The sequence below is a fragment of the Ranitomeya imitator genome, chromosome 1 (assembly GCF_032444005.1).
Source record: "Ranitomeya imitator isolate aRanImi1 chromosome 1, aRanImi1.pri, whole genome shotgun sequence".
Lineage (NCBI taxonomy): Eukaryota > Metazoa > Chordata > Amphibia > Anura > Dendrobatidae > Ranitomeya > Ranitomeya imitator.
The window spans coordinates 345,868,458-345,940,546 of NC_091282.1; the positions used below are offsets into that span (position 1 = coordinate 345,868,458).

The following is a 72,089-nucleotide window of genomic DNA, read 5'->3' on the forward strand; positions in this document are numbered from 1 at the left end:
TAGAAGCAAAGCAATATCTGTACTGAAACTAAACTGCAAACATTATTTTACATGAATTCAGGTAAAAATTAAAAAGTGCCCAGAGGTGGTGAACCGGACCCATCTACAGGAACCTCAGCCATATCCAAATTCACAGCATTCGGCAGCAGGTTTCTATGGAAAGTGTTTGTCCATCAGGTAAAACTGGTAAATCTACATTTATATTTTTGCAGGGCGGAACTGAAAGAGTCAACAGCTCGGCCATTACGTATTTTTTCCGCATTGGCCAAGACGTTAAACTATAAACTTGGGATTGAGGCCAAGGCGTCTGGAGTGTGGAGAGCCGGGGCCGCGCCCTCCTCCGCCCGGCGGCAGCAGCTCAGCCTTAAAGGCGCAGGAAGCCGCAGCCGCTGCTCCTGCGGGTCGTCGCCGGTACCTCTGGCAATGATAGTGTTAAACATTCCCTTCCCTGGCCGGAGAGGGATGACTCCAATGATGACTAAATGCCGGGAAGTGACCGGTTCCGTGCCCTGCGGCAGAAGTAGCGGAATCCCCCTCCTCCCCGGGAGAAGCGCAGCGTCATCTTCTCCATGCGGTTCTCTGCCTCCCGCCCCGGGCTGCCAGGAAGTTGTAATGAAGCCCCCTGGAGCTAAGGAGGGAGCAGGGGGTCCTCCATCACGTGCGCCGTGACGGGACAGGACCGGGGCTGACGTGACAGGGATGCTGCTGCTGTCAGTTACCGGCAGAGGATTACAGCCGCCGATTAACCTTGTGGAAGGGCGAGGCTGTGTCTGCTCCACCGCCCTCTGTGGGCTGTCCTGCCCGGACCCAGCGCACGGAGCCCGGATCACAGGGGAGGAGGCTCCGCCGTCGGGATGAAGAAGTGGCGGAGACATTTCCAGGGCGAGATGAGCGCGACACTCTGTGCGTGCGACAATGAGCGGCAGCTCCCCTGTGTGCACGGGCTCTGAGGGGGTGGGGAGCGGCGGACATTAGGTAAGCGGCCCTCCGGGTGAGGCAGCAGGTGGGGTCCTCCATGCGGCCACTGCAGGCTGGTATGTGGACGGTGTGCTAATCGCAGTGTCACCTGTATGGGGCACGCCGGGGTGTACCTGGCCATCAGAGCATCAGATTTCATCTGATACAACAAGGGTCATACCCCTAACAATAAACTGCAGGGTCCTATATACATATAGAAATGCACTACAGTTACTATATACGGCAATGAATCCTCCTGATATATAGATGTCAGTCGCCTCCATAGACCCCCATTCACCTGGTGGAGGGGAGCGCTTCAGCTTCTAGGCCCCCATTCACTGGGCGGAGGGGTGCCCTTTAGCCTCTAGGCCCCCATTCACTGGGCGGAGGGGTGCCCTTTAGCCTCTAGGCCCCCATTCACTGGGCGGAGGGGTGCCCTTTAGCCTCTAGGCCCCCATTCACTGGGCGGAGGGGCGCCCTTTAGCCTCTAGGCCCCCATTCACTGGGCGGAGGGGCGCCCTTTAGCCTCTAGGCCCCCATTCACTGGGCGGAGGGGCGCCCTTTAGCCTCTAGGCCCCCATTCACTGGGCGGAGGGGCGCCCTTTAGCCTCTAGGCCCCCATTCACTGGGCGGAGGGGCGCCCTTTAGCCTCTAGGCCCCCATTCACTGGGCGGAGGGGCGCCCTTTAGCCTCTAGGCCCCCATTCACTGGGCGGAGGGGCGCCCTTTAGCCTCTAGGCCCCCATTCACTGGGCGGAGGGGCGCCCTTTAGCCTCTAGGCCCCCATTCACTGGGCGGAGGGGCGCCCTTTAGCCTCTAGGCCCCCATTCACTGGGCGGAGGGGCGCTCTTTAGCCTCTTGGTCCCCATTCAACTGACAGAGGGTGGAGGAATGCCATTTAGCCTTTGGGCTTGTACACAATGGAATATCATATAGAAAAGCTCCACGGACCACACAAAAGACCATCACAAGAAAAGAACACTGCCTCCTGTACATGGAGCCGTCTAGGTCTGTGCCATGCCGTGTGACTGAGCCTGGTGTCGGAGGTATATGTAGTGGGCATGTACTTGGTGGAAGCCTCAAATACTTTCTGTACTGAGACTAACTGGAGTAATTGCCACGGTTAGAACCTACTGGGTCCCTCATGGCCATCTCAACCCATGAAATGTGGACTTCTAGTTGAATGACTATCTTATGTCAGATTTCCAGTACAAAATCTGGAAATCAGTGGTGGTCCAAGATGAGGGCTTTCACATCTGAGACCTGTTGCATTTTATGAATGATTTCAAGTTTTAGACTGAGGTCAATTCCAATCTGAAGATGGGTCTCCCAACATAACTTGCAGCCTAGTATGTGTCTCTAAGGCTTTTGGCTATAGTCGGGAGATCTGCGGTCAGTCTGGGCATTGCGGTCCGTATACACGCGAGTGACCTCAGCCTAAAGAAGAGAGGGTGCCTCTGCTCTTCATGTGGCTGTCACTGTTATAGAGAACCCTGGGTTTTGCAATGATGTAACAGATACTCATAGATCATTGTGGATAGATATATATCAGTTCTCAATTTTATAGGCTACAATTCCCCTCGCAGCTCTATAACAAGATCTTTCTGCCTTTAATGTTTGACTCCTAAAGGAAGAGGTGATGGCTCTGATAACAAGTAATCACTGACTGTTCTCTGCCTAGGTCACATCACTGAAGAGTGGAATGAGAAGCAATGGCAGACCAAAGCCAAATCCAGTCATCTGCTTCCAAGAGCATCCGACCGTTCCGCTCCAGCGAGGAGTACCTGGAGGCCATGAAGGAGGACCTTACAGATTGGCTCAATATGCTTTATGATTTGGACATGGAAGCCGCCACGTTTCTTGAGGCTCTGGAGACCGGCTACACGTTATGTCAGCATGCTAACAATCTGAACCGACTGGCTAGAGACTTCAAAACTCAGTATCCTGATGCTGCTGCCACCATGAGGCTACCACAAAAAGAGGTGACGTTCCAAGTGAAGGGAGCCCTTCCCAGCTCATTCCTTGCCAGAGACAATGTATCAAACTTCATCGGCTGGTGCCGCAAGGAGCTTGGCATACCAGAGGTGCTGATGTTTGAGACCAATGACCTGGTGTTGAGGAAGGGGGAGAAGAGTTTTGTCTTGTGCTTGCTTGAGGTGGCCCGGAGAGGTGCGCGTTTTGGCATGCCAGCACCAACGCTGATTCAGATGGAAGAAGAGATTGAAGAAGAACTTAGCAGGGGCCGACCAAACGCAGATCAGAAAGGATACCCACGGCCTCAAATGCCTGCCAGGCCTCCTCGTACTTTATGTGATCTGAAGAACTTGGATGAATTGGTGAGCTCGTGTCTGAAGGAGCTAGATAATGAGACCATTTATACATCTGTGTAATCGGTGTGCACCATTGCCGTCTTTTCTCTGTCCATTTTCTTTCCAAAGCTCTCATTGATTTAGTGATGACTGCAGGATCTAGAACAGGGTGATCCTTCTTGGAGAAAATGGTCACAAAGAAAGAAAAGAATACTCATTAGTGCTGAGAAACAAATCTTTACATGTACGGGAAAATAAAAGGATCTTGTTTCTGGCCTGGGGTGGGATTTATGGATGGCTGGGATAACTTTTGGAACAGTCTTTATGCTCCAGCATCTATCTGTCAGGGCAGGCAAATCCCATAAGCTATGTAGTCAACCTGTAAGGAGATGACGGTTTAGAGAACGTGCCAAGCGGTTATATATATATTTTTTTATGTGTATCATGTATATCATATATATCTAGTCCTTACACAGTCTCTCGGTCCATGGGGTAAGCATTTACTTGAACCCACATATTGATTTACATTGGACCATGTACTGCCAGCTTTCTCCATAGCGGTGGCAAGACGTAGACCATAAAAAACACTGGTATTCCGTTTCAGCACTATTAAAGGTGTCATCCATTACTTTAGAAAATGATGGCATATTCTTAGGACAAGTCATCAGTATTAGATCATTAGGGTCCAGCACCCGTGACCCCGGCCTATCAGCAGTCATCAGCTTTGGCAGATGTTTTCTGTGAGCGGAGTCGGAACGGCTCCATACGATGTTTGGTGAACATTGCAGAGAACTGCCGCTCAGCTAAGTACCTCATGTTATTACATGTACTATTACTATATGCTTAGTGCAGGGTAGATGCTCATTGATTTTATCCTATGATTTACATATTATTCTCCAAATGATTGGCTAGACGTTGATCAAGAAAACTGGATATATGACATGTCTATATAGATCTTTATCTTACCAACAATTAGTGGTTAAATAGCTATGGAGGCTTTTGTCTCCTGCAAACATCTTTTTATATGGCCATAATGTGGAACTTTGCACCCTGTGTGTGTGTTTATTCAGAAGATTGTCCACATTAATAAGTACCTGATGATGGGAGTAGTTGTAGCACAGCCAGACTTGTGTAAAGGCCACGTTTGCCACTGGTAACACAACTAATGGAGGCACCTATAAGACTTAGTCAATATATTCTGTGCGCTGGTTAAAAAGGACCTGTCACCAGGTCAAGTCTCCAGTTTCTGCCCTTATTTTATACCCGCTGTTCCTGAATATTCTGTTTTTTGCTTTGTTTTCCATCCTCCATAAAGTTTGAGATATGCGTCTCTTCATTCAGTGCTAATGGGCTTTACAAGGGGACATGTCGTCAGGATGTTCTGTGAAAAGGACCCATCTCTTGAAATGTATGGTGGGTTTATAAAAGAAAAAATGCAAAGGGGAGTAGCAAGAATTGGGAAAAAAAACAAACACTTTTGACCTAGCGACAGGTCCTTGATGTTACCAAATGAGGAGCCTCTGGGGCGCGCAGGTTCCAGAATGGATCCTATTAAGAAAAAAGCGTGTACAGACAATGCAGTAGATCTGGCTGCTGCACTACGTCCCTTTCCTCAAGAAACCTAAACTGTCTCCGCATCTGCCACGCAGACTGTCTTCATCCAGTCGGGTCAGTCCGTGCTTAGTAATGTCTATAAATACTGCGTGCACGTCTCCTCGGCCCGGGATCCTTTAGATTTGTCAGCTCCTCGTATGAAGAGCCGGTCTACCATTGTGCTGCGAATTAGTGACCCTAATGATAGATTGCAGACTTCTCCCACCGCCTGAGGAAGTGATGTCAGGCCAAGTCTTTCCTCTCCGTACCTTTCACTTGTTTGTATATCTCCAAGGTGATTGAGACTTCCTGAGGAAAGCTTAATGGCTTTACTTCGTTTTGACCCTGGAAAAAAAACTCATTAAGTGATTTTTATTGCTCAGAAGTGAGTCACTTCTGGTCAGTTCATACTCCTTTATACTGAAAAGCCCATTGTGTGCCACGTTCCCCCCCCCCCCCTGAGGTAATGCTGCTTATCCCAATATCATGGGCGTAACTGAGGGGAAATTGTAGAGTATACAGATCTGATGGGGATGAAATCACATCCTGAGGAAGGTGTACTATGTATACAGCGCCTCACATAGGCAGTAGTGTGAATGTGCGATCTCGGGCCACATTGGGATTCCATGTGACCACGGCTGGTAATTCACAGACCGCCTCTTATAAGGCTCATTCTGAAGGTGAATCTTCTGGTTTGTCCTCCAGGTCCGGGAGATACTTGGCTGCTGTCAGTGTCCTTCACAGTTTCCAATGATAAAGGTGTCCGAAGGAAAGTACCAGGTCGGAGACAGTAACACGCTCATATTTGTACGGGTAAGCACAGAATGTGTTCTATAAGTTGGCGTAGACTAAAACATTGCTAAATTAGGTCATATTCTTTTTATTTAGGGCTCGTTCAGATGAGCATATTATTATTATTATTATTATTATTATTATAGCGCCATTTATTCCATGGCGCTTTACATGTGAGGAGGGGTATACATAATAAACAAGTACAATAATCTTAACCCCTTAATGACAGCCAATACGTCTTTTAACTGACCTGAGATATAAGAGAATAGCCTCCCCATACAGGTAACAATCTAGCATCTGTCAGTTGTACACTATAGCTGACAACTTGCTGTGTCAGCCATGATCAGTGTTTGCACCACCCAAATCTGTTTAACCCCTTGGATGCTGCTGTAAATAGTGACTACATCATTATAAATGGTTAACAGAGTGTGAGAGCTTCCACTTTATCTAAATTGGTGCCCTCAGATAATGATTGTGTGGTCCTGATGTTTGCGATGGCAATTCATGACCAAATAGCGGCCTTAGAGTCTGACGGCTGAAGTAATCTGTTCAGAAGTTAGCGGCATTTAGGTGGTAAAAATACACATTTTCATTTGTCATACCACTTTGCATTAATTCCTGTAAAGCACCTGAAGGGTTAATAAACTACCTGACAGCAGTATTCAATATGTCAGGGGGTACTGTTTTTAAAATGGTATCACATTTGTGGGTTTCCCAATATATGGGACCCCTAAAGTCACTTCAAACATGGATAAGTCCCTAAAAAATAAATTTTGTAAATTTACTTGAAAAAATGAAAAATTGCTGCTACATTTTTAAACCTCCTAAAATGCTAACAAAATAAAATAGCATTTTACAAATGGTGCTGATGTAAAGCAGACATGTGGGAAATGTTATTTATTCATGGTCTGCTGTGGTATGACCATCTGGATTAAAGGGATAATTATTCAAATGTAGAAAATTGCTAAATTTTTTTACATTTTTCTCAAATTTTAGATATTTGTTATAAATAAACACTAAACATATTGACCTAAATTTACCATTATCATAAAGTATAATGTGTCATGAAAAAACAGTCTCAAAATCACTGGGATTTATTGAAGCGTTCTAGAGTTATTACCACATAAAGTGACACTGGTCAGATTTCAAAAATTTGGCTCCGTCACTAAGGGGTTAAACAATACAAGTCACCACTGGTACAGGAGGAGAGAGGACCCTGCCCGCGAGGGCTCACAATCTACAAGGGATGGGTGAGGATACAGTAGGTAGGGTAGGCACATGCCATCCACATAATAATCGGACATCACACTGACCAATGTTATTCAATAGAGCTGTACAAATGAGGTTTTTTTCACAAGGACTTGGTGTCCATGCAAATAAAATCTCAGCATTCACTATTCTTTTCTGTATTTTGGATGCCACATGGATAAAATATGGGCTGGGATCGCCCAAGTTTTCTGGATGAAAATTGGACAGTTTTTTTTTTTTTTTTTTTTCCTTCACATGCTATGAATCCTGAATGATTGAGTTTTAAGTAATTGGCACAATTTACCTGTTCTTGGCTCAACCTTACCCCATTCTGGCTTGTGGAAGTGAGTCCTAAGAGCACCTTACACATGAGCTTAATGGGGCACATGGACAGAGGTGGTCTATGTGAAACCACCTCTTCCACATTTTAGTTGAGAATTCATGAGATCTGATATCTTTATCTTTTATCATTTAAAGGGAATCGGTCACCAGGTATTTTCTTTGTAATCCGAGAGCATCATGATAGGGGTAGACATACTGATTCCAGCATTGTGTCACTTAGGCTACGTTCACATTTGCGTTGTTGTGCGCTGCCTCGGCGACGCAACACACAACGCACGCAAAAACGCATTCAAAACGCTGCGTTTTGGGACGCATGCGTTCATTTTTATAGCGCAAAAAAATGCAACAAGCAGCGTCCTCTGTGCCCTGACGCTTGCGCCCAAAAAAAAACGCATGCGTCACAAAACGCAACAAAACGCATGTCCATGCGCCCCCCATGTTAAATATAGGGGCGCATGCGTCGCCGCGGTTGCGCCCGACGCACCGCAAATGTGAACGAAGCCTTACTGGTCTGCTTATTGTCATTTTGATACCATCAGTTTTATTTGCTGCCATTCTAGCAGTACTCAGAATGCTGAGCCTTTTATAACCCTGCCCACACCACTGATTGGCAGCTTCCTGTGTACACTGACCGTAGACATTATACTGACAATCATTTGTGGGGGCGATGTTACACAGAGCAGTTGACTAGGAGGCATGAGACACCTAGTTCTGTAGTGATGATCTCCTGCTGATGCAATCAGTGTTTTATTGTCTACAGCAACACACAGCCTAGTAAATGAGTCCTAGTAAGCCCCTAAATCGTCCTGCTCTCAGATTACATTAAAAAAAAAACCTGCTGAACAGTTCCTTTTAAATGCTAAAATATGACGTGAAAACGTAAGGTGTTTTGCAGCCAATTTTCTTTTCTTATAAGTTGGATAGATGTGTGGCAGATTTTAACTGTTTCATTGCTATGTAAAATCCACTGTAATTCCGCAAAATACAAAGAGAAAATCTTTTTCCACAAAGTTAATTTTCCTTGTTCTTATGTTGCATAATATAGTCTGTTTCTGCAGCCACTTATTTGTTACACTCTTAACAAAGGAGTCTGGGCAGCCTTGTGTAGTGAATGGGTAATATATTCAGTCTCCCTTCAGCAAGTACTGACAATGAGACCGGCCACTGAGAACGGTAAATGTGCAACATGAGCGGGAGCCTGAATTATTTAGGAATAAGTCACCCCATACTCTCTTCCATTAGTAACCTGCGTTTTACAGAACCTGATCGGTATTTTCTCTGCATGATATTTCTAGTATGGCTAGAACACACTTTATGGTTTTTAATCACAAGTCGAAATTGAAAAGTAATTTTCTATATATTGTTGGGGTCCCTGATAAAATGAATGGTGGTTCTTCAGCTCTGCTGTCTTCAACACCGTATGACTATGGGATCCAGTTATTTTGGTGTTATTACACGGCCAGTCCTAGTAGAAGTGCCTGGCAGCGCTCGTCTTTCTCCCAAGTATGAATAACCATGAATGCTGGTCCGAGGGTTCCCACACCACTGTGCACACGCGGGACCCCTGGTGTGCATGAGATGCCGGCTTTGTGTTTCCGGTCTTGTTATTGTAATGTATAGCCGTGCTCCTTTTTTCCTTTTATCCCTTATTTGTGTACAGTGGGTATCCCCAGGCTCACCCCAAGAAAACCTCTCAAAAATGTTTCCACACTTTGACCAAAGCTGCAATCAGTTTGTCATCTCTTTTGTAAAGGTGACAGGTCTTGGGGACAATATGTATACATGTAATAAAGGGGGGGGGGGGGGGGAAAGTCAGCTCACCCATTGGGAGATCCGATGCAAGGAAAGGAGATTCCAGCATCTAGGCCTGCATTAAAATCACACTTTATTAGGCAAGTATTAATAATAAGTCACAGCTCCAGTATCGAGCATAACTAGCAAACTCTTTTCAGACTGCTGTCTTTAATCTGTGCATATAGAAGAGTGAACCGATTCACTCTTCTATATGCAGTGACTCGACAGCAGTCTGAAACGCGTTTGTACTGGACTTTTTAATAAAGTGTGTTTTTTATTTTATTTATTGAAGATATTGACTCTGGAATCCCCTTTCCTTTAAACTACGTATACACTGTACATTTTACTACTTGTGACCAGAACGACCAGTAGCCAGTGAGATCCTTGCAGTGCTCACCAGACAGACCCAGATATTATGGCAAAAGCCTAAATAGTCTCTAATGACCTACTAACAGCTAAATCTAATGGTCACTACTCCATGCTAATTCTCCTGGATCTCTCCGCAGCATTCGATACTGTGGATCATCAGCTCCTCCTCACTATGCTCCGCTCCATCGGCCTCAAGGACACCGTACTCTCCTGGTTCTCCTCCTATCTCTCTGACCGATCCTTCACTGTATGTTTTGCTGGTTCCTCCTCCTCTCACCTTCCCCTTACTGTTGGGGTTCCTCAAGGATCAGTCCTAGGCCCCCTCCTCTTCTCTTTGTTTGTCCAATAGGGGCAGTATACAATCAGTAGATTTGGTTTCCAGTACCATCTCTATGCTGACGACACCCAATTATACACCTCTTCTCCTGTTATCACGCCGACCTTTTTAGAAAACACCAGTGATTGTCTTACCGCTGTCTCTAACATCATGTCCTCCCTCTATCTGAAACTAAACCTGTCAAAATCTGAACTCCTCGTGTTCTCTCCCTCTACTAACCTACCTTTGCCTGACATTGCCATCTCCGTGTGCGGTTCCACCACTACTCCAAAGCAACATGCCCGCTGCCTTGGGGTTATCCTTGATTCTGACCTTTCATTTACCCCCCACATCCGATCACTGGCTCGCTCTTCTTACCTGCATCTCAAAAACATTTCTAGAATTTGCCCTTTTCTTACTTTCGACTCTGCAAAAACTCTGTTTCACTTATTCATTCTCGTCTGGACTATTGTAACTCTCTACTAATCGGCCTCCCTCTTACCAAACTCTCCCCGCTCCAATCTGTCCTGAATGCTGCTGCCAGGATCATATTCATCACCAACCGTTACACCGATGCCTCTACCTTGTGCCAGTCATTACACTGGTTACCCATCCACTCAAGAATCCAGTACAAAACTACTACCCTCATCCACAAAGCACTCCATGGCTCAGCACCACCCTACATCTCCTCTCTGGTCTCAGTCTACCACCCTACCCGTGCCCTCCGCTCCGCTAATGACCTCAGGTTAGCATCCTCAATAATCAGAACCTCCCACTCCCGTCTCCAAGACTTTACACGTGCTGCGCCGATTCTTTGGAATGCACTACCTAGGTTAATACGATTAATCCCCAATCCCCACAGCTTTAAAGGGACACTGTCACCTGAATTTGGAGGGAACAATCTTCAGCCATAGAGGCGGGGTTTTCAGGTGTTTGATCCACCCTTTCCTTACCCGCTGGCTGCATGCTGGCTGCAATATTGGATTGAAGTTCATTCTCTGTCCTCCATAGTACTTTTGCAGGCATGTACTATGGAGGACAGAGAATGAACTTCAATCCAATATTGCAGCCAGCGGGTAAGGAAAGGGTGGATCAAACACCTGAAAACCCCGCCTCTATGGCTGAAGATTGTTCCCTCCAAATTCAGGTGACCGTGTCCCTTTAAGCGTGCCCTAAAAACGCATTTGTTCAGACTGGCCTACCGCCTCAATGCATTAACCTAATGATCCCTGTGTGGCCTATTTAAAAAAAATAAATTAATTAAAAAAAAAAATAAAAACCAGGTTCCTCGCATTATGTTCTCATTCACTTTAGGCAGTTAATATCCCTCTGTGTCTGTACTGCTACATACTTAGGCAGGTAACTGGTTCATGCAGCTTTACATGAACACCCGAGCCTTACACTATGGCCGGTCCGAATAACTACAGCAATTGTTACCATCCACCTCGTGTCTCCCCTTTTCCTCATAGTTTGTAAGCTTGCGAGCAGGGCCCTCCCTCCTCCTGGTATCTGTTTTGAACTGTATTTCTGTTATGCTTAAATGTCTATTGTCCCCTCTATAATTTGTAAAGCGCTGCGGAATATGTTGGCGCTATATAAATAAAAATTATTATTATTATTATTATAAATAGTAACTCCAGCCTGACACAAAGAAGTAATAGTACATTTGATCTCACTTATAAATAAAAAAAAAAAAAAAAACTGTACAAGTTTATCATACTGACCTATAGGCTATGTGCACACGTTGCGGATTAGGCTTAGGAATTTCTGGTACGGATTCTGCCTCTCCTGGCAGAAAACACAGCTGTGGATCTGTTGTGTTTTCTGCGGTTCCGCAGTGTTTTTTGTGCGTTTTTGCTGCGGTTTTCTTGCAGATTTGCTGCGTTTTTTACCCCTGCGGTTTTCTATAATGGAATGGGTACAAAAACGCTGCAGATTCACAAAAAAGTGACATGCTACTTCTTTTAAACCGCAGCGTTTCCGCTGCGGATTTTCCGGAAAGTGTGCACAGCATTTTTTTTTTTTCTCATTGATTTACATTGTACTGTAAATCAATTGCGGATCTGCGGCATTTCTGCACTGCAAAAAACGCTGTGGATCCGCAGAGAATCCGCAACGTGTGCACATACCCATACAATCATGCAACCATATTATTAAAGAACCAGAAACACATGTGCAAGTAGCCCATTGAACAAGTCTGTAGGAACCTGTTCACACCAAACTAATCAAACAGCAGCATCATGTAGAGCCAGACCCTTATTCCAGCGATGTCACTGACTGGGCTGCTTGCTGCAGTTTTGATAACCCTCCTATTGATAAAACATTCAAGATCTCTTTAGAATCCCACACCCACTACTGGCAGCTTTCTGCCTATGCACTGTTTACATAGAAAGCTGCCGATCAGAGGTGTGGCGGGGTAATACAGAGCTCCGCATTCAAGAGACGAGCAACTCTGCAGCAGAGAAAACTGCATCAAACAGCCTAGTAAGTGACACATTGCTGGAATCCAGTTCTCTGGCCATGCATCATGCCGCTCTCAGATGGGGCAGTGAAAAACCTTGTGATGGGTTCCCTTTATAGAGGACCATCCTGACTTTTTTCAGTAAAAGCTTGTATTTCCCAAGAAATAACAATTCCAAGGCATTTTTTTCAAAGATCTCAGCGTTGTGCTGTTTTTGTTATTCCTTTGGAATATTTATGAAACAATATGACAGCTGGGTGTTTCCAAAGAGGTGTGTCCATGAGCAATGGCCTAGTTGGCACTGATTGGGCGGTGTCGGTGTGATAGGGACCCAACCTCGACTGGTAGCACCAAGGTGTTAATTTCTATAAAATATAACTTAATAACGGAGCGACGACGCATCATTGAGTCCTACCAAGCAGCGCTCCACAATTGCTGTTTTTATACGTGGGAGGAGCACGAAATAAACCACTTCACGTCTCGCAGGTTCTTCGGAGTCATGTTATGGTTCGTGTTGGTGGAGGATGGGATACGCTGGAGCATTACCTGGACAAGCATGATCCCTGCAGATGCCAGTTTGCTTGTAAGTACTGTATGTACTGCTCTATGCAAATGTAATTAACCCCTTCACCCCAAAGCCTGTTTTCACCTAAGTGACAGGGCCAATTTTTACAATTCTGACCACTGTCACTTTATGAGGTTATAACTCTGAAACGCTTCAACGGATCCTGGTGATTCTGACATTGTTTTCTCGTGACATATTGTACTTCATGATAGTGGTAAAACTTCTTCGATATGACTTGCATTTATTTGTGAAAAAAACAAAAATTTGTCGGAAATTATGAAAATTTAGCAATTTTCAAACTCTTAGTTTTTATGCCCTTAAATTAGAGAGTTATATCACATAATATAGTTAATAAACAACATTTCCCACATGTCTGCTTTACATCAGCACAATTTTGGAAACATAATTTTTTTTTGTTAGGACGTTATAAGGGTTAAAAGTTGACCAGCGATTTCTCATTTTTGCAACAAAATTTGCAAAACCATTTTTTTACGGACCACCTCACACTTGAAGAGGGGTCTATATGACAGAAAATGCCCAAAAGTGACACCATTCTAAAAACTGCACCCCTCAAGGTACTCAAAACCACATTCAAAAAGTTTATTAACCCTTCAGGTGCTTCACAGGAATTTTTTGAATGTTTAAAAAAATTGAACATTTAACTTTTTTTTCACAAAATTTTTACTTCAGGTCCAATTTGTTTCATTTTACCAAGGGTAACAGGAGAAATTGGACCACAAAAGTCGTTGTACAATTTGTCCTGAGTACGCCGATACCCCATATGTGGGGGTAAACCACTGTTTGGGCACATGGCAGAGCTCGGAAGGGAAGGAGCGCTATTTGACTTTTCAATGCAAGATTTGCTGGAATTGAGATCGGAGCCCATGTCACGATTGGAGAGCCCCTGATGTGCCTAAACAGTGGAAACCCCCACAGGTGACACCATTTTGGAAAGTAGACCCCCTAAGGAACTAATCTAGATGTGTGGTGAGCACTTTGAACCTCCAAGTGCTTCACAGAAGTTTATAATGTAGAGCCGTAAAACAAAATTTTTTATTAATTTTCACAAAAAATGATCTTTTTGCCCCAAATTTTTTATTTTCCCAAGGGTAAAAGGATAAATTGTACCCCAAAAGTTGTTGTGCAATTTGTCCTGAGTACGTCGATACTTCATATATGGGGATAAACCACTGTTTGAGCGCATGGCAGAGCTCAGAAGGGAAGGAGTGCCATTTGACTTTTCAATGCAAAATTGGCTGGAATTGAGATCGGACGCCATGTCGCATTTGGAGAGCCCCTGACGTGCCTTAACAGTGGAAACCCCCCACAAGTGACCCCATTTTGGAAAGAAGACCCCCTAATGAACTTATCTAGATGTGTGGTGAGCACTTTTAACCCCCAATTGTTTCACTAAAGTTTAGAATGTAGCATTGTGAAAATTAAAAAATCATTTTTTCTTTCCACAAAATGATGTTTTAGCCCGCAATTTTTTTTTTCCCAAGGGTAACAGGAGAAATTGGACCACCAATGTTATTGTCCAATTTGTCCTGAGTACGATGATACCCCACATGTGGGGGGGAACCACCGTTTGAGTGCATGGCAGAGCTCGGAAGGGAAGGAGCACCGTTTGAAATGCAGACTTAGATGGAATGGACTGCAGGTGTCATGTTGCATTTGCAGAGCCCCTGATGTACCTAAACAGTAGAAACCCACCACAAGTAACCCCATATTGGAAACTAGACCCCCCAAGGAACTTATCTAGATGTGTTGTGAGAGCTTTGAACCAACAAGTGCTTCACTACAGTTTATAACGCAGAGCCGTGAAAATAAAAAATATTTTTTTTTCCACGAAAATGATATTTTATCCCCTATGTTTTTATTTTCCCAAGGGTAACAGGACAAATTGGACCCCAAAAGTTGTTGTCCAACTTGTCCTGAGAACGCTGATACCCCATATGTTGGGGGGAACCACTGTTTGGGTGCACGGCAGAGCTCGAAAGGGAAGGAGCGCCATTTGAAATGCAGACTTAGATGGAATGGTCTGCAGGCGTCATGTTGCATTTGCAGAGCCCCTGATGTACCTAAACAGTAGAAACCCCCCACAAGTGACCCCATATTGGAAACTAGACCCCCAAAGGAACTTATCTAGATGTGTTGTGAGAGCTTCGAACCAACAAGTGTTTCACTACAGTTTATAACGCAGAGCCGTGAAAATAAAAAATATTTTTTTTTTCCACGAAAATGATATTTTATCCCCTATGTTTTTATTTTCCCAAGGGTAACAGGACAAATTGGACCCCAAAAGTTGTTGTCCAACTTGTCCTGAGAACGCTGATACCCCATATGTTGGGGGGAACCACTGTTTGGGCACACAGGAGAACTCGGAAGGGAAGGAGCCCTGTTTTACTTTTTCAAAGCAGAATTGGCTGGAATTGAGATCGGACGCCATGTCGCGTTTGGAGAGCCCCTGATGTGCCTAAACAGTGGAAACCCCCAATTATAACTGAAACCCTAACCCCAACCCTAACCCCAACCCTAACCCTAGCACTAACCCTAGCCCTAACCCTAGCACTAATGGGAAAATGGAAATAAATACATTTTTTTACATTTTATTATTTTTCCCTAACTAAGGGGGTGATGAAGGGGGGTTTGATTTACTTTTATAGCGTTTTTTTGGCGGATTTTTATGATTGGCAGCCGTCACACACTAAAAGACGCTTTTTATTGCAAAAAATAGTTTTTGCATCACCACATTTTGAGAGCTATAATTTATCCATATTTTGGCCCACAGAGTCATGTGAGATCTTGTTTTTTGCGGGATGAGTTGACGTTTTTATTGGTAACATTTTCAGGCAGATGACATTTTTTGATCGCTTTTTATTCCGATTTTTGGGAGGCGGAATGAACAAAAACCAGCAATTCCTGAATTTCTTTTAGGGGGGGCGTTTATACCGTTCCACGTGTGGTAAAATGGATAAAGCAGTTTTATTCTTCGGGTCAGTACGATTACAGCGATACCTCATTTATGTAATTTTTTTTATGTTTTGGCGCTTTTACACAATAAAAACTATTTTATATAAAAAAATAATTGTTTTTTGCATCGCATTATTCTGAGAGCTATAACTTTTTTATTTTTCTGCTGATGATGCTGTATGGCGGCTTTTTTTTTGCGGGACAAGATGACGTTTTCAGCGGTACCATGATTATTTATATCCGTCGTTTTGATCGCGTGTTATTCCACTTTTTGTTCGCCTGTAAGATAATAAAGCGTTGTTTTTTGCCTTGTTTTTTTTTTTTTTTTTTTGCGGTGTTCACTGAAGGGGTTAACTAGTGGGATAGTTTTATAGAGCGGGTCGTTACGAACGCGGCGATACCAAATATGTGTACATTTATTGTTTTTTTTTTTTTTTTTACATAAATAAATGGATTTATTGGGAAATTTTTTTTTTTTTTTTTTATTTGGGGATTTTTTTTATTTTTTTTTACACATTCTATTTTTTTTTTTTTTTTTACTTTCTAACATTGTCCCAGGGTGGGACATCTCTGTATTAGATCAGATCGTTGATCTGACACTGTGCATGGCACACTGTCAGATCAACGATCTGACAGGCAGCTTAGCTGGCTCTCCAGCGCCTGCTCTCAGCAGGCGCCGGCTAGCCAGGTCATTTCATGACCCGGAAGGAGTCCGGCGGCCATCTTGGATCCGGGGACTCCTTCCGGGTCACCGGAGCAACGCGATCTCATTGCGTTGCTCCGGTGGGAGAGCGCAGGGAGCCCCCGTCCCTGCGCGATCCCCCTCTATGCCGCTGTCACTACTGACAGCGGCATCAGAGGGGTTAAATGCCCGCGATCGGCGATAGCGCCGATCGTGGGCATTGCTGCGGGGTGTCAGCTGTCATATACAGCTGACACCCGCACCCGATCACCGCGGCGCTCAGCGCGAGACCGCGGTGATCGGTGCGCCGTACTAGTACTGCTGCTGGCACTAATGCAGTGCCGGCAGCGCAGTACTAGTATGGCGCATGGCGCGAAGGGGTTAAAAGGGTCGCTCTAAATTTTTTTTTTTTATTTTAAATCCATTAATTGACATCCGTTAAGAATATTGCAATTGCTAAATAAATTGTGTATTTCCCTGGATGAGTGTTCCTGCCATTCTGTTCATAGTTTGTGTAGTATTCATTCTCTTTGTAGGCAGCTGTCTGCTGTGATTTGTATCGTTCAGTTTCTCATAGACTTCTATGAACACCACTGAGGTGATGGGAGCCGATAGTATTCTAGTTGCTCACCTTTGTAATGTGTGGTGTACCTTATCGCTTGTGGGCTACACTGCAAAATATCCAGAAGCCCCCCAACTATCACAAGTCTTTAATAGTCTCTTCCTATGGGGCGACTGGACCGTTTGGACCTCTTTAGTCTTCAGGGCCCAGTTGGGATTGCAACCTCTGCATCTACTGGTTACTCGATGTATTGGCTGCTGCAAGGATAGCCTAGACAGATATAACAGCCGTCCAAATGTTGACCCCATACGCTATAAATAATGGCAGGTAACTAGGCTTGATATAGGTAAGAAATGGGGATAACATGCTATTAGTTGTGAATTCATTTAATGTAATGTATTTCTCTTAACTCTTATTACCTATCCTTAGCCCATCGCGCTCCAGCTTCGCGCCCGATAACATTTTCCCCCCAACGTGGCGCTAACCTCACAGTCCCTGGCACCTCCAGCCCTTCCCGAGGACGTTATTCTGAGGGCTTGCCCAGAAATGTTCCGCACTCGGAACCAAGCACTCCACGGCGAGCAGTTCCAGGCCCGCCCGCATCTCTGAACAGCACCTCAAAGGCGGCAGTGTCTCAGAAAGATCGCCCTGGAATTAACTCATTCAGGTATGAGGCGTTGCTCATATGCTCGGTAATTCACTTGCATTCATTGTGTACAATAATGGTAAAGTTTGCCTGCTAAACTTAAAGGGGTTGTCCACTACTTGGGCAAACTCTTCTCAATCAATACTAACACTTCTCCGGTGTCGGCACTGGCTCTCCTTGGGATCAATACTAACACTTCTCCAGTGTCGGCACTGGCTCTCCCGGGGATGGCGTGACATAATGTTACACTACACAGACAACCTTTTAGTCACCAGGGGTATATTACATGAAGCCTAAAAATGGAGTGATCTTTGGTTTCCAATGAACTGGTCCAAACATGTGACCTGAATCCAGATATGTGGATTGGAGTATTCTGCTGGATGAGTTCAGCATTTGGCAGCCATCAATTCTAGATAAACAAGTAAATATGACGTATGGCCAAAACACACTGGATAATTTACCGTTCGCTGATGATCGATCTTTCTCATTGTGGAACATGACATGTAGCCGCAGTGATAAAGAAAAATACTACAAATGCAAACACATTGAAGGAAAGCTGCTAAATCCTTACTGATTTCCTGCACGTGGACAGAAAGCAATTTACCGTTGTGGGACTACACAGCCGTCTGTCCTGACACATGCTGGCACTGCTTACCTCTTATGTATGGGGCAGTGTTGCCACACGTTTGTGTTTTCAATCTATCCTTATTTCTTTTCTTGTAAGAACAAGAACACTGTGCTCATGACGGAATCACTTCCTCAAAGAACGCAGCCTGGGGTTACCCTAAATTCACAGTTTGTGTAAGGAAGGTGTAAAACATTTCCAACATGGAACACAATAATAATGTTTGTGAAACACAGCAGATCATGATGGCGCTGTGTAACCAAGCATAGATTAATAAACACGATTGTACATATGACATAGACATTTCAGGCTGTAATCCAAATTGGCAGACCATTATTATTTTTTTTTTTTTTCTAATATTTTTACAAGGCTGGACACTGGCATTGTCATGCTGGTGTAGGAAAGTGCCTTCCCCAAACTGTAGCTCACCTTTGTTTACATTGTCATTGCATTCCGATTAATTGTCGCTATTATTGGGAGTCAAGCGTAGCCACCACCTTAAGAACCCAGAGGGGCATATTTCTCAATAATGTATCAGATAGTTTGTGCTGTTAAATCTGAGCAGTCTTAAAATTAGGCCATGTTCACACATTCAGTATTTTACAATCCAGAGTGGAGCAATTAGAGGAAAAGTATAATAGAAACACGTCACCACTCCTGTATTTATCACCCACTCCTGGGTTTGGCTTACAAATACTCAGGTAAAATTCTGAACGTGTGATCATGGCCTTAGACAGATTTATTAAATCACCTATCTCTTGGCTTGCTTAGTACCAGAAATTTGCATTTAGAGAATTATTTTTCTTGACCAGGCCAATCCTCACACTCAGATAAGACACGATGAGTGTCTAAATCTCATAATAAATATGGTGCAAGGCAGGAAACACAGGGTTTGGGGGTATTTTTTGACGCAAGTTGTTCCAGAATTCCTTTCCTGTTTAGTTTGATAGATATATTTTGCAGCTCCTGTTGTCTTTATAGCTATATTCAAGTCCAGCCAAAGCTACCGTAGATATACTTGAGTATAAGTCGACCTGAGTATAAGCCGAGACCCCTAATTTTGCCACAAAAAACTGGGAAAACTTAATGACTCGAGTATAAGCCTAGGGTGGAACATGCAGCAGCTACCGGTAAGTCAAAAATACAAATCGATACCAATAAAAGTAAAATTGAGACATCAGTAGGTTAAGTGTTTTTGAATATCCATATTGAATCAGGAGCCCCATATAATGCTCCATAAAGTTTATGATGGCCCCATAAGATGCTCCATATTAAAATATGCCCCATATAATGCTCCATACAGTTTATGATGGACTCCATAACATGCTCCATATTAAAATGTCCCATATAATGCTCCACAAACGTTGCTTATGGCCCCATAAGATGCTCCATACAGTCATTTGCCCCAAGTGCTGTTGCTGCGATAAAAAAAATCACATACTCACCTCTCAGGCCCCCGGCACTTGCTATATTCACCTGCTCCTCGTTCCACCGCCGCCGGGCGCTGCTGTGTCTTCCATCCTCTGCACTGACGATCAGGCAGAGGGCGGCGACCACTAATCGCATCACCACGCCCTCTGACCTGAGCGTCAGTGCAGAGGATGGAAGACACAGCGGCGCCCGGCGGCGGTGGAACGAGGAGCAGGTGACTATCGCACACTACTCGCCTACTTCCGGCGCGGTCCCTGGTTCCCCCGATGCCGCAGCTTCTTCCTGTAGTGAGCGGTCAGATAGTACCGCTCATTACAGTAATGAATATGCGGCTCCACCCCTATGGGAGTGGAGTGGGGTCCATATTCATTACTGTAATGAGCGGTACCATGTGACCGCTCACTAGAGGAAGAAGCTGCGGCACCCGGGGAACCAGGGACCGCGCCAGGAGCAGGTGAGTATTACACAGCTCCGCTCGCCGACCCCTGGGTATGACTCGAGTATAAGCCGAGAGGGGCAATTTCAGCCTAAAAAAATGGGCTAAAATTCTCGGCTTATACTCGAATATATATGGTATACGTTGTACAAAATGTTGGAGAATGGAAAAATAATATAATAATTGTACAGCAAACAAAGACAATAGTTTCATTCTATGGATGAAGGATTATCAGATTATTTCAGGGATTGTGGTGAAACATCGCGCTCAGAGGCAGGCTACCTGCATTGATCACGCTATCCATGAACTACTCATGAAAGACGCCGTACGTTTGTCCTTATAGTGGCCTTTTTATACCAGGATAAGGCCGTGTATACTCTGTAAAGCTACACCTTTTTAGTGATCCTAAAGCAAATATCCCGCAATTCTGAAATATAAATACCTAAGGTGTATTCTGAATAATGCCGGATTCTCTAAAGGAACTGCCTCGTAAACAGCCTGATGAGCTAACAAAGGATGTTGTGTCTCCTCGCTTCACTTGTAAGTCAGCTGACTTCACCCAACAAGGTCACTGAGGCTCTGAGCTCACAAGCTGCCTCATCCTGTCATTATGTTTAGCCTCTCATTGATTGAAAGGAGCATACCATAAACTGTATAAAGGGGCAGTGAATAGTCATTCTGTATTGTGCCAGCCCTGCCATAGTCATCAACACTCATATACGAGAAGACACCGTTGGGAATTTTCTTTAATTATTAAGTAGTAAAGTATTTCTTTAACGAGAAATTAAAATTATATATAGTACCACTGAGAACAAAGGATTGCTATGAAGGGAAATATATAGGACAGTGGTCCCCAACTCCAGGCCTCGAGGGCCGCCAACAGTGCAGGTTTTCAGGATTTCCTTAGTATTGCACAGGGGTTGGAATCATCACCTGTGCAGATGATCACATTACCACCGATGCAATACTAAAGAAATCCTGAAAACCTGCACTGTTGGCGGCCCTCGAGGCCTGGAGTTGGGGACCCCTGATATAGGATATATATATATACATACACTAGATGGTGGCCCGATTCTAACGCATCGGGTATTCTAGAATATGCCCGTCCACGTAGTATATTGCCCAGCCACATAGTATATAGCACAGAGCCACGTAGTATTTTGCACACTGCCTTTGTAGTATATAGCAGCCACGCGGTATCTAACACTGCCCACGTAGTATACAGCAGTGTGGGCACCATATCCCTGTTAAAAAAAATAAAAAATAATTAAAATAAAAAATAGTTATATACTCACCCCCTGGGATCCACCGAAGCTCCGGCGATATGCGCACGGCTGCTGCCATCTTCTGTTCCCAGGATGCATTGCGAAATTACCCAGATGACTTAGCGAGACCACTAAGTCTTCTGGGTAATTTCACAATGCATCGCCGGGAACGGAAGATGGCAGCCGGCGCGAGCGGCTCGTCGGACAACAGAGGGTGAGCATAGCAGGTTTTTGTTTTTTTGTTTTTTTAATTATTTTTAACATGACATTTTTTTTACTATTGATGCCGCATAGGTAGCATCAATAGTAAAAAGTTGGAGACACACAGGGTTAATAGCAGTGGTAACGAAGTGCGTTACCTGCGGCATAACGCGGTCCTTTACAGCCGGCATTAACCCTGTGTGAGCCTGCTCCTGGCGCGGTCTCTGCACGTCCCTGTTTCTCTGGGCGCCGGCAGCTTCTTCCAGCGTTGAGCGGTCACATGGTACCGCTGATTACAGTAATGAATATGGACCCGACTCCACTCCTATAGGGGTGGAGCCGCATATTCATTACTGTAATGAGCGGTACCATGTGACCGCTCAACACAAGAGGAAGCTGCCGGCGCCCGGAAAACCAGGGACGGCGCCAGGAGCAGGTGAGTATAATGGGGGCATTGCGCCACATTCACCTGTCCGTGTTCCACCGCCGGGCTCCGTCTTCCGCGTCCTCTGCAGTGACGCTCCGGACAGAGGACGCGATTAGTGTGCGCACCGCCCTCTGCCTGAACTTCAGTGCAGAGGACGCGGAAGACACAGCGGCGCCCAGCGGTGGAACGCGGACAGGTGACTATAGCAAGTGCCGGGGGCCTTAGCGACGAGAGGCGAGTTTGTGATTTTTTTTTTTTTTATTTTTTATTTTTTTTTTCTCTAGTAACCCCCCACGACAGCACACCTGGAGGATGTTACCCCTTTCCTAATAGGGACAGGAAATGACAAGAGGTTAAATAACCCCTCCCTCATCCTCCCCTCAGTGTTCTTTCCTGTCCCTACTAGGGATGAAGAGGTCATCCCAGGTGCACTGTGCCGGCAGCGGTCACCGGGGGGAATACAGATAATCTGGCCGGGCAGCTGGGATCAGACTTGCGTCCATTCCCTGTCGCTGCTCCCGTCTCCTCCGACTCGGGACTCCTTCGCCACCATTCCGCGCCTGCGGGTAAGGTCTGGGGCGTTCTTTGGCTGGAGGCCTCTCGGAGCTCTCCAGCCCTTCTCCTCCTCCGCACCGCGCGCGCGTGTGGGTACTTCCGGTCTGAAGCCGGCGGCCGGATGTGACGTCAGACGCCGGCCGGCTTCTCTGAATCAGGAAGTTCCTCGTGCGTTCCAGCCAGGAACGCTAGGAGATAGCATGGAAGACGTCGGCGTTCTCCCCCCACGTACTTCCGGACACCGGAGGAGGAGGTCCTCATCCAGGAGGACAGGTGCTGCGTCCGGTCGCCTATATATTCAGGCCCTGGACAGGAAGACATCGCAGGTAGGACCACTGTGTGGTGAAGACTATGGAGATGTCTGCTTCCTCACGCTCTGCACCTGCAGAACACAGCACCATCCCGGCCCCAGTGAGTAGTCTGGCCCCGGGTGTCCATTCCCTGATGTGGGTTGTAGTCTTATGATTCCTTCTCCCCTTTCTTTTTAGGGGGACAAGGAACCCACATCAGGAAGCAAAACAAAAACTACCCGCAAATGCGCAGTTTGTATGAAGAAGCTGTCCTCTTCATACAAGAAATCATTGTGCAAAGAATGCACAGACAAAATTATCAGCGAGGAACGGCCATCCCTGATAGAGGAGATTAAAACCTTAATCCAGCAGGAGATTAAAACATCTCTGGCCACTCTTTCTCAGCCTACACCATCTCCTAGTGCCCCTCCTGAGGCTAAGAAAAGGAAACTTAATCCACAGGAGGAAGAGCAGGAGGACTCTCAGGGAGAGACGTCGGACGAACCCCCAGAGGAGGGTGAATTATCCCTGGACTCTGAAACTGTCCAGCAAGAGAGATACTACTTCTCTTCATCTGATATAGAAGAACTCCTTACGGCTGTAAGGAAAACTATGGAGGTTGAGGAAGAGAAGACGGCACAGTCCGTGCAAGAAGAGATGTTTGGAGGACTTCGTTCTAGGAAGCGTCAGGTGTTTCCTATTCACCAAAACATCCGAGATTTAGTTCTGGACGAGTGGGAATCCCCAGAAAAGAAGCTGACTACTCCAGCGGAAATTAAAGACAGATTTCCTGTGGATGCCGAGACAGCGTCATGCTGGTCAGAAGTCCCAAAAGTGGACGTCCAGATTGCCAGAGTAGCCAAAAAGACCACGCTACCATTCGAGGATGCCTCCCAACTGAGAGACCCTCTGGAACGTAAGATGGACGGACTACTAAGGAAGTCGTGGGAAACGTCAGCATCTTTACTGAACATCAATTCAGTATCCACTTGCGTGGCTAGATCGATGCATCGCTGGCTGGGGCAGCTAGAGGAGCACTTGTCCTCAGGTACTCCGAGAGAAGATATTCTGGCCTCCTTGCCTATCTTCCAGAAAGCAACAGGCTTTTTAGCAGATGCTTCTGCAGAATCCGTGAGAGTGACGGCGAGATCATCCGCACTGTCAAACTCGGTAAGGCGTGCACTCTGGCTAAGATCCTGGTCTGGGGATATGACTTCCAAGATGAGGCTGTGTTCTATTCCCTTTAAAGGAAAGTATATGTTTGGACCAGCCTTGGATGACCTTTTGGAGAAGGCTTCAGACAAGAAAAAGACCTTACCAGAACCTAGAAACCCTAGGAAAAGACCCTTCTGCACTCAGCAGGAGCATACTCCTCAATACAGAGGAAAGGGTAAAACAGGTCGCTGGAGCTATCCGAAAGGAGGGAAAGACAGGAATCTTTTTCTTTCACAACCCCAAAACCAGAGAAAGCAATGACGCCGTCATAGTGGGGGGTCGAATTTCGAACTTCCTCCCAGTCTGGCAAGAGATCGGTGTGGATCAGTGGACCTTAAGATTGGTCAAAGAGGGGATGAAAATAGAGTTTACATCATATCCCCAAAAAAGAATGAAAACTACAACGTTATCAACACCGAAGCTACAGTCCACCCTGATAACTGGGATAGAAGATCTCTTAATCAACAAGGTGATCTCCACAGTCCCAAAAGACGAAAGAAACAAGGGCCATTATTCCAGCCTATTTCTGATAAGGAAACCAAACGGAACCCATCGGATGATAATCAATCTGAAACCGCTGAATCAATATGTAACCTACAGAAGATTCAGAATGGAGTCCGTCAGATCGACAGTACCCTTAATAGGGCAAGACTTCGTCATGGCAACCATCGACTTACAGGACGCATATTATCACGTCCCAGTCCATCCAACCTATCGGAAATTTCTAAGGTTTGCAGTCACCAGAGGAGAAGTTATAGACCACTTCCAGTTCAATGTCCTCCCATTCGGACTATCATCAGCTCCAAGGATCTTTACAAAGGTCATGTCCGAGGTGATGGCGTACATCAGAAGTCGACGGATATGCATAATCCCATACCTCGACGACCTCTTGGTAGTGGCTCCCACGGTTCCAATTCTACAGGAACATCTTCAAACAACAGTCCAGATCCTGTCATCTCTGGGTTGGGTGATAAACCCCAAAAAATCGGATATGGTTCCGTCCACAACGAAGATCTTTTTAGGGGTCTTATTAGACTCCCACAGACAAACATCTTTCTTGCCCGAACAAAAACGGTCCCTGCTTACATCAAGGATAAGAACATTGCGGGACAAGAAGAGAGTATCTCTAAGATGGGCCATGTCGGTTCTAGGTACCATGACATCTTGCATCCAGATGGTGGCATGGGCTCAAGCCCACACCAGGATACTTCAGACTCATATTCTGTCAAGCTGGGACGGATCCCCAGGTTCTCTAGACAAAAAGATCCGGATACCACCGCATGTAAAGTCCTCATTAACATGGTGGCTACAAAAAGAGAACTTAATGAGAGGAGTTCCCTGGTTGCAGGTCCCAGCAGTGACCATAACAGTAGATGCCAGTGGAAAAGGTTGGGGAGCTACGGTAGACCAGCACATATTCCAGGGATTCTGGTCAGCCGAAATAACACAACAATCCTCGAATTACAAAGAGCTAAAAGCAGTAGAAGAAGTTCTCAAAGCGGCGGTAACTCTTGTACAAAATTCCCACTTAAAAATATACTCAGACAACATGACAACAGTTGCCCACCTTCGCCACCAGGGAAGTACAAGACACGAAGATCTAAAAAGAATATCAGCAAGAATATTTTCGTGGGCCGAAGAACATGTTCTCTCCATATCCGCCCTACACATAAAAGGGGAGATAAACGTACAAGCCGACTTCCTGAGCAGAACAGAGGTCCATCCAGGAGAATGGAGCCTAAACCCAGAAGTCTTTCAGATACTAGTCAAAAGATGGGGACAGCCAGAAGTGGACTTGTTCGCGAACAGTCAGAACGCACAGGTAGACCAGTTCTTCTCGCTAGATCCGATGAATCCGGGGTTAGCTGTGGACGCATTGGTCCAGCCATGGACATTCTCGCTAGCATACGCGTTCCCGCCATTGCCGATCCTACCAAAAGTCCTGCAGAAAATAAGGGCAGAAAAACTCAAGGTGATCCTAGTGGCTCCACTTTGGCCCAAAAGAGGTTGGTTTGGGGCCCTCATCAGTCTAAAGATAGATGGGCCAATAGCACTTCCACCGGTCAAAGACCTTCTCTACCAGGGGCCAATACTGCATCCAGATCCCGAGAGGCTACACCTAAATGCCTGGCTTCTGAATTCTCAATTCTGAGAACTAGAGGACTATCAAAGAGAGTAATTGAAACATTACAAAAAAGTCGCAAAACGGTAACTAATTCTATTTACCAAAAGATCTGGAAGACGTTCATCACGTGGTGTGCTCCTGAGCAACCTAACCCAGATAAACCAAACCTAGCCAAGATCCTGGATTTTCTACAAGATGGGCTGGAGAAGGATCTCAGACCCAGCACCCTCAAGGTACAAGTGGCAGCCTTGAGCTCTTATTTTGACCAGTCTTTAGCCAACCATAGATGGGTAAGAAGATTCATGACGGCGGCATCCCGCATATCTCCAAGACCCATAAATATAGTTCCATCCTGGGACCTGAATATAGTCCTGAAAGGACTTACACTGCCACCATTTGAACCCTTATCTTCCATAACCATGGATAAACTCGCTTGGAAAACCACCTTCCTGGTAGCTATAACAACAGCCAGAAGAGTGGGTGAACTACAAGCCCTATCAATCAACGAGCCCTACATGAAGATTCTTCAGGACAGGCTTATCCTACGATTAGACCCATCCTTTCTCCCAAAGGTCGTCTCCGATTTCCACAAATCGCAGGAGATAATTCTTCCATCATTCTATCAAGAACCAAAGAATGAGGAAGAGGAACATTTCCATACTTTGGATGTTCGAAGAATGGTACTCTATTATCTTCATGCATCAGAAAAGATTAGAAAAGATCAAAATCTGTTTATTCATCTTCTCGGCCAGAATAAGGGGAAGAAGACTTCCAGATCCACAATTGCAAATTGGATCAAAAGAGCAATCCTGGAGGCTTATCAAATTCAAGGCCTTCCACCACCAGGAAAGCTTACAGCCCATTCTACTAGAGCAACAGCTGTCTCCTGGGCCGAGAAAGCCAGTGCTTCCATCGAGCAAATATGCAGAGCGGCCACGTGGTCCTCGGTCCATACGTTCTCCAAACATTACAGGCTTGACCTGATGTCAAAAGAAGACTTAGCCTTCGGAGAAAAAGTCCTTAGTGCTGTAGTCCCTCCCTAAAAATTACTCTTGGGTACTGCTCCAGGTGTGCTGTCGTGGGGGGTTACTAGAGAAAATAGAATTATTCTTACCGTTAATTCGGTTTCTAGTAACCCACCACGACAGCAGGAGTAATCCCTCCCTTTGCTTAATATACGTTCTGAAAAGAATAAATATAATTTGAAGCATTCATTCTCCTGTGGTCCTTTATAATAACACTGAGGGGAGGATGAGGGAGGGGTTATTTAACCTCTTGTCATTTCCTGTCCCTATTAGGAAAGGGGTAACATCCTCCAGGTGTGCTGTCGTGGTGGGTTACTAGAAACCGAATTAACGGTAAGAATAATTCTATTTTTTTTTTTTTTAAATCGCAGCAACAGCATATAGGGCAATTGTCTCTATGGAGCATCTTATGGGGCCATAATCAGCATTTGTGCAGCATTATATGGGGCAAATGTCTGTATGGAGCATCTTATGGGGCCATAATCAGCATTTGTGCAGCATTATATGGGGCATATTTTAATACAGAGCATCTTATGGGGCCCATCATGAACTGTATGGAGCATTATATGGGGCGTATTTTGTATGGAGCATCTTATGGGGCCCATCATGAACTGTATGGAGCATTATATGGGGCTCCTGATTCAATATGGATATTCAAAAACACTTAACCTACCCTTGACATTGGGTTGCGAGCTTATCCATTTTGGCCAAAATTGTAACCAATACCTCATTTAATGTATTATATGCATTAATTTTTTCTTCTATTTATTGCACTTTTTATCATATTTGCAGGGTGCGGCAGGGCCCCTTATGTTGGCTTGGTTTTTGTGTGGTGCATGCATATATAGTGCTGGACGGCCCGCCTGCTAATACTATGGGTGTGATCAATAGGCTGTCCAGACACTGTGCATCACACCAATCTGTGTGAATAGTGTCTTATGCAAGCCTTACCTGTGTGCATTGTTGCTACTAGGCAGCCAACCCTCCATTATTTAGGTGAGTGGGTGATTGTTCTCATCAGTATTTTGCACCTGTGCTACTCCAGCCTTTATCAGTGGGGGCCTGCTGTACCCTGCTAGTGCATTTGTCATTTGACAAGGTTTTGGTGAGCTTTTCATGATGTGTTTTTTTGAGTTTCTATATCTTAGCTGTTTTAATCAAATCGAGGCCCAGTAGAAAAAACAACGTACATTCTCCTCCCGCAGCGGGGTCATTCAACGATGCCGACGCTTCTGTTCTCAGTGGAAAATGTAACATTGTTGCGTCATGTGACCGCTGCAGCCAATCAACAGCAGCTAATTGGCTGCAGCCTTTTTTCTATTTTGATGGATCGGATAGAATATCGATTGGCTCCAGCAGTTACGTAACACAACAACGTCATAACACCTGCTGGGAACAGCATGCGCCTACATCGCTTGAACCGCGCCGCTGCGGAAGGTGAATGTGCATAGTTTTTATTTACTATGCGGTCCTGAATTGATTGAAGCAGTGAACAACCCCTTTAAGATGGCTGCCCCTATAATTGTGGATGTAAATACAATCACAAAATTGTACTAATTAAAAACTGTTCTGTTTCACTAGATTTGTGATATACCGTATTTCCTTTTAAGCCATTTGAAGTTGTCCGCAATAAAATCTACTTGGTTAGCTGTAATTTATTTATTTTGTGAGGACTTTTCTGTGTTTTAGGATTAGTGGTCGTACAAGTTCTTTCAAGTAATAGTAATGAATACATGGTATATCTTACATTAATTTACTATGTTTCCTTTCTATTGTATACAGTAAAATTCCTTTAATCCAGAAGAAAGGAACATGACAAGTGACGTAAAATGGGCTTTAAAGATCCCTTTCCTTATACTATTCTTAGGCATGTGTCTGTACAAATTGGGGTCCGTCACTCCAGACTATATATTGTTAGCCAGAAGTGAACTTTCCCACACCCATTCTGTGGCTCCATCAAGTCAGAGCTGTCAATCAAAGAGGTGGAGGGGGAAAGATGGATAGAAAACAAGCAAGTGGGAAGGTGTATATAAATGAATAGATGGTGGCCCGGTTCTAACTCATCGGGTATTCTAGAATATGTATGTATATAGCAGCCACATAGTATATAGCACAGGCCATGACATATTCTTATACCCGATGCGTTAATACAGGCCACGCAGTATATAACAGTGGCCACGCAGTATATAACAGTGGCCACGCAGTATATAACAGTGGCCACGCAGTATATAACAGTGGCCACGCAGTATATAACAGTGGCCACGCAGTATATAACAGTGGCCACGCAGTATATAACAGTGGCCACGCAGTATATAACAGTGGCCACGCAGTATATAACAGTGGCCACGCAGTATATAACAGTGGCCACGCAGTATATAACAGTGGCCACGCAGTATATAACAGTGGCCACGCAGTATATAACAGTGGCCACGCAGTATATAACAGTGGCCACGCAGTATATAACAGTGGCCACGCAGTATATAACAGTGGCCACGCAGTATATAACAGTGGCCACGCAGTATATAACAGTGGCCACGCAGTATATAACAGTGGCCACGCAGTATATAACAGTGGCCACGCAGTATATAACAGTGGCCACGCAGTATATAACAGTGGCCACGCAGTATATAACAGTGGCCACGCAGTATATAACAGTGGCCACGCAGTATATAACAGTGGCCACGCAGTATATAACAGTGGCCACGCAGTATATAACAGTGGCCACGCAGTATATAACAGTGGCCACGCAGTATATAACAGTGGCCACGCAGTATATAACAGTGGCCACGCAGTATATAACAGTGGCCACGCAGTATATAACAGTGGCCACGCAGTATATAACAGTGGCCACGCAGTATATAACAGTGGCCACGCAGTATATAACAGTGGCCACGCAGTATATAACAGTGGCCACGCAGTATATAACAGTGGCCACGCAGTATATAACAGTGGCCACGCAGTATATAACAGTGGCCACGCAGTATATAACAGTGGCCACGCAGTATATAACAGTGGCCACGCAGTATATAACGCAGCCCACGCAGTATATAACGCAGCCCACGCAGTATATAACATTGCCCACAACATCAATAGTAAAAAGTTGGTCACACAGGGTTAATAGCTGCGTTAATGGAGTGTTACACCGCGGTATAACGCGGTCTATTAACGCTGCCATTAACCCTGTGTCAGGGCTGACTGGAGGGGAGTATGGAGCGGGCACTGACTGCGGGAAGGAGCGGCCATTTTGCCGCCAGACTGTGCCCGTCGCTGATTGGTCGTGGGCGTTTTGCCACGACCAATCAGCGACTTGGATTTCCATGACAGACAGAGGCCGCAACCAATGAATATCCGTGACAGAAAGACAGATGGAAGTGACCCTTAGACAATTATATAGTAGATTGGCCACACCATGACACTGAGCGCCTCTTGGTTTGAACAGTCATTTTGTGCTGACAGTTAGTGATGAGCGAGGATACTTGTTGCTGGGGTTTTCCCGAGCACGCTCAGGTGGTCTCCGAGTATTTGTGACTGCTCGGAGATTTAGTTTTCGTTGCCCGCAGCTGCATGATTTGTGGCTGCTAGACAGCTTAAATACATGTGGGGATTCCCTAGCAACCTGGAAACCCCCACATGTACTCAGGCTGTCCACCAGCCGTAAATCATGCAGCTGCGGGCGACCAAAACTAAATCTCCAAGCACTCACAAATACTCGGAGACCACCCGAGCGTGCTTGGGAAAACCCGAGCAACGAGTATACTCTCTCTTCACTACTGACAGTCCCTTTTAAATGTACATTGATTTTAATACTTGCCTTATGGAGTCATGATCATAGGAGTATCTGTTGGCTGTGAGACTCTTTGCAATCGGCGCCCTTTAAAGGGGTTTTCCAGCCCTAATAATACACACCAACTGCCATATCAAATGACTATGGTACCAAGGTATATTTGGGGTCTAAAAAATAGAATTTTATTTTAAACGATCTTGTGCAAATCTTAAAGGGAATCTATCAGCACAAAATGACTGTTCTAGCCATGCACATGTACTCAATGCATCTTCTCACCTACTTGTTTTCCATCGATCTCTGGCTCCTGTGAAGTCATAGCTGTCAATCAAGGAAGAGAGAGGCAGAGATTGAACTAAAGTAGGTGGGGAAAGTGCACTGAAATGTTTGGCCATAGCAAGGGATGCACAGAATGTCTGTGCTTGGTTTGTGCAGTCATTTCTGTAAATCTTTATTAATTTGTCAGCACTTTTCTCAAAATTATTATTTTTTTCCTACATGGTCATATTTTGCCAGTCTTCTCCGGTTTTATAATTAAAAACAAATCAGAACTTGTCAGTCTACGTGATGCTGATTGAAGGAATTTAGCTGTACTTATGAATCTTATTTAAAGGGGTTGTTCACTACTCTGGCAACCCCTTCTTAAGCACCATATTACCCCCAAGTAAAATACCTATTCTCGCCTCCATTGCCATTGTAGCAGTGTTGGCACTGGATCTCCCAGTCACGCAATACCTGCAGCCATTCCTCGGCCACTTCACTGTCCCCTACTTCAGGAGGAAATGAGCTGCTGCTGTTTGCTCTCTTCCTCCGGATGTCTCATTTGTGTGAAGGACGGCAGAATGAAGCAGCCACTGATTGGCCTCAGGGATTCTGTGACTAGGAGATCCAGCACTGACACCGCTGAAATGGCAACGGAAGCGAGAATAGGTGGTGTTTTACTTGGGAGGGAAATATAGTGATTGGAAGGAGTTGTCAAAGTAGTGCACAGCCCCTTTAAGGATGGTGCCGTATGTGACTGAGCGTGACACTGCATGCTGATAAACATATTTAATTGTTTGTGTTACACAATAATTAAAAATTGTTTATTTCTGTTTTGTGTATATGCTATTACTTCAGTATTGCGATTGCTATACTTTTGACTAATGGTCTTCTTAATGATGACACGTTCCTTCGTTTCTTACTTTCCTTCATTTCTCTCATTCCTTTTGATATTATGCAGAGTTTTACATTGTCTTATCCTATGATTATTATCCTTCCCTTCTGTTTTAGGCCTCCTCGCCCACGGCGGTATTCTGGTGACAGTGACTCTTCTGCATCCTCTGTTCAGAGCGCCCCTGGTGGTAGGAAATCATTTGATATATTGAGACCTGGACTTCGCTCTTCTATAACACGCAGTCAGTCTCAGGACAGAGGTCCTATGCCAAGGCGATCTCAGGCATCCCAGCCTGTCATGCCTGAACGTGGCAGAATTCAAGGTCCGAATGGTCCTTCTAGTCGACGGGCCCGAAGTCAAGGACCTCCAGCTAACAAGAAAGCTGTTTTGCTTATAACGCGGGACAAGGATGGACAACATTCATATACAACTCCTGTGACCTCCAAGCCCCCAAACAATCGCATTCATACGGAGCCTCCAAAATCTCATGCTCAGAGGCAGATAGGATATGCACCTGCACCTTTAGATGTTCGCCAGGAGCAACAGCTTTATCGTAGTCTTGAGAAAGAATTCTTGGAAAATTCACGACTTCTGGGTTCATCTGAACACCCTGGGGGAACACAAGGGGCTTCTCTGTTACTTAGTCCCCCTTCCAGCGAGCCAGCTGCTTTAGACTCTGCATACTGTTCCTCTAGTTCCTCTTCGTCCTCTCTCAACTTCTACATCTCTGGAGGACCAAGAGAGCAGAATACAGATGGGAATATTGCAACGCTTCCTGCATCTACATGGAGAAGACTTCCAGCCTTGTCCAGCTCTTCCGATGATAGTTCCTGCCCACCTGCTGCTGAAGACCTCCAGGAGGAGGCTGAGCAAGAAGAGGCCTCTGTAATCCCTGAGGGAGATGCAGGGTCCGGTGGAGTGGTGTTAAGACCCAAGAAAACATTAAAACGACCAGACCGAATCCCTTCTATCTATAAACTTAAACTACGGCCAAAGATCCGGCCACGAGCAGATAACCAACCAGATAAGTCACCGTCACGCATTCCCACGCCTATGACCTACAGAACCTCAAGTTCTCCACCTAAATCGGCACCTACCAGGCGTTCTTGGAGATCTCTGCAAGCTGTTTTCTTCTCAGACTCTGGAGTACAAGCGGATAATCCGTGTGGGTGAGCCGGATAGGAGGGTGGATTACCATTATCCTGTTTCATCTATGCTTTAGTAGGGAGTTAGTCCTAGACTTCTCCTGAAAGTAAGCATGCCATGTTATCACTCTGCACTTGATCGGCAGTACAATCGGATTTGTACCCCCACCCCCCCCCACCCCCAGGTTCCAATATATAATATTGCAGCATGTGCATTTTCAGGTGGCTGCTATATAGCAATACTGAGCAATTGCACGGCAGGGAAATGGTGTGAAGCCTAACATTAGAATGACAATTTACTGCCTGGAGGCAGAAGTTTATTATATTCATGTTTTTAGGTTTTAGATATTTACATACTTTTTTTATTATCCTGTTGAATTTGTTTATCCCTAAAAACAGTTTAAAAAGTGATCAGGACAGGTTTTACGATGTTGGAATTACCATGTTTGCTATTTAGTTCTGTTAATTTCAGGTGTGTACAGTACCAATATTATAAATAGGGACCACAATCGCTACTATCCCCAATTTCCTTCTCAGGACACTACAGTATTTGGCAGTTTTGCACATGTCATATCCACATTTGAGATTAAAAAAATCTATGGAAATTTCCATGTGAGAACCTGTTCCATTCATCTAAATGGGGTTTATTCTGTGGCAAGCACATGAATGGATGGTTACAGATATCTCTGCCACAAATCTGCCTTGTGAATCTAGCCTTATGGTTTCTCTCAGAGGAGTAGACCCTTTTTGTAGTTCCATAGATTTTTTTTTTCTCTTTTACTAATCTACTAAATGACCTGCTCAAATGTTTATAGTTTTCTTATTTCTTAACCATATATTTTTCTGATGGTCTTTTAATGCTACAGTAAGAACAAGTGAATTTCCCACAGGAAATGATCGTCATATACATACAGGCCCTCATGTACAGAAGTCCATAGCAAACAATTGGATCAAATCTTTCATTTTCTTTTTACTATGAATTTTATTGTTTTTAACTTTTTTTTATTATTAAAACAAAAATAAGTTCCCTCTTTTAAAGCCCTTCTCCATTTCTCAACCAGCCTCTGATTTTGTTGAGAGGGCATCATGAATTAATACTGGCATGTAAAGCATCAATCCATCAATCTTGTTAAATTGGTACCTAAGGGAGCTTTCACACTGTAGTTTGTCCCACAATTCTCCGCAAAATGGGATTTGAGTGTGTGCGTCGACAGGGCCATTGACTATAATGGTGCCAATAAAGTCAACATGTGCTGACGTGCATCATTTTCTGGAGTGTACGCCTACTGGAGATGGACACTCAGATGCAGTCTGTTTGGGTGTCCTCCTTCAGTAGGCATTTACACCCGAAAATGATGCACGACAGAGCACGTGTTGTTTATCTGCACCATTATAGTCAATGGACCGTCGGCACACAAGCTCGAATCCCGTTTTTCGGTGAGTTTGGACGTGAGCCCCGATTGGGGCCGCTGATTATAGGGATGGACGCAATGTGAAAGGGGCTTAAGGGTCCATTTACACTGACAAACATGGCGCAAAAAATGGCCGTCGGACAGCTGTTTTACTGATCGGTGGTCGTTTAATACTCTTTTTACCCAGGCCAACCCGGCTTTAGCGTACTCAACAATCAGTAATAGATCGTTAAGAACAATGGCAGTTTATATATACTTATCAGTGCAAGTCTGTTTACACAGAACAATGTGCTCCTGAGAATAATGATCCTTTGTGGAACACAAAAAATCATTTCACCTACCGAACGAACATTTTGCTCGGTTTTTGGGTGATCGGCAAAAGTTTGTGAATGCGCAGTCTTAGAAAATGTAAATACACCTGACGAATTCTGTATTCTGGTTTCTGCAAATTTAAATTATTCTGTTAAATCCTCCTTTTTATCTCAAAACAAAGAACCGGTTCTAGGGCTATTCGGTGACGTGTGTAGTGTGACATTGAGATCGCAGTGTTGCATTTCATCGAATAATTTTCTATCTTGTAGCATTACGACCCTCCACAACTGCAGGAGAGGAAATATTTGTGACTGTCCCCAAGTTGTGCACAAATCATTTGCCATGGTCTTCAATGCAACTGTATCTTGTCTGCCATCTGGGTGTTTTATTTGCAGCAGAATCACAGCACTAAAATAGTCTCACAACCAAAAATATTTGTACGACTTGCTGAGACTTTTCTGTCAACAGCTGTCGCTTGATGCACATCACTGTACTGCCCAGCCTTATATTGATGACCTATTATAAGTTCACTCTTACAAATTCACCATTTCCCTACGTCTCTGATTTTTCAACTGGCCTTAATAAAAGAGGCATTGTAGGAAATGTTACTATTCATTATACAGTACTTGGTTTATTTGCTGAAACCAAAATACCCCCTTATGCAGTTTTTAGTCAGCTGACTCCTGCTGGTGACGAGTGTCTGATCTGGCACTGAGCTGGAGAGGCCACAAGCACGGACAGACACAAGCTATTCTATTTTGTGTCCTGGTTTTTTGGCTAGTATTGGCCTTCTTAAAAGCCTTGATCATTTATTTTGACCAATAGAACAAATTAAATGGGTTTACTGGTATCAAAAATACACTGTCCCAAACTGCAGTTTGTTTAACAAAAAAAAAAACGGGATTTCTGTAACCAGAAAACTAAGATAATTTCAAGAGTTGACTAGTTGCCGAGATCTGACATCTGTGCAGTCTTTGCCAAGAAAGCTTTTTTCCTTGTTCCTCTGACAGTTTAGTACTAAAATGGGGCAGATTTTTTACTTTGACAGGAAATGACGGTCTGTATGAACATCATTTTATTTTAATGCTAATAAATACCATTATGCTAGTGGGGTATGTGCTCACCATATCTTTTTCAACTGGGTGGGCTCTGTAACCCTCCTGAAAAGCACTATATAAACATGAAAAGAATGAACATATGCACAGCAAATCGTTTCTACATTGCAATGCATATGTCCAGTCTTGGGAGCTGCTGTTAGCCGCTTAACTTTTGCAAAGAACTGTTGAAATAAGTGACCTGACCATTAAAGCGTATATATGTATGTATGTGTGTGTGTATATATAACACACACGCACACCCTAACTAGCACTGCTACTGCCCAAATACAATGTCAGGTGTCAGACCGAAGACCTTTTTTACTTTATTTTATTTCAGTCATGGTAATATTGAAATAAATATTACTGGGAAGTCTGTAATGCTTAAAGTAATCTGCTTTAGAGCAGAGCTAAACACTTTAAATGTTTTAAAAATGCAATTTTCTCAGGAAACAGGGTCCAAATAGGAAGAATGTCGAACGTATATTGAAAGGAAAACGCTGACTTTTTTTAATCTCACAATGCAGTGTTTATGTTTTGACTATATTTTGGCCTAAGCTGACTTTCCTTTTCCTGAGACTTATGAGAAATGTTGTAGACTAAAATGTTGTCAGGGAAATATCTTGAATTAGGCTTCTTTGAGTAAGGAGGGGCAGAGTTTACCGTAATTTAAAGCTGTAAATTGTTAATTCAGAATGCTCCTATAACCATTCATACAATATGAATAAGTAATAGATAAAACCGATGTTTTCTCGCCTCCTATATTAATCATGGCGAGTGTAGTCTTCCCCGATGATGCTCTCCTTATCGATTTTGTAGCCTTTTGCACCAAACCATGAGGGTTTTTCATCCCTTGATATATGTGGAAATATTATAAGCTTTATATAGAAGCAAAATAGGAATTTTAATTTGTAGAGCCGTTGTAATGAAAGATTATAGGAATTGTGAAGTTTACTACCAGCTAAAAAGATTGGATTGCCTACTTCAGAACTAAGGTTCACGCTGGTCTTGGGCTTTATTTTTGAAGGCACTGATTTAAAGAGGACTTATTCCTTTTTTGAGAAAGTGAGAAGTTAAATACGTTGAAAAAAAAATAAAGAATCACTGAGCTCCTCTGATTTTTACCTTTCTTTTCCATTTTGCGCAGCGTGGCTCCAAAAATTGACATTTTAGTTTCTTCTGACGCGCATTATGTGAAATCTCTGCTTTGCAGTCCATCTGGAGGGGCATGCGCTTTCAACCCTACCTCCTAGATGCTGCCAATCACAGCTTGGCAGCTGATCTTGCAGTCTATTGTTCTCAGATGCTGCTGAGCTGTGATTGCCAGCATGTAGGAGGGAAGGGGTTGAAGTGCACCTTCCCCCTCCTCTGAGAAGACCACAGAAAAGTCCTGTTGAACTACAAAGAGGAGATTTTACATTTTGCACTCCCAAATAATCAAATCTGAATATATCTGCTACTTGGCACAAACAGAAAAGAGCAGTAGAATCAACGGATCGCATGAATTTTTACCAGGTATTTTACTACATTTTTTTTTAAAAATGACAGGTCCTCTTTAAAGCAGATCTGGAAACAGATTTCCCAATACAAATAGATCTTGGACCTAATGAAGCTGGTGTGCTTACTTAGTAAAGCCATTCTGACATATATTATCTTGAAATAAAAATTAGCATTTTATGAGTGAAGTTAAAGCTGGACTCATTAAATGCTTTCAAAAAGCTTTATAACCATTCTGAGCTGAATTTTCAAAGAACATCAGCCTCTTCATTTCTAAGGCTAGTTTCACATTTGCGGTTTGAGTCCGCAGCGTATCGTCTGAAAACGCATGCTGACGCAGCGTTTTTTTATCCGCATCTGCTTACGCATGCCAGAAAAAAAGCTGTGTTTGCATGTGTTTTTGCATGCGTTTGTGCTTTTTATGCGCATGCGTTTGAAAGGGAAAAGATTTTCCAGGAGAATTTCCTTCACACAAGTCACACCCAATGGGCGTGTCTCATGGGATTTCTGTGTATATAGACCCATGTGCAAATGCATGTCCTTGCGTTCCCATAGACACTAATGTGTTGTTTTGACGCACTCCTTCTGCAAGCGTCCGCATGCGTGTGGCGGCGGAAGTTTGACGCCTCAAAAATTGCGACATGGTGCGTTAGCCGCGCCCAGCCGCACACGGCGAAACGACGCATGCGTAAGCAAATGCAGGTGTACCTGCGATCACCATGTAAAAGATATGAAATAAAGATGTATGCGTCAGAAACGCTGCGGACACAACTGCAAATATAAAACCGGCCTAAGAAATGTTTACTAATGTGTGCAGTTTTTACTGTGCAATTTGGTGGATGATCCCCCTTTTTAAGAAGCTGTTTCTGGAAAAAAAAAAGTTAAAGGGAATTTGTCAGTAGGATCAACCCGCTTAAGCCTTCTATATGGGCATGTAGGTTAGAAAGGTGAATAAAATTATACCTTGATATCTGTGATTTGTTTTAGTTTTTTTCTTATATGTAAATGAACTGTTCAGGGCTCTGGGTAGGACACTAATCTGCCTCCAGTCTTATTTTAAATAAAAGGGGGAGTTACCAGTGTGAGACATGGAACTAACGCAGAACAGGAGAACTGAGCTTTGTCTCCTTACAAACACATTTGCTGCAGCTCTAATGGCTCTACTATATCACAACAATATTGCAACTCTGTCTGCCTGTGACCTGCAAGCTGAGAGAAACCTGCAGCTGTGTCAAATATAATCACACACTTGGTGCACAGCATTGTGTATTATAGGAAGGTTGATCTTGATGGACCTAGGTCTTTTCACCGAATGGAACCGCTGCAGTGAGATCAGGAGAGCACAGAGCGGCCATTACACATCACACTGATAACTCCCGCTGTCATTTCCAATAATCCTGGAGGCAGATTCTCATGCAGATCAGTGTCCTAGAATGGCTCACTTACATATAAGAAAAACATGAACATCTCTGGAATAAGACATCGGATCAAGGTGTCATTTTATTCAGCTTCCTATGACCTTACATGCCCTTATAGATGTCTTAGAGGGGTACTCTTACTGATGGATTTCCTTTTTAAAAAAAATCTGTTTAGTATGTGCTGACCAGAGCCCAGTTTGGTATGAGTCTGGCCTTGCTTAAGGTTGACATGATGGCATATATTATGCAAAGCACTTGAAAGCTAGAATGTCTTTGGAGCAATAAGGGATATGGGATGTTATTGGGATATGGGATCTATATGATAAGGGGGTATCCTATTTTAATCTCAAGTGTATTAAATAAGTGTACTTAAAAGTATTGTTCCTGGGAATTTTACGGTACGATACAACATCTGTTGTGTAACTCATTGCTAATCATCTGGTTTTCCAGCCATTATAAACCAGTAACGACCATAACTACTTACTGATGATCTACTGACAGAGGTCATATCTAGTGATCCCCACCAGGACCCCTTCTACACTTGCAATGAAGTGGGTTGTCAGGTCATCGCTGGAACATGAGTGATGTCTGTCAGTCATAATTTCTTACCCGTTTTGCAGACCCAAACTATATTGATTCAGAGCACTGTGCGTCAGAAGTGCGTTCACCCACCAGACCAATGCTGAGTAAGGTTCGGGTGGTGAATGGTAAAAATGGTTTTTGACAAAATGTCTTTATATAATATTGCAATATTTAAACATATATTATTCTGCTTGAAAGCAATCACTATATCCACATGTAGTGGGTTCAATGTACGGTATGTCATGCATTTTATGGTGAAAACCCCCTGATGTCAACTGGATGATGTGACTCTGGTGGCCAAGACAGACATGTACGTTCTTCAACCGTTTACCTGCTGACAAGATGTTCTTCTTACCAACATCCAGCTCATGCAGTGCGGTCTCCATTGGGAATACATGTTCACTTTCTGTGGAGCGCACGGACAATATTTTGCTCGTCTGTATAGAACAATGGCCCCTGTTGGCTAGCTTGAAACTGATGGAAAATCCTAACCAAAAAGTGTTCCTTCTGATAAACGAAGCCATTCATGTGTTGAGATCGATTGCTTGCAGAACGCTTTTAAAGAGTTGATGACTTTACTTTGTGTAAAATACAGGATTGCAATTTTGGTGCTTTTTATCCCTTCCTTGCTAAATAATCTAATGTAGTATTCACTGTGCACTTGGCCAGCTTTGACCAAACAGGAATGAACTTGACGGAAGGTATCAGATCCTAAATCGGGCACCTCTGAGCCTTTGCAGGTGTAGCTTAGGTGTGATTATCCGCTGGGTCTCCACCCTGATTCCTTTCTGCTGAAATTGAATTCCAGGTATGAGAATTAATATTGTCAAAACAATATTGTGTAGAATGAGTAGTGAATGTTCAGCGACTGCTGCTGGAGAGCCGGACTTGGAGTAAGCGAGTGATTAGTGGCATGTTACGAGGAGTCTGTGTGAGCGCACTGTGGTGCGTACCAAGAATGGCTGCTGACAAGTATGTTATATAGAGGTATGGTGTCTACTGTAATACTGATTCTTGCTGCTGATTAAATATTTTGGGACATTTTGTTGTAGTCGTTATTTGTGTCTCAACTTCTGATAAATCACATACAAATGCTGTGCTAAATCTGACCAGTCCAGATTCATGAATGCGCTTCTCCGGCTACAAATGATCAGATATGGACCCCTTTTGAAAGTCAAAATTCAGACCCGTCTTAAGAAGAATCTGTAACCAAGTTTTATTCTAACCCATCTGAGAGCAGCATGCTGTGGGGGCAGAGATCCTGAATCCAGCAATGTATCATTTTATTGGGTGCTGCAGTTTTGATTAAAACTATTTTATCTGCTGCAGAACAAGCAGATCCCTGAATGCTGAGCTCTGTACGCGTATAACCCCGCCGCACCACTGATTGACACCTTTCTATGTATACTGTGCATAGGCAGAAAGCTGCCAATCAGTGGGTATGGGTGGGGTTGCATAACCTGCAGCTGGCCAAGTAATCCTCTAGTATTAATCTCATTCTGATAAATCAGTGATAGATATATAGATAGATATCTCTATCAAAAATTATACTAAGCAGACTAGTGTAATTAATATATTGCTGGAAGCAGGGTCGCTGCCCATACATCTTGCTGCTCCCATATTGGGTAGCAATAACCTGGTGACTGCTTACCTTTTTAAAAGTCTAAAGCCTCCAATCTAAATTAGATGCTTGCCAAACAAATGGCAGAATCCTGGTTCAGCCAACAGCTAGCTTGCCTGACTCTCCCTCCCATAGGCAGGAGCGCTCTTGAGTTTTCTGAGTGCTGCCGCTAGACACCTCTTCCCTTTTCAAGAACAAATGGATTGATTGGCAGTCCAAAATCATAAATGTCAGATTATTATCTCCCAACAATCTGTCAGGAACCCCTCTGCGCGTTAGATTGTCAGCTGAACCCGTCGATATTGGCAGGATCGGCCAACTTTAGTTTAATATATCAATATATAATATATGTACATACATACCAAAAGTTTGGACACACCTCATTTAAAGATTTTTCGGTATTTTCATGACTATGAAAATTGTACATTCACGCTGAAGGCATCATAACTATGAATTAACACATGTGGAATTATATACTTAACATTCTCATCAAGAGAATATATATATATATATATATTCTTAATGGTTAAATAAAAAGAAGTTGACTGAACAAACTCATAATGACCATTTTTTATTGCAATGTTTGTGCAGAGCCTACGAGCCAGTGTCCTGATGCCTTTGGCCATACTCCTGTGTCGTTCTTTCGAATTTACAGCACATGTATGCTTCACTGTACTGTCCAGTCATATAATGCACCCATTCATTGACTATTAGATGTGAAAGTCAGGTCTATCGAATTGTCATTTTTATATTTCTGCAAAGTGGAATGGTTTACAATCAATTCGTGTTCTGTCTTATGATATTTGTAGTAAGTGCCTCCAAACCGCCACCATTTAGCAAAGTATTTAATATGAAGTGTGGCTGGAAAGTACCAACCAATGAATTAATAAGAATCCTGAAAAAGGATCCCTATTACTAACCATAATTTCACCACTTTAGAAATGAACATTCTGCTTACAAGAGCCATGTGGGGAAGTTATTACTCTGGTTTTAAAAAGTCACTAAGTTCTGCAAAATATTTGCAATCTTTAGTGTTTTCATAAAAGTTTTAGGTAACTTGCTAAAATGGGTGGAGATGGGGCCTGGCGGCACCCACCTGTCAAAATATGAAACATGACGGCGATTCTTAAGACAGAAATGATTGTCCTCAGTGGGAGAAACACAATTACTAATATTTATTTTTATCAGCCATTAAAAGGTATCAAAAGTGTTATTACAAAGCAAGCTTTTGAGACTTCTCATCAGGCATGATATAACACAGTGTAACTGGAGAAACACAAATATATGCACAAAAAAGCAGAGACTTGACATAATGAATGGACATTTAAAAATTTTAAATAGTTTTTTTATTGTCCCAATATCCATGTAAGATCAGAGACCTGGTGCCCTAAATGTCTCTCAAGCTGATTCCTCAGATTTTGTAGTAAGTCATAAATCCTTGTGACTGATTAAGTCCTGTGTGGTGGGCATCATTGACGGGCATAAATTTATATTCCCACACTCTTCGATGTTTTTATATGAAGTTGCCTTTTAATATGACAACTTTCATATTGTTTGTTGTGGCCCAGACCACAGAAATGTTAGGCCACAGGTAAATAGTTTTTTTTGCAACATTTTTTTTTTTTCCCGAACAAGCTAATCTTTGCTGATGACATGGCTGTTAAAGGGAATCTGTCACCTTAAAGTGGCCTATAAACTAAGGCCACTGGCATCAGGGGCTTATCTACAGCATTCTGTAATGCTGTAGATAAGCCCCTGATGTATCCTGAAAGAGGAGAAAAACAGTTTATATTATACTCACCCAGGGGCGGTCTGGGTCCGATGGGCGTTGCGGTCCTGGTCCGGCGCCTCCTATCTTCATACGATGACTTTCTCTTCTTGTCTTCCTGCTGCGGATCTGGCGCACTTTGCCCTGTTGAGGGCAGCGTAAAGTACTGCAAGGCGCCGGGCGCCTCTGACCTCTCCCTGCGCCTGTCTCAACAGGGCAGACAAAGTACGCCTGCCCTGGAGCCGCGGCAGGAAGACAAGAAGAGGATGTCATCATAAGAAGATGGAGGCCCCGGACCGCAGCGGGACCGCCCCTGGGTGAGTATAATCTAACCTGTTTTTCTCATCTTTCAGGATACATCGGGGGCTTATCTACATTCCAGATATGTAGATAAGCTCCTGATGCCGGTGGGCTTAGCTCATATACGATTTAGGGGTGACGGATTCCCTTTAAACATTGTGGAGATAGTGCTCCGTATTTTTCTAGTTACGGGTTTGAGCATATTTGTGATTTAGAACACGAACTCTTCTTTTCCGATTATCGCACTGGCCCTGGAGATACAGGTGCTTCTCACAAAATTAGAATATCATCAAACAGTTAATTTATTTCGGTTCTTCAATACAAAAAGTGAAACTCCTATATTATATAGAGTCATTACAGAGTGGCACTGCTGTGGTGTTATGGAAGCCCAGATAGTCCTTGAAGAATGGAAAAAGATAGATATTGCAATATGTGGCCGACTTTCTCATTCCAGGCCAAGAAGAATTCTCACAGGCCTTAAAAATTACGGAAGTAATAAAAAAAAATACTAGATATAGTTGTTTGTGATATGGGGTGTATTCAGTTTTACTCAAATTAGTTGATGAAAAAAAACTGAAGATTTTGCAATCAAAGTTATTAACCTTATTTTCATGTTATGGGTTAAAACATATTCTTTGAAACTCAGTCTTGTAAATATTTTCAGTGAGATATTGATTAAAATCTTACTTTTCAAAGGGAGCATACTAATTTACATTGAGCACTGTGGCCTTTTCGTTTATTTATAGCTCTGATCTTTATTTCATAGGGTCCCTTCTTGTTATGTATAGCGCTGTCCCTTATTAGATAGTGACCATTATCGTTAAGTTTAGCGATGTACAAAAGGGATAAATTTGGTGTGGCGCATTTGTCTCCTTTAAATCTGCATATGTTCACCAGGGCACCTGTGTGTTCATCACAACCTCCCAAAAACATCAAGTACAGTAGTGTCAAAATAATAGCGGTCCAATATGACTAGATTAATTGACGTTTTTGGTATAAATTATATTACCACATGTTGATTGGCAAGGGCAAAACTTAGAAGACGTGCAGACAATGATACTGTTCAGCTAAAATGATCTCCAGTGCTTTAAGGCTAGGTTCACACTACGTTAGTGCAGTCCGTTCAACATATCCGTTAAACGGACTGCACTAATGCAAGTGCCGGCGCTTGCACAGCGCTAGCGCAGATGGAGCTTCTGCTAGCTCCATCTGCGCTAGCGGCGCGCTAGCAGTGACGGACCTGGAAACGCTGCAGGCGGCGTCTCGGGTCCGTCACTCAATGACGGCACATCGCTAGCGCACATTTTGGGCGTGCGCTAGCGATGCGCTCGCTATTGCTTGTAATGGCGGCATTAACGGACTACGTTACACTGCGTTATGCTGCGGTGTAACGTAGTGCGTTAAACGGGTTCTCACAACGCAGTGGGAACCCAGCCTAACATGGAAAGCCAAACCAGAGAGACGTGGAAGAAAACGGAAGACTACCATTCGAATGGAAGGAAGAATAGCCAGAATGGCAAAGGCTCAGCCAATGATCAGCTCCAGGATGATCAAAACCAGTCTCAAGTTACCTGACAGTACTGTGACAGAAGACGCCTGTGTGAAGCTAATCTATTAGCAAGAAGTCCACTGGTTTTTGTTTTGTTTTTGTTTTTTTTAAAAGTCTACTGAAGTAGATACAATTTGCCAAAAATACACATCAACTAGCCTAAAGAGAAATGGAGAAACATTTTGTGGACTGATGAAAGTAAAATTGTTCTTTTTGGGTCCAAGGGCCGCAGACAGTTTGTCAGACGACCCCAAAGTCTGTATTCAAGCAACAGTACCCTCTGAAAACAGTGAAGCATGGTGGCAGCAAGTATCATAATATGGGCATGTTTCTTTTACCATGGTGTCAGACCTATTTTCCGCATACCAGGGATCATGGACCAGTTTGCATAATATTAAAATACTTGAAGAGGTCATTTTGCCTTACTCTGAAGAGGATATTCCCTTGAAATGGATGTTTCAACAATACAACGCCCCTAAACACACCAGTAAACGAACAAAATCTTGGTTCCAGTAAAACAAAATTGATGTTATGGAGTGGCCTGCCCAATCCCTGGATCTTAAGGTACCGTTACACTGAACGACTTACCAACGATCACGACCAGCGATACGACCTGGCCGTGATCGTTGGTAAGTCGTGTGGTCGCTGGGGAGCTGTCAAACAGACAGCTCTCTCCAGCGACCAACGATCAGGGGAAAGACTTCGGCATCGTTGAAACTCTTCAACGATGCCGAAGTCCCCGGGTAACCAGGGTAAACATCGGGTTACTAAGTGCAGGGGCGCGCTTAGTAACCCGATATTTACCCTGGTTACCATTGTAAAAGTAAAAAAAAAAAAAAACACTACATACTCGCATTCCGATGTCTGTCACGTACCCCGGCGTGAGCTTCCCGCACTGACTGTGTCAGCGCCGGCCGGCCGTAAAGCAGCACAGCGGTGACGTCATCGCTGTGCTCTGCTTTACGGCCGGCGCTCAGTCAGTGCAGGGAAGCTGACGCCGGGGGACGTGACAGACATCGGAATGTGAGTATGTACTGTTTTTTTGTTTTTTTTTTACTTTTACAATGGTAACCAGGGTAAATATCGAGTTACCAAGCGCGGCCCTGCGCTTAGTAACCCGATATTTACCCTGGTTACCAGTGAACACATCGCTGGATCGGCGTCACACATGCCGATCCAGCGATGACAGCGGGTGATCAGCGACCAAAAAAAGGTCCTGATCATTCCCAGCGACCAATGATCTCCCCGCAGGGGCCTCATCCTTGGTCGCTGTCACGCATAACGAGCGTGACGTTGCAACGATATCGTTAACGAAATCGTTGTGTGAAGGTACCTTTAGTCTGATAGACCACTTGTGGGGGAACATCAAAAATTTCTTTGAGGCAAAACCAACAAATGCCAAATATTGTGGGCTGTAGTCCAATCATCCTGGGATGGAATAACAGTTGACAAGTGCCAGAAGTTGGTTAACTCTATGCAACATAGACGTGAAGCCGTTCTAAAAAACTGTGGGTGACAACCAAATATTAGGTTAGTGATTCACAGGAAAATGTACCTATTGTGAGATTGTAAAGCCAAATGCAGATACTGCTATTTTTTAGATCAGCCCAATGTTCATTTTTTATTTTCTTTAAAGTACGGTAGTTAAAAATTATATATATTTCTCTTCATGTTTTGAATTAGAAAACAGTGTGCGATGTTCCCAGTGCATGGAAATAAAAACTAGTATAAAGATTTTGTGATTAACTCGTTTTTGAACAGACTGCGATTATTTTGAACACTACTGTAACATGTCACATGATAAATGTGTTGCTGGAGGGCTTACACTCTGACTTACCAAGGGCTCTGGATACCCTCAATCTGCCACTGAATATTTTATTCTAATTTTCTTAGTTAGTATTTTTTATTTTTACATGTCCATTGTATATGGCTATTATTTCTTACATTTTCTTTTATATAAAATCATGGTATGTTAGTGTTTCCTTTGGACAATGTATTCATGCTTCCCGATGGGAATATCCTCACCATTTTAATGTAGTCAATGATGTTACTCAGAATATTTCCTTCTTGATAACACGAACATGGCTTCAGGCAGGGGAGCTGTATTTAAACTTGTTCATGCCTGTCTACAAAAATCCCATGCAAACTACTTAGAATGAAAATGGTATGCTTGTTAAGATCTGTTTTGCTGTTGAATTTCATTTACATCTTCAGTCTGAAACATATGAAATAGTGAAGACAGAAACCCCATTTTTCTCTTGACAAATTGACACGACCAAATTCTGTACTTGGCCAAAAAACTCAATGACCCCAAAGACGTTAGAAAAGCAATACGAAAGCTCCACCGCCACAGTTCATTCGCTACTTAACTAACTTACAATTGCTCCTTTTGCCCTTCCAAATAGCTAATTTTTCTATTAGGTCAATGACATCACGTAATTAAAAACTGACTAGGTGAATCCTTACAAGCTCCATGTAGAAACAGGAAGTCTCTTTTTCCTGCATGAGTCTTCATTATGGCTACAATTCTGACTGCAAAGTCCTTTCCAGGGGGGAGCAGCAGCGCAGATGAGCCAGACGTTCAAGAGCCGGTGGAGTTGGGCTGATGGTGTGAGATTATGGCTGCCGGGACTATGGGTAGCTTGAATCAGACAATGGCTGTCAACCTAGGTGCGTGGTGTTGGGATATGTTGCTGAGCACCAGGCTCGGAATATTTCCAGGCTGGCATTTGAAAATATGTATTCACGGTAAACCAAAAATTGCTGCAGTAACGCAGCCAGTGCCTGATTTATGCTATCCAATGGCAGCAGAAATCCAACAACGCTGCATTATTGGAAATGTGTTGCATTTCAGAGCGAAACACATAAGAAAAAAACAATTTAAAACAGCTGCTTGGGACAAAGTGACTTGGATGACTTTTCACAGAGGTATGTCCTTGCTGACTTCTCGCCTTCCTCTGCATGATTAATAGGTCTCTGTTGATCTGTGCCTAGGGAGAGACCTGTCTATCTAGTGGGGCCAGGGTGGACATACCTCTGTGAGTAGTCACCTTGTCCTCAGGATCCATCTTAAATTATGTTTGTTTTAAAACTCCATAGCGATTCAGAATGAGACATCCACTCATGTCAGCCTGACATCAAATGATGTCAGAAGACGGGCAGCGCTAACTGCACATGCCCAAGGGATAACATAACAGCACAGGCTCTGGGACAGATTCAAATAATGCTGAGGAGGTGGCGACCGGCGCCAAGGGGTTATGAATGATGGCTGTGCTGCGTCTGATTAGGAAGGAAAGACCCACCTCCCTGGCGATTTCACGGTATGAGGGGGCACATTTTATAAGTGTTTATTTCAGCGTGTGCAAGGAGCATACCAAAAAGAGCCACCTTGTCAGAATGCAGCATTAGTGTTGCACAAGATGGCTCTTTTAATTACAAACGCCTGGGGGGGCTGACAGGTTCCCTTTAATGTGACTTTCTCTAAACTTTTGGATGCACATGTCCAATTGTTCAGTATTTCAGTAATTTTTGCACAACTTGCTGTTCTCTAACAAGAAGCTCAATGGTGAAATTCACATCAAGTGTTTGATCCATGAATTGGCCAATACATTTCGGGGTTCAAAGAGAATTGGTATTTAAAGGGACCCTGTCAGCTGAATTTGGTGGGACCGGTTTTGGGTCATATGGGCGGAGTTTTTGGGTGTTTGATTCACCCTTTCTTTACCCGCTGGCTGCATGCTGGCCGCAATATTGGATTGAAGTTCATTCTCTGTCCGCTGTAGTACACTCCTGCGCAAGGCAAGATTGACCCAAAACCGGTCCCGCCAAATTCAGGTGACAGGTTCCCTTTAAACAGTCCTCCCCATCATGCTGTTCGCATTTTAACATCATGAGCCCAAGACGACTCCTTACAATCGGTCTGTGGTACCTCGTTATTGTGAGGCTTCAAGCAGGATGTTCTCAGACAGAGGTGGCCACTGAGCTTAGAGTGTCACAGAATCATCAGCAGGTTGTAACAGATAGAGGGAGACTGGAAGAGTTACAGAAAAGTGGACGTCCTTTGGCCACATCCTAGGCTGATGACCGCTTCATTGTGAGCAATGACTTCGGAACTGGATGATGAACGCCACACAACTCCATGCACATTTAAGGTACGTGAGAGGTACTCAAGTGTCATATCAGACCATTCAAAACCATTTATACAATCGTGGTCCGCATGCTAGATGACCTGCAAGGGTACCTGACCACACCATCAGGCATAGGCATCCTCATCTTGCATGGACCAGGGAGCATCTATGCTGGACGAGGGACCAGTGAGCCTCAATGCTGTTCACTGTTGAAAGTCGATTCACGCTGAGTAGAAATGATGGGCACGAGCGATGTTTGACACGTCAAGGAGAGCGCTTTGTCACCAGACAAGCCTGTGGTGGTGTCAGTGTGGACAGGCGTGTCTAGTCAATACACAACTGCCCTACACTTTGAATGGTACAGTGACAAGTCCCCAATATTTGAATAACATCATTGAACCAGTCATTGTGCCTCTGCATGAAAAAACACAGGCCTAATTTAATCTTCATGGATGACAATGCTGCAGCTGATCAAGGTTGCATCATTATGGAACGGCTGCTGGAAACTGGGGTACCTTAAAGGGAGTGGCCTGCGCTTTCTATAGACCTGAGTCACTGTAGAGGCTTGTAACTACCCCAGAACCTCAATGACCTGAGGGCCTCCCATCAAGAAGAGTGGGATGCCATGCCACAGCAGTCAATTACTGAACTTGTGATCAGCATGAGACATTGTTCTCAATCTGTAATTGATGCTCAAGACCACATGACAAGTTATTGAGATAGCAACAATTTTTGTTGGGGTATACCCTCCATTGTTGTTGGCTTTTGTTTCAATAAATTGTTTAAGATGAGGAAATCACCATTGCATGCTTCTACTTAAATGCCCTACTTTCAAGATAAAATATCACTGTAGCGTGAACTTTATACATTTTCCATAAATTGCACCCAAAAGCCAAATATCCCTAACTTTTTGTGAGTAGTGTGTGTGGCACCCCTAGGAGTATTTGCCACAAAAATAGTTACTGACAGTAAGTACAAATACTAAAATAGCAAGACTGCACTACCACCTCCGGCCAGAAGGGGGAGCTCCAGAGACTCCCCTTGATCCATTCTGGTCTGAGAGAAGAACTGGCAGTTGGGCTAAGGAGCTGATAGTGAGAGGTCATACAGCTGAATTTCTAACAGCCCTATGACGGTTTCCAGGCCGAAATCACCGGCCTGAGGAGAAGAGGGATAGAGAAAAAGGACATTGTGAGAACCGGGTAGCATTAATCACTACCCAGAACAGGCGCAAAGACGGATACCGGATCCGTGGCTGTATTCATTATATATAATACAGCAACCGGAAAAATGTGAGGTGATATCAGCTTCACTAGGGCCGGACGCAGCAACAGACACAGAGTTCAGCGGTACTCCCAGAGGGGGTAAACCGATAAAAGGACTCGGGTTGCCCGTCGAACCAGGACCCGGAGGGGACAGATTGGGCTGGCAGCCAGTTCACATACAGCAGCAGGGCCACACAGAAATTGCGCACAATAAGAGGCGAAGACCCCGGCAGGGTCAAAGTAACTCAGAGTTCCCATACAGACTCTGGTGACAGGACTGGTTGTAAATCCTTTTATGTTAAAGTAAACTGGTTAAACGTTTCAGTGCCTCAGTCTTTCATTTGGACAATAGCCATCTATCCAGGATCGGGATCGTCACCGCTGGGAGAACCTGCTGCTGATCAAGTAAGTGCCTGTCCCCTCATGATACCCCTTACACTGTGCATTGCCTGAGGCCACAGCACCGAGTCAAGCCACCCGTGACATCCCCCTCAAGAGACAGACTCCATTGGTCCGGTGCTGGGTATCCCGGTCTCCTGGGCGTCACAATTGGCGTCACGAACAGGATCTAGCCAGCCCGTATACCGGGTATTGTGTGCCGTGATTGGAGCCCAAAACTGTGAAAACTGGGATGAAAAATCTTGAAAATTGACTTTATTAAACAAAAATCCATTCCCCATTGAAAACTATTGAAAGTGACTTTTCCCCATTGGTTATAATGGAGTAAAGATGGCCGCCATCCCCTGAGGTAATCACTTTATAACCGTTAGGCACGAGACTGTTAATTGAGCTACGCCATCACCTGAGCCCCAGTCTAACTGAAAAACTTCAGAATCCGCCATTACAGAGCGCGGTGGGTGGGAGCAGCAGGGGGCGTGTCATTGTGGGCGGCACCAAGCTGAGCGCTCTGACATCAGAGCAAGGGGAAAATCGATCCTGCTGCACAGCGGAACGAATCTACACTATCCCGATGGAAGCGGAGGACCGGAAGGGTCCGGATTAACTAAGGGGGCACAGTATGTGGCAGCACGGAGACGCCGCAGCACCCGGCAACGCTAATGCAGCTGAAAGACAGAGTGTCAATAGAGAGTCCGGCAGCGCAGCGGTGCAAGGAGTGGCGCCCATCATGCCGGTGCTGATGCCATATACCCCGGGTGGCCCATGGCTTCCAATGTATGAAGGTGAGCCTAATACCCTTGACGATTTCAGAGAAAAGATGCTGGCCCATTTTGACATGTTCCCTGTGGGTGAAGTTCAGCGTGTTAGTCTCCTGATGATGCAGTTAAGTGGCCATGCTAAGCGAGAAGTCACAGCATGGGCAGCTGATCTAAAAGGCACTGTTGAACGCATATTTGCTGGATTAAAAGCTACATTTGAAACCACGGCCAGCAGCAAAGCTAAAATACGATTCTTTAATTGCAAACAAAAAGCTAATGAGGGCGTGAGAGACTTTGCCTTAAACCTGCAGGAAGCCCTTAAATCACTTACACTGGCTGAACCCATTTTTAACACCGGAGCGGATAAACTGCTAAGAGATCAATTTATTGTGGGACTCTACACCCCTTCTCACCGGGGGCATGTGAGCATGCTTGTTTTTAAGAACCCTGAATTGACATTTGCCGAATTAAAGGAGAGCGCTATACGTCTCCAGCTGGCAGAGGCACCTCGGGATCAGGATCCTGCGCAACCCATGGCAGAGGCACCTCAACAACAGGGAGTGCCAGTGACATCAGCTATGTCTGGGGCCATTGCTAAGCCCCTGGGGCCCAGTACTAATGAGGCTCTTCAACAAAAGCTTGACTCTTTAGCTGATGTTGTTGCTTCAATGGCTAAAACCATGCAGGAGATGAGAGGACACAAGATGGAGTTGGCAAACTGTAGAGAGGATGTTCAATGGATGAGACCCCGGAGATACCCGACATGGAGAGGACGACCCCGTGACCGCTACCAACCAGATGGACAGCCCATTTGCCGCCGTTGCCAGCAGCCGGGCCACTTTGCACGAGATTGTGATTTAAACGGGAATCCCCTGGGAATGCGGGCCGCTTCGCAGGAATGAACTTTCAAGGCCCAACACCCTGGCACGACAGGTACATCGGAGGACGACCCATTATCCCTATCGTGCTGGACGGAATTCCCCTCAACGCTTTGCTGGACACAGGTTCCCAGATTTCATCTATACCGTATATCCTTTATAAGAGGTACTGGGCTGATGCAGATATTGATAAAGGGCCCTCTGATGTTGAACTAGATATATGGGCCAGTAATGGTAAGTTGGTACCGAAACTAGGATTCAGGGAGATGACCATAAAGATTGGTAAAGTAGAACTGAAGAAACAGGGTATAATTGTTGTTGATGTTGACCGGCGGAACTGTGAACCAACTGTATTGATAGGAATGAATGTGTTAGAGAACTGCTTTTCCGAAGTCATTTCTGTCTTACAGCAAATTGCTGAAACTGCCCAATCCTGCCAGCAGAGAGTTCTCCGGAGGGAAATAAAAGTATTGATGTTAAGGCAACAGGTAGAAGTTGCAGGTGGAGAAATCGGCAGTGTGAGGGTAAGTGATCCAACGTCTATTGTAATCCCACCAAAAACAGAAATGCTGGTATGGTGTAGAGCAGCCATTGGTACTAAGGGACGAGATTATCAAGCCTTAATAGAACCAGTGTACACCGACAGCAGGCCCACTATACTCACAGCACGAGGGATAGTCGAGGTACACCGGGGACGAGTGCCGGTACGACTTTTGAACTGTGGAGAGGAAGAGGTCACTTTGCCAAGGTATGCTACAATGGCAAAGCTATATACTGTTGACAACAATGCCATCACAACCATTGAGCCCTTAGAACCAACCTGTCAGGTGGAAGGCAATGGCTCAGATGGAGAACTGGAGGATTGGTGCCAACAGCTACACGTGGGCATAAATTCAACACCTACCCATCAAAAACAAGGGGTGTATAGGCTAGTGACGGAATATGAACAAGTCTTCAGTAAACACCCATTGGACTTCGGACGGATAGAAGGGGTAGAACACACAATCCCCACAGGTGACCATCCCCCAATAAAAGAAAGATATAGACCCATACCGCCCGCTCACTATCAATGTGCAAAAGATATGCTGAGGGAAATGAAACAGGCCGGGGTAATAAGAGACAGCTGTAGCCCCTGGGCGGCCCCTCTAGTGATTGTCAAAAAAAAGGACGGAACCATGAGAATGTGCGTAGACTACCGGAAGATTAATAACATCACCCATAAAGACGCCTACCCCTTGCCTAGGATAGAAGAGTCCTTAACTGCTTTGAAATCTGCTAATTATTTTTCCACCTTAGACTTAACAAGCGGGTATTGGCAAGTCCCTGTGGCTGAGAGAGATAAGGAAAAGACGGCATTCACCACACCAATGGGTCTATGTGAATTTAATCGCATGCCGTTCGGACTCTGCAACGCATCCGGTACCTTCCAGCGGCTGATGGAATGCTGCCTCGGACACAAGAACTTCGAGACCGTCCTCCTGTACCTAGATGATGTGATCGTCTACTCAAAGACTTACGAACAACACTTAATAGACCTGGCAGAAGTGTTCGAAGCCTTATCCAGGTATGGCATGAAAGTCAAGCCATCCAAATGTCACCTTCTCAAGCCAAAGGTACAGTACCTGGGACACATCGTGAGTTCGGAGGGAGTAGCACCAGATCCCGAGAAAATAAGCGCCATAAGGGATTGGCCAAGACCTACCAGCGCAAAAGAAGTGAGACAATTCCTGGGATTGGTGGGTTACTATCGCAGATTTATAAAAGGATTTACCAAGTTGGCAGCACCCTTGCAAGACACCTTGGTAGGGCAGACGAAGAAACCTTCAAACCGAAACCCTCCTTTTCAGTGGAACGACGAAAGGAAAGACTCCTTTGAACAACTAAAGAAGGCACTAACCGGAGAAGAGGTTCTGGCATACCCAGATTACCATAAACCTTTCATCCTCTACACCGATGCCAGTAATGTGGGACTAGGAGCGGTGCTGTCACAAAAGCAAGAAGGTCGGGAGAAAGTCATCGCCTTTGCAAGTAGAAAGCTCCGGCCTACTGAAAGAAATTCAGAAAATTACAGCTCCTTCAAATTGGAACTACTGGCAGTAGTTTGGGCTGTGACGGAGCGTTTCAAACACTATCTGGCCGCTGCAGAATTTATTGTCTATACTGACAACAATCCGTTGACCCACCTGGACACAGCCAAATTAGGTGCGTTAGAACAGCGATGGATAGCCCGGTTATCTAATTACAACTTCATAATCAAGTATCGAGCAGGTCGCAAGAATGGAAATGCCGATGCCCTATCCCGGATGCCACACTTGAGAGATGTAGAAGAGGAAACGGGGGAGCTTGAAGAAATTGAACTACCAGCCTTCCATCGTCCCAAGGCAAAACATCATCAGTCAAGTACCTATCAGAAACAACAAGAGGTGAATTTTAATCTGTTAGCACACCATAGATGGGCTGACACCCAAGACAGCAATCCGGCTGTGAAGTTGGTGAAGGAACTGTTGACTGAGCAACGTGCATATCTCGATGAGGATGCCCCAGAAGAGACGCATCAACTCTGGAAAGAGAGAGGCAAAATGTTCCTGTATCAAGGGAAGCTCTGTAGAAGATACACCAATCCGAAAACACATGAATTGGTTTGGCAGATTATTGTGCCTAAACAAGATGTGAAGATGGTCCTCGAAGCTTACCACAATGGTGCTGGTCACTTCGGTTGGAAAAAGTTAGAAGTACTTCTAAGAGAAAGATTTTATTGGGTCGGGATGAGAAAATCAATCGAACAGTGGTGCAGAAATTGTGGCCCGTGCAACCTCAGAAGAAACGATCAAAAGAACCAAAGAGCACCACTGCAGCCCATAATCACCAAACAACCACTTGAACTTGTAGCCATGGACCACGTGAAGTTGACACCAAGCCGGTCCGGCTATGTCTATGCCTTGACTATCGTGGACCATTATTCACGTTTCTTGGTAGTAGTACCCGTAAAAGATCTGACAGCAAAAACAGCAGCCAAAGCGTTCCAAACGTACTTTTGTAGACCCCATGGATATCCGGAACAGGTTCTCACCGACCAAGGTACAGCCTTTGAATCAGAGATCTTCAGAGAATTCTGTAATATGTATGGTTGCAAAAAGATCCGGACGACGGCCTATCATCCACAAACAAACGGCTTATGCGAGAAGATGAACCATATTGTAATAGACCTACTAAAGACTTTACCTGAGACAGAAAGGAATCAATGGCCAGAGAAATTGCCTGACTTGGTGGATCTGTATAATCATATCCCGGTGAGCTCCACCAACTGCACCCCAGCTTACCTTATGCGTGCAAGACCCGGCCAATTACCAATCGATCTAGAAATGGGAATTCTGAAACCAGACGCAGAAGTTCAAGACTCCAATTGGGATATCATACGGCAAAAGCAGTATCGCCAAGTGCAAGAGAGTGTGGAAAGAAGCCTTCAGCAAACTAGAGAAAGACAAGAGCGAACTTTCAACCAGAATGCTCTAGCGACCCCATTAAGACCGGGTGACCAAGTGCTCAAGAGAAATCGTCGAACCAATAAACTGGACAATCAGTGGGAAGCCGTACCCTACACCGTTTTACCAACAAGAGTGGATAATCCTAAAATGTGTCTCATTAGCAAAAACGGAGGCTTAACATCTGTACTAGTGTCAAGAGACAATCTTAAATTATGTCCGGAAACATTGAAAGAGCCAGACGTTGTCCAGCCAGAACCAGAAGTTATTCAACCCATACAGGTTCAACCAGTAAAGGAAAAAGAAGAGGAAGTGTATCACACCTGTATAGGAGACTTTCCCAAAACCCTACTAACATACCATGGTGCAGTAGTGGTTCCCATGGTGGCCTTTTACCCAACACCGAACCCAATACCAGAAGTCCCAAGACAGGAAGAGGCTGACCCCGTACTACAGGAGGTTCCAGGCCAGGAAGAACAGATTCCTGGTCAGAGTAATCCCATTCACGGTGGACTTGCCAACTCCATAGTCGTGGAATTATCTTTAGCAGAGCGGGCAGATACTACATCCGCAGTAGACAGTAGTACACCACATGAAGAGACACCGCTATTACGTAGATCACAGCGTAGTACCCAGGGTCAATTACCGGCCAGGTATGCAGATTACCAACTATAAAGCTCATAATGTGAATTGTATATATGTTATGCCGTATATAGTTAAACAGAAAATGTAGTATAGTCATTGTTATCAGTCTGCAACGTTTAAGCCCAGTGCCTACAGAGACTTGTCTGTATGAACTTATTGCATATTCTTGAACTTTTTATCAGCCCGGAGGCACTAAATCAAAGCTCCGGAAAGACTGCTTTTTGAACTTTGCTTTTTGCTCTTTTTGAACTTTCTTTAGACTTTATATTGATAACTCTGTTGGAAAAATGGAACTAAATTCCTGGACACTAAGTACAGTGCCTTTCCTAATACCTTCAGGGATAGAACTGTATTAATGGACGCTATTTGAAGTGACTTTTTACAGAACTCTATTTTTGTTTCCTTGAGTGGTTTTTGTAACTTTTCATTTTTAAGACTCTGTACATATTAATTGTTATTTCAAAATGTTATTGTCCCACAGTCCCGGAGTACTGTTCTTAACTAAGGGGGAATGTGGCACCCCTAGGAGTATTTGCCACAAAAATAGTTACTGACAGTAAGTACAAATACTAAAATAGCAAGACTGCACTACCACCTCCGGCCAGAAGGGGGAGCTCCAGAGACTCCCCTTGATCCATTCTGGTCTGAGAGAAGAACTGGCAGTTGGGCTAAGGAGCTGATAGTGAGAGGTCATACAGCTGAATTTCTAACAGCCCTATGACGGTTTCCAGGCCGAAATCACCGGCCTGAGGAGAAGAGGGATAGAGAAAAAGGACATTGTGAGAACCGGGTAGCATTAATCACTACCCAGAACAGGCGCAAAGACGGATACCGGATCCGTGGCTGTATTCATTATATATAATACAGCAACCGGAAAAACGTGAGGTGATATCAGCTTCACTAGGGCCGGACGCAGCAACAGACACAGAGTTCAGCGGTACTCCCAGAGGGGGTAAACCGATAAAAGGACTCGGGTTGCCCGTCGAACCAGGACCCGGAGGGGACAGATTGGGCCGGCAGCCAGTTCACATACAGCAGCAGGGCCACACAGAAATTGCGCACAATAAGAGGCGAAGACCCCGGCAGGGTCAAAGTAACTCAGAGTTCCCATACAGACTCTGGTGACAGGACTGGTTGTAAATCCTTTTATGTTAAAGTAAACTGGTTAAACGTTTCAGTGCCTCAGTCTTTCATTTGGACAATAGCCATCTATCCAGGATCGGGATCGTCACCGCTGGTAGAACCTGCTGCTGATCAAGTAAGTGCCTGTCCCCTCATGATACCCCTTACACTGTGCATTGCCTGAGGCCACAGCACCGAGTCAAGCCACCCGTGACATCCCCCTCAAGAGACAGACTCCATTGGTCCGGTGCTGGGTATCCCGGTCTCCTGGGCGTCACATGTGCATATTTGTTACAAGACAGCCTGGCTCTGATTCATGCTGCCCGTGGCTAAGGCAAAATAATTGGAAGGGTTCCCTTTACACATGCATGAACCAAGCAAGAAAGAAGAAAAATTAAAATCCTTCAAGGGATTGAACATCTGATTTTCCCAAATGTGTTGGGGACGTGACTTTGTGGCCCTTACTAATATAAGCATTGCAGGGTCTCCTCCTGTGATTGTCAGTGTTGCCGTGCTTTTTGGGGAGAGCTGTGCAGTACGTGAGCAAGGCTGCAACAAGAAGTGCAGGAGAACCAGTAATACGTATATATTAGTAAGTGCCACGAAATGATGTTCAAACACACTCAATTAAAAAAAATAAAGAAACAGATCTTTTTCCATAAAATAAACACAATATATAACAAAGACTTGTTTTTATTATATATATTTATTACTTCAAATGCTGGTGACAAGAATTGTTGCGGAGAAAAAAAAAATCAATATATACCGGCAAATGATAACGAATTGCTCTGCATATATTAACCCCTCCTGCCCCACATCCGAGGGGAAAGTATATAGTCATGTTTAGAGAAAATGAGGTATGATACATACAATCCAGACCTTTCCCACAAGAGTTTAAAGATAACACCTAAAATATGCCAGTAATAAAATGGATGTGATCAATCTGAAATCATGGAAGAGCCCTTTATTGCTGGATGACATGACAGATGGAGAAGGAGAATTTTTTTGCTTTCGGTGTACAAAGGTCTCCCATTATCATAAGGTTTGACAGAATAATATTTGTATTTGACATACTATAGATTCCTCATAGAACATAAGGCTGAGCGGAGGATTTCGGATTATTGCCATGTGTCAACATTGGCTTACATGTAGCAAAGCTGCCTCAATAAAAATGTCGCTGTGTTAGCCAGTGCCAAGCAGTGACAGTCACATTTTTCCAACAATTTTAATCTAAACTCTGCGGTTATGGAGGGCGACCACTTTATGATAAATAGTGAAAGCCACTTCTATTATTCGGAGAGCAGGGGAGATCTAAATAAAGAGATTATTATTAATATTACTAGATGGTGGCCCGATTCTAACGCATCGGGTATTCTAGAATATGCATGTCCACATAGTATATAGCACAGTCACATAGTATATTGCCCAGCCACGTAGTATATTGCCTAGTGATGTAGTATATTGCCCAGCCACGTAGTATATTGCCCAGCTACGTAATATATTGTCCAGTGACGTAGTATATTGCCCAGCCACATAGTATATTGCCCAGCCACATAGTATATTGCCCAGTGACGTAGTATATTGCCCAGCTACGTAATATATTGCCCAGTGACGTAGTATATTGGCCAGTGAGGTAGTATATTGCCCAGCCACGTAGTATATTGCCCAGTTATGTAGTATGTAGTATATTGCCCAGCCACGTAGTATATTGCCCAGTCACGTAGTATATTGCCCAGTTACGTACTATATTGCCCAGGTACATAGTATATTGCCCAGACACGTAGTATATTGCCCAGGTACATAGTATATTGCCCAGACACGTAGTATATTGCCCAGCCACGTAGTATATTGCCCAGCCACGTAGTATATTGCCCAGCCACGTAGTATATTGCCCAGCTACGTAATATATTGCCCAGTGACGTAGTATATTGGCCAGCTACGTAGTATATTGCCCAGTGAGGTAGTATATTGCCCAGCCACGTAGTATATTGCCCAGTTACGTAGTATGTAGTATATTGCCCGGCCACGTAGTATATTGCCCAGCCACGTAGTATATTGCACAGTCACGTAGTATATTGCCCAGCCACGTAGTATATTGCCCAGCTACGTAATATATTGTCCAGTGACGTAGTATATTGCCCAGCCACATAGTATATTGCCCAGCCACATAGTATATTGCCCAGTGACGTAGTATATTGCCCAGCTACGTAATATATTGCCCAGTGACGTAGTATATTGGCCAGTGAGGTAGTATATTGCCCAGCCACGTAGTATATTGCCCAGTTACGTAGTATGTAGTATATTGCCTAGCCACGTAGTATATTGCCCAGTCACGTAGTATATTGCCCAGTTACGTACTATATTGCCCAGGTACATAGTATATTGCCCAGACACGTAGTATATTGCCCAGGTACATAGTATATTGCCCAGACACGTAGTATATTGCCCAGCCACGTAGTATATTGCCCAGCCACGTAGTATATTGCCCAGCCACGTAGTATATTGCCCAGTCACGTAGTATATTGCCCAGCTACGTAATATATTGCCCAGTGACGTAGTATATTGGCCAGCTACGTAGTATATTGCCCAGTGAGGTAGTATATTGCCCAGCCACGTAGTATATTGCCCAGTTACGTAGTATGTAGTATATTGCCCGGCCACGTAGTATATTGCCCAGCCACGTAGTATATTGCACAGTCACGTAGTATATTGCCCAGCCACGTAGTATATTGCCCAGCTACGTAATATATTGTCCAGTGACGTAGTATATTGCCCAGCCACATAGTATATTGCCCAGCCACATAGTATATTGCCCAGTGACGTAGTATATTGCCCAGCTACGTAATATATTGCCCAGTGACGTAGTATATTGGCCAGTGAGGTAGTATATTGCCCAGCCACGTAGTATATTGCCCAGTTACGTAGTATGTAGTATATTGCCCAGCCACGTAGTATATTGCCCAGTCACGTAGTATATTGCCCAGTTACGTACTATATTGCCCAGGTTCATAGTATATTGCCCAGACACGTAGTATATTGCCCAGGTACATAGTATATTGCCCAGCCACGTAGTATATTGCCCAGTGACGTAGTATATTGGCCAGCTACGTAGTATATCGCCCAGTGAGGTAGTATATTGCCCAGCCAGGTAGTATATTGCCCAGTTACGTAGTATGTAGTATATTGCCCAGCCACGTAGTATATTGCCCAGCCACGTAGTATATTGCACAGTTACGTACTATATTGCCCAGGTACATAGTATATTGCCCAGACACGTAGTATATTGCCCAGTCACGTAGTATATTGCCCAGCCACGTAGTATATTGCCCAGTTACGTGGTATATTGACCAGCTACGTAGTATATTGCCCAGCCACGTAGTATATTGCCCAGTGATGTAGTATATTGCCCAGCCACGTAGTATATTGCCCAGTCACGTAGTATATTGCCCAGCCACGTAGTATATTGCCCAGTAACATTGTATATCGCCCAGTCACGTAGTATATTGCGCGGCCACGTAGTATATTGCCCAGCCATGTAGTATATTGCCCAGCCATGTAGTATATTGCCCAGTTACGTACTATATTGCCCAGGTACATAGTATATTGCCCAGTGACGTAGTATATTGCCCAGCCACGTAGTATATTGCCCAGTTACGTAGTATATTGCCCAGTCACGTAGTATATTGCCCAGCTACGTAGTATATTGCCCAGCCACGTAGTATATTGCCCAGCCACATAGTATATTGCCCAGTCACATAGTATATTGCCCAGTCACGTAGTATATTGCCCAGTCACGTAGTATATTGCCCAGCCACGTAGTAGATTGCCCAGTTACATACTATATTGCCCAGGTACATAGTATATTACCCAGCTACGTAGTATATTGCCCAATAACCAAGTATATTGCCCAGTGACGTAGTATATTGCCCAGCCACGTACTATATTGCCCAGTCACATAGTATATTGCCCAGCTATGTAGTATATTGCCCAGCCACGTAGTATATTGCCCAGCGACGTAGTATATTGCCCAGACACGTAGTATATTGCCCAGTCACGTAGTATATTGCCCAGTCACGTAGTATATTGCCCAGTCACGTAGTATATTGCCCAGCCACGTAGTATATTGCCCAGCCACGTAGTATATTGCCCAGCCGCGTAGTATATTGCCCAGCCGCATAGTATATTGCCCAGCCACATAGTATATTGCCCAGTAACATAGCATATTGCCCAGTCACGTAGCATATTGCCCAGTCACGTAGTATATTGCACAGCCCATGTAGTATATAGCAATGTGGGCATCATATCCCTGTTAAAAAAAGAATTAAAATAAAAAATAGTTATATACTCACCTTCTGGAGCCCCCGGATCCAAGCGAAGCGGTTACCGACGCTGAGTCCTTGCACGCTCCGGTCTGAAGAGTGCATTGCGGTATCGCGAGATGATGACGTAGCGGTCTCGCGAGACCACTACGTCAGAGGTGTCAAACTGCATTCCTCGAGGGCCGCAAACATGTCATGTTTTCAGGATTTCCTTGTATTGCACAGGTGATAATTTAATCACCTGCACAGAATGATTCCAGCACCTTGTGCAGTACAAGGAAATCCTGAAAACATGACCTGTTTGCGGCCCTCGAGGAATGCAGTTTGACACCACTGCACTACGTCATCATCTCGTGAGATCACAGCATGGACCGTTTACCAGAGTGTCGCGAGCGGGAAAAGCCTGTTGTGGATCCGAGGGGCCGACGGACGGTGAGTATATAACAAATTTTTTATTTTTTTTTATTTTTAACATTAGATCTTTTTACTATTGATGCCGCATAGGCAGCATCAATAGTAAAACATTGGTCACGCAGGGTTAATAGCAGCGTTAACCAAGTGCGTTACACAGCGGCATAGCGCGGTCAGTTAACGCTGCCATTAACCCTGTGTGAGCAGTGACCGGAGGGGAGTATGGAGTGGGCACTGACTGCGGGGAGGAAGGAGCGGCCATGTTGCCGCTGGACTGTGCCCGTCGCTGATTGGTCGTGGCTGTTTTGTAGCGACCAATCAGCGACTTGGATTTCCATGATAGACAGAGGCCGCGACCAATGAATATCTGTGACAGACAGACGGAAGTGACCCTTAGACAATTATATAGTAGATTATGGGCTCCTTGTAAAGTGCTTCCCCTTATTTAGGAAGTTCCTCTAGACAAACGTCATGGCTGCCGATTGATGAGCCTGGGTCCTTACTTGTCTATCATTTGCCCTTTTTCTATGGAGACTGCTTACAGACATGTCAAGTTACATGTCCCTCCATTAGCAGGGCCAGGAAAATCATCTGCGCCAATCTGTCAGAAACAAGTTATAATAATTATCATAAAGTGGCCAACCCCTTTAAGCAATACCATTATTGGCCAAGTGGAATAAAACGCCTGAGAAAGGGATTACAGGTGTCCACAGTGACAGTTATCTCTCCCAAATCTGAAATACACATGAAGCTTTTATGTAGGATATTTCACTTTTTAGGGTTTGTTCACCCCGACTTCTAATCTGAATTAGTTTTTGGAGCAGAAACTCTACAAAAAAACACGAGTTCCAAAACCGCCCGTTTTGATTGTAGTTTATGCTCAACGGTATTCTGTGCCCACAGAATGATAATGTTAACGATCATTCCATGAGCATAAAAGTTCTGTGGACCCATCTAGATGGGCTATTAAGTGATCACTAATCATCTTACATCTTTAATGGCCACCAGTGGCCGGTATAAACATAGCCTACGCCTAAACTCAGATGTCTCAGTATCACAATTCATGTATGGAGCATGATACCTGAGCCGGCTGCTGGTCTCTTGACCCAAACTCAACATCCGAGGAAGCTGGTGAGTTCTGATCAGGAGACCTACAACTGATCCGAACTCCAATCATGATTCTTGGACATCTAAATTCAACCTCAGTTGTATGGAGGTCCTACATCTGGCCATACACAATAGATAGCTGTAATTAATTAGAACCATCTCCTTCAGTCCTGTAACAAATCTTCAGGCTTGGCTGAGCACTCATTTTTATTTTATTAGAGATAAGGGCACAAAGTGCCGAAAGACCAAGATAGACAGAAGATGGTTGGGCCACCACTATATTCATAGGCCCTGATTCATCAAAACTGGTGTGCACCACTGCCAGAAATGTTACCCCAGTCAGGCACGTTAGTGCCGTAAATTATCCCGAATTCGTAAGGCGTGCTTGGTCCTACCCCATCCTGTCTCAGCTCCATGTATTTTTCTAAGGCCGGGATCACACATGCGAGAAACACGTCCGTGTCTCGCATGTGAAATCCAAGCTCTGGCGCCGGCACTTCGGAGCGAAGTGTGCGGCAACATAGCAACACATGGAGCCGCACGCTCCGCTCTGGAGTGCCGGCGCCAGAGCTTGGATTTCACATGCGAGACACGGACATGTTTCTCACATGTGTGATCCCAGCCTAAAGGTTAGACCTGGCTCAGAAGTGGTGGAAAAGCGCCAAAAGTCACAATGTTTTGTACAACTTTGAGTTGCACATCGATTGTGAGACATTTCAAGGTGTTTCATAGCAGAATTCTAGAGAAGATACTCTCTAAATTGGACCCATTATTATTTTTTTGACTGATTCACCAAAATCGGTGAGTTCAGCTAACATTAATGTAATGTCTATGACCAAGTTAAGTGTTGTTGTTTTTTCATTTTCTCAGCTAGTGAAAGGAATTGCTTAAAGGTTTTCTGAAATATAGCATTGATAACTGACTTTAACATTAAGGGAAATCTATCACCAGGTTTCTGTCATCTAATCTGAAAGCAGCATAATGTAGACACAGAGACCTTGATTCCAGTGATGTGTCACTTACTGGGCTGCTTTGTGTAGTTTGGGTAAAATTACTGTTTTATCAGCAGGAGATTATCACTAGAGGACTAGTAAACCTGCTGCCATTAGTCCACCATATTCATTAACTCTTTATTGCCCCGCCCCCACCACTGATTGTCAGCTTTCTGCCTATACACAGTGTACAAAGAAATCTGTCAATCTGTGGTGTGGGCTAGGTTATACAGAGATAAGAATTTCAAATTTTATTGAAATTACAGCAAGGAGCCCAGTAAGTGACACATCACTGGAATCAGGAACTTTGCCCCTACATCATGCTCAGATGGTGAGCAAAATCCTGGTGACAGATTCATTTTAATCATTGTGGTGCCAGGACTGCAATGGGTCTGTGTGTTACCGACTTTGGCGACCTTGTATTAGAAGTGGTGGCGCCTTCCTATACCATGCAGTGTTCTCACATTACACTGCACCGCTCTCGGTGAAGCGCCCCCTGCAGGCAGATGCTCGGTGTGTGGCTCCTGCTTCTTCTTGTTGTGGTGCTGATGAGAAGCTCCTTGAAGAGTAACAGGATGTGCCAGTTGTTCTGGGCAGAACATTCCAAGTACCCACATTTCCAGCTCTTCTTTACCAGAATTGATAGAACATGGCGTGGTACAAAGCGATGCTTCTGCTGGTCTCTCTTGTTTCCAACCACTACAATAAGTGGAGGTTTGCTGGTGCTACAGAATCAGTGAAACATGAGCGTGAATTAGATTCTCATACACACCAGTAAGGAGATACAATACGCAGCAGTTCTACCAAATACATTCTTTACCCCCATGAAGGAGAAATCAAGTCAAATGACCTTTTCTAGACACTTCAGCTGAAGCCTGTGATCAATAGCAATCACAAATCTCCAAAAGGAAAAATAGTTTTGGTACTGCACAGAAATTTCTGTTATGGCTCGCTCACACAAGCCTATACATCGTACGAGTGCTATTCGATGTTTTGTCGGCTAGCACTCAGACCAATGTTATTCTATCGGGCAGCGCTGATCAGAGTTTTTTTTTCTCATGCCAATGAAGCACAAATTCAAGTCTATGGGTGCGTAGAAAACATTGTACTGCACTTGGATGACATCAGAGTGCAGTCTGATTTCCGCAGACTCACACAAAGTAGAAGATGGAGAAATCTTGTTCTCTCTCTCTCTCTTGAGAGAGAGAGAGAGAGCGAGAGAGAGAATCTACACTTGTGTGACCATAGTCTAACTGGAAATCTAAGACAATATCCTAAGTTTACAGCTAATCAATAGTGGTGTACATATGGTGTGTTTGGATATATTAGTTTTGTTCAGCCAGGTGTTATTTTTTTTCTTTTTGCCTCCAAGCCTGACACTACTGATGACAGTCCACCTACTTGGCGTCATCAATACGGCACAGAAACAGCGAGAGATATGAGGGTTATTAAATGTTAAGATTGCTCTTGGAGGATCAGCAGATGAGGGGTAAGCACCCATCATGTCAGCATCTGCCGAGGGGTGAGCACCCGTCATATCAGCCTCTGCCGAGGGGTGAGCACCCGTCATGTCAGCATCTGCCGAGGGGTGAGCACCCGTCATATCAGCATCTGCCGAGGGGTGAGCACCCATCATGTCAGCCTCTGCCGAGGGGTGAGCACCTGTCATGTCAGCCTCTGCCGAGGGGTGAGCACCTGTCATGTCAGCCTCTGCCGAGGGGTGAGCACCTGTCATGTCAGCCTCTGCCAAGGGGTGAGCACCCATCATATCAGCATCTGTCGAGGGGTGAGCACCCGTCATATCAGCCTCTGCCGAGGGGTGAGCACCTGTCATGTCAGCCTCTGCCAAGGGGTGAGCACCCATCATGTCAGCATCTGCCGAGGGGTGAGCACCCGTCATATCAGCCTCTGCCGAGGGGTGAGCACCCGTCATGTCAGCATCTGCCGAGGGGTGAGCACCCGTCATATCAGCATCTGCCGAAGGGTGAGCACCCGTCATGTCAGCCTCTGCCGAGGGGTGAGCACCTGTCATGTCAGCCTCTGCCGAGGGGTGAGCACCTGTCATGTCAGCCTCTGCCAAGGGGTGAGCACCCATCATATCAGCATCTGTCGAGGGGTGAGCACCCGTCATATCAGCCTCTGCCGAGGGGTGAGCACCTGTCATGTCAGCCTCTGCCAAGGGGTGAGCACCCATCATGTCAGCATCTGCCGAGGGGTGAGCACCCGTCATATCAGCCTCTGCCGAGGGGTGAGCACCCGTCATGTCAGCATCTGCCGAGGGGTGAGCACCCGTCATATCAGCATCTGCCGAGGGGTGAGCACCCGTCATGTCAGCCTCTGCCGAGGGGTGAGCACCTGTCATGTCAGCCTCTGCCGAGGGGTGAGCACCTGTCATGTCAGCCTCTGCCAAGGGGTGAGCACCCATCATATCAGCATCTGTCGAACCTCCATAATGATCGTTACCTGATATAAGCTTTTCATCTCCTCCTCTCCTTAAATGCAATTGTGTTTTTGTGGAAGGTCGGATAACCAAAACATACTGTATAAATTGGATTACCTAGACTATGCTAAATTTTGTGACATTACTTGGAATAAATGATTACATGCTGCTACGAGCTGGAATCCTGCCTTATACACTCCAGATGGGCAGCGTGCCATAGTCCTTTTTACACTATAATTAATTATTAAACAATAAATAATATATTTTCTTTAAACATGATTATTTAATAACTTTCAACTGTGTATTATAATCAGAATGGCTGCTCATGACTATTTATTAAGGGACTAAGCCCCTGTCCACTCATTGACAAGACCATGTTACTTTAAATCACTGATGCTCGACTGTAACATTTATAAATCCCACAGTTCAAAAATTCTTTGAATAATCGTTTAAATAACCATAAAACTTTTAATTAATATTTTTACTATGTGCCTAAGAACTAACAAGCAGGTATTTGCTAGCTGCCTGCCTGTTGTACCCAAGTCCGATCTCTGCCAGCACAGAGTGGTCCACAGACTGCTCCTGCCGGTGATTCAGAGGCTTCCACTGACATCACGTTGACAGAGCAGTGGCTTCTCTACCATTCTGATCTGTTAACGGGGCGTGACTGTCAACATCATGGTGATGGACAGCCTGCTCCCCACAGTTAGGCAGTCAATCAGTATGACGTCAGCCATCACAAACCCTGCCATAGAGCAGCCTGGAAGAAGAGCTGCCCTGATGACGTGGAGCAGCTGAATCGCTGGCTGGAGCGGACAGTCACCGCTCTGAGCTAGCACCAGTTAGGACAGGCTGGCAATCGCCTCTGTTAGCGACTATCTGCCTGTCAGTGTTTAGGCCCATAGTAAAAAATATATAAATAGTCATGGACAACCACTTTAACCTCTATTGTTATATTACAAAACAGAAAACACAAAGAGACTTCATGTAGTACACAAATATGTAATTCATATCTTTTATTATAGGATATGGCTAATTACTAATAATACAATACAACTAAAATCTCAGAAAAGCTCTCTTGGTCGCCCCTTGCCAATCACATGGAACTGACTAGTGAATAATCCGAGGAGGTGCAATCTGCATTTAATAAACTCAGCACTGGTCTTTTATTAATTACGCCATTCACTGAACAGTTTATATCCTAGAATTATCCACGTCTTCATCTCAACGCGTTCACCTCCCCATAGACAAACATATTATTGTATATGGATGTAATACAAATATCTTACCTACCATACCAGGAGACATGAAGGGATTATTAAAATTCCCCACTTTATCTACAAGTTCCTGTAAATTGCGCCGGTTTATAAACCAGCCTCTATTCTCTATCAGTTACTTGTACAATTCTCAGACCGTCATCCTCAATAGCAAAATGCGTGTGGTGTCCTCAAGTATGTTATTGTAACTACACAGGGGACCAACAATAGATGTTTATGTAATGTAGTGTTATATATTTCCACTACATGTCCCCCTAAACAGGGCCGGTTTTAGACAAAGTGGGGTCCTAGGCAAAAATTTAAAGTGGGGGCCCCAAATGATAACATTGCACTATGGCCCCCATATTTAGGGGCCTTATATCGGCCAACGGGTCTGCCACTATTAGCTGTATGCAGGGGCGTTGCTAGGGTCAGAAAAGATTGGGGGCCCAAGACAAAGAGTTGCCCCAAACCCCCTCTTAATTTTTTTTTAACTCTTCAGATAAGGCCTCTTTCACACGTCCAAATAATTCCGGTACCGGAGAAATCGGTACCGGAGTTATCCGTGTCCGTGTGCTCACGTAGCACATCAGTGTGGCACACGTGCGGCAGCCGTGTGCCGACTGAGGACCACACGGACCGTGCAGGAGACAGCGCTACAGTTAAACGCTGTCCCCTGCTTTTGGTGCTGAAGCTGGAATTCATTCCTTCTCCCCAGCAGTGTTCGCTGGAGAGAAGGAATGAAAAATCAAGGTGTTTTTTTTGTGTTAAAAATAAAGTTTGTGGGTCCCCTCCCGCCTCCCATCCCCTGTGCGCCCGCCCGCTTGCCGAGAAATACTCACCCAGCTCCTGCGATGTATGGTCTCAGCGCCGGCAGCAGGTCCTGTGTGAGCGGTCACATGGTACCGCTGATTACAGTGATGAATATGCGCATATTCATCACTGTAATGAGCAGTACCATGTGACCGCTCACACTGGACCTGTTGCCGGCGCTGAGAGCATACATCGCAGGAGCTGGGTGAGTATTTCTCGGCAAGCAGGCGGGCGCACATGGGATGGGAGGCGGGAAGGGACCCACAAACTTTATTTTTAACACAAAAAAAACCTTGTTTTTTCATTCCTTCTCTCCAGCGAATGCTGCTGGGGAGAAGGAATAAATGCCGGCTTCAGCACTACACACAGGGGGGACAGCGCTTACTGTAGCTCTGTCTCTCCTGCGGGTGGTATGTGCACACGGAGGAGAGTGCACACTGTTCTCCGTGTGCACGTGTGCAGGACGTATTGCAGTACGTGCTGCCGGAGAAAAGCGGACATGTCTCTGTGTTTTGCACACTGACACACGGTCCGTGAAAACACGGAGACATGTGCATAGACCCATAATTTGAATGGGTCTACGTGAGTCAGTGTCTCCGGTACGTGAGAAAACTGTCAGTACACGTACCAGAGACACTGACGTGTGAAAGAGGCCTAAAACAGTGCTAACTCTCTGAGAACAGATAATGTAGTAGATGTCACCTGCAGTCCTATGTAACACCAGAAATAGCAGTGATAACTCTCTGAGTACAGATAATTTAGTATATATCACATGCAGTCCTATGTAACACCACAGATAGACATAGCATTTCAGAGTTAGACTATGTTCATATGCAGCATTTTTTTCAGCAGCCAAAACCTTTTCTATTAGCAGTAAAAATGTTGCGTTCAAAACACCTGTTTTTCAGCTTGTTTTGTGGTATTCTTCACACTTTTTTCAGCTTTTTTTTTGGAGTGAGGATGTTTGTTTTGCCTGCAGTATGTTTAAGGCCACGTTCACACGTTGACTGTTTGGTCAATTATTTCAAATCAGCATATGTAAGCCAAAACCAGGAGGGTGAGATATACAGAAGTAGTGACGTGTTTCTCAGGCCATGTGAACACATTGTGGATTTTGCTGCGGATTTGCAGCAGTTTTCCATGTGTTGTACAGTACCATGTAAACGTATAGAAAACAAAATCCGCAGTACACATGTTGCGGAAAATACCGCGCGGGAACGCTGTGTTGTATTTTCTGCAGCATCAATTCTTTGTGCGGATTCCGCAGCGTTTTACACCTGCTCCATAATAGGAATCTGCAGGTGTAAAAATGCTGTTGAAAACCGCACTTAGGCCATGTTCACACTATGCGTTCTGTCCTGCGGGTTCTCCCGCAGCGGATTTGATAAATCTGCAGGGCAAACCCGCTGCGGTTATCCCTGCAGATTTATTGCGGTTTGTATTGCGGTTTGTCCTGGTCGCATAGCAAACCTGAGACCGGACGGCCGCGTGCAGCGCTGAGACTTCAGAGGTGAGTATAACATTATTTTTTATTTTAATTCTTTTTTTTTTAACACAAATATGGTTCCCGGGGCCTGGAGGAGAGTCTCCTCTCCTCCACCCCGGGTATAACCCGCACATTATCCGCATTACTTCCCGCATGGTGGGCACAGCCCAATGCGGGAAGTAAGCGGATCAATGCATTTCTATGGGTGCAGAATCGCTGCGATTCTGCACAAAGAAGTGACATGGTCCTTCTTTTTTTCCGCAGCAATTCAGCGCGGTTTTTTTCGGGTTTTTCCGCATCATGTGCACTGCGGTTTTTGTTTTCCATAGGGTAACATTGTACTGTACCCTGCATGGAAAACAGCTGCGGACCCGCAGCGGCAAAATCGCCGCGGTTCCGCAGTAAAAACCGCATAGTGTGAACATGGCCAAAAACCGCGGTAAATCTGCAGGTAAAACGCAGGGCATTTTCCCTGCAGATTTTTAGGAATCTGCGTGGAAAAATCTGCAGCAGATTCCGCAACGTGTGCACATAGCCTCATTGTTCCACTGCTGTTTCTGCATTACAAATACTGACCTAATAGTTTCATTCACCAAAACCACTTAAAAAATTGCAGTGAAAAATACCGTTGCAATATCTGCAGCTTTTTTATTCTTTCATTGCTTTCTACGGGTGAAAACACACTGAAAGAAGTGACACGCTACAGATTTAAAAAGCGCTACAGTTCTGAAATCCAGTCAGAAAAATAACAAGCGCGTGCAGGAGATTTCGGAAATCTCCTATGTTTTGCTGGCACTTTCAAAAGCAGATTTTCGCTATGTTCATATGCAGAATTTCTGCAGGTTTTTCTTCTGCAAATAAGAAGTTTACAGCATTTTACAGCACAAGCAAAAACTGAGATTTTCAGAAATCTCCTGCACACCCTTTTATTTTCCCCTGACTGAATTTCACAGCAGCCTTTTTTAAATCTGCAGCATGTCACTTCTTTCAGCAATTTTTTTCACCCGTAGAAAGCAATGAAAAAGTTTAAAAAATGCTGCAAATGTTGCAATGTTGTTTTTCACTGCGTTTTTGGTGAATAACACTAACTTTATTATACATGTACTGTCGACAAAATGCATACTGTAAAAAACAAACAGCAAAAGCTCTATGGGTGTGTGTCCACAATCAGAAAACGCTGCAGGTCGGCTGCTGTGTACTTGTGCAGCGTCCAACCCGCAGCGGCCAGATGTTACAGTATAGTGGATGGGATTTCAAGAAATTCCATCTCTACTATGCATGCACTATCACCTGCACCTCACCTGGAGAGAAGGACATGTGGCGCGTCTCTCCAGACCCCAGCATGTCAATTTATATGGCATAGACGCGAGTCTCCGCAAGAGAAATCTCACCCCTGCAATGTATAGGACGCAGGGATTCAGCACAGATCAATGAACACATGCGGAATCACCTGTGTTCAAAGATGGCAGCACTTTGGACACCGCACATATCCGCTGCATCCAAAGGGCTGCCATTTCTGGATCCTCTGCACATACCCTAAAAAATGGGTGTTTTGAAAGCAGTGTTTTTACTGCCAAGAGAGCAGGCTTTGGCTGCAAAAAAGAAAAAAAAGCACCAAAAACGCTGAATCCTATGCACACCTGTACTATATGTGTACGGTTTGCCCTTATTGTTTCACGTGGGAATTCATTTATTTCTATATAATAAATACCCTGATGCAGCAGACAATATTGTGTCATCCAGACAGTAGT

General features: G+C 44.5%; 2 protein-coding genes across 2 annotated transcripts in view; one reads left to right on the forward strand and one right to left on the reverse strand.

The window, feature by feature from the left end:
- The first annotated feature begins 302 nt into the window (after positions 1–302).
- Positions 303–35,893, forward strand: GAS2L1 (growth arrest specific 2 like 1). The gene is made up of 6 exons (XM_069759982.1): positions 303–975; positions 2,638–3,292; positions 5,564–5,671; positions 12,667–12,763; positions 17,392–17,629; positions 32,257–35,893. Exons 2-6 carry the CDS (start codon positions 2,669–2,671, stop codon positions 33,311–33,313), a joined length of 2,124 nt encoding a protein of 707 aa, XP_069616083.1. The 5' UTR covers positions 303–975; positions 2,638–2,668; the 3' UTR covers positions 33,314–35,893.
- Positions 35,894–64,803: 28,910 nt separating this feature from the next.
- Positions 64,804–72,089, reverse strand: part of RASL10A (RAS like family 10 member A) — a 13,287-nt gene continuing 6,001 nt past the window's right edge. The window contains exons 3-4 of the mRNA XM_069745430.1: positions 71,515–71,526; positions 64,804–65,068 (exon numbers count right to left, since the gene is read on the reverse strand). Of these exons, the coding sequence (XP_069601531.1) occupies positions 64,804–65,068; positions 71,515–71,526 (277 nt within the window). The remainder of the gene's footprint in view (positions 65,069–71,514; positions 71,527–72,089) is intronic.

Bases quoted from the DNA above. Each gene is read 5' to 3' on its own strand.
- GAS2L1 (XM_069759982.1), top strand. From the start codon at position 2,669: ATGGCAGACCAAAGCCAAATCCAGTCATCTGCTTCCAAGAGCATCCGA. The intron at 5,672-12,666 runs GTAAGCACAGAA...CACGTCTCGCAG, and splicing joins ACACGCTCATATTTGTACGG to GTTCTTCGGAGTCATGTTAT. The intron at 12,764-17,391 runs GTAAGTACTGTA...ACCTATCCTTAG, and splicing joins CTGCAGATGCCAGTTTGCTT to CCCATCGCGCTCCAGCTTCG.